This window comes from Phaseolus vulgaris, chromosome 3 (assembly GCF_000499845.2).
Source record: "Phaseolus vulgaris cultivar G19833 chromosome 3, P. vulgaris v2.0, whole genome shotgun sequence".
NCBI lineage: Eukaryota > Viridiplantae > Streptophyta > Magnoliopsida > Fabales > Fabaceae > Phaseolus > Phaseolus vulgaris.
The window spans coordinates 48,117,078-48,189,166 of NC_023757.2; the positions used below are offsets into that span (position 1 = coordinate 48,117,078).

The following is a 72,089-nucleotide window of genomic DNA, read 5'->3' on the forward strand; positions in this document are numbered from 1 at the left end:
TAAAAAATAAATTTTAAGTTTTTTTTTCTAGCTTTCAATTTCTAGAGGAGCACTATACAACATCAAAATTGAACAAAAGACAAATAAAACCGAAAGCAAATAGCAATTTTGTATATGGAGGCCTAGACTTCTTGAGCTATAACTGCAGATAGGCAGATTCTCCCTACACTATATCATTTTGAATTGCATCCAATATATGTAAAGGAAAAGATCAAAATACCATTAATGAAATGAAAATTAGGGTTTAAGTAAAATGTGTATCCAACCCACACCCAAATAGTGCACCCTTCATTTTTATGTGGTCAGTGTGAAGCAGTGCGCGGAAGCTTGGAAACTTAAACAAAGAGCAACCCAAGCACCTCCATTCTTATTCTTCTCGTGACTGTGGCAACATCGGAACTTGAAAGCAGCGTTGAGGCACCACGACAACAGCAAACGAAACCATTGTAGAAGGATTGAAGCCACTGGAGAACGAAACGGAGCCACTAGAGAAGGACTGCTGCGAAACCTTGATTTATTCTAAAAACATTACTGCTGGGTTGGGTGCACATTTTACCTAAATCCTAATTTTCATTTCATTAAGGGTATTTCGATCTTTTCCTTTGCATATATTGGGTGCAGTCCAAAATGATCTGGTGCAGGGAGAATCTGCCCTGCAGATATGGAATAATCACCTCTGTCCTTTAAACCTTAACCAACACTATTTATCAAAATGAACTTTAAATTTAATTCAATCTCATAAAACTAACTTATAAGTAAAAAATTTATCCATTTAAATACTATAAAATATCATTATCTTTAATCAATATAGGATCTCCAACATCAAATTTTATAATTTTTAACTTTGATTTCAGAAATTAAACAAATTCAATTATTTGAATTGTAATTTTTGAAGAGAAGATAAAGAGATTTTATTATTCCATTTCTTTCAACTTCAATTCATACATTAATTAATTTATTAATAATTCATATTAATAAAATCTATTTTAGTTAAATTGTATATAGTAAACTAATGTTAATATAAAATGAAACAAATTATAAGTAAAAGATAAAACTTTGAAGTCTAACATAAAATATTTTATATAAAAAAAAAGAGGTAAAACTTTCACCAGAGGAATTATTTTAGTTTTTTTTTTTGTTTACCTACCTACCTAGGGGTTGTGCATTGTGTGTATTCAACTTATTTCAAAACAAGAATAGCTGCTCATTTGCCTAAAGTTAATGATTGTGATTTCCATATTGATAACATTCATATCACATTTTAGCTTGAGTTGCTGGGTGCCTATATGATGGAGACAAGAGTCCCCAACACAACGGCAAAAATCAGCCATCCAAAGTTAAAATCTACTGCTCTCACAATAATGGAATAGCATGCATAAACGTGTTGAAAAACAACAAAGCTCAAATTAATATGTTGATAGTTTCAAATAAATAATAATTAATTGTGGTTTAAATAACTTTTTTTTTTATGTAATATAGAGGTATCTATTACTGACGAATCTTCAAAAATAAGGGGTAAAAAAAAATATTTTATAGGTAACAAATTTATTTTATAGGTGTACAAAATATTGGAGGTATCAAATATATAAAATATACTAAAAAAACTTATATACAATTTTTTATATATGAAAAATTAGAGGACCAACTTCCCCTCAAACTCTGCTATTAATATCTAGTATTCAAATAATATCTTTATCAGTCAATCCAATATGAGAGAAAATTGTATTGTTGAGTCACAAATCCATATCTAAATAGATATCGAACCTCAATCTTTAGTTAAGAAATTCAAGTTTCAAATTGTTTGTGTCAATATTAGCATAGCATGTATATTTACTCAGTCTCATATATAGATAGATCTTCAAAGGACTTTTTAAATGAAAGGTGCAATTTTGCATATAAATTAAGAGAATAACCATATTTAAAAAAATTATGAAAATAAATAAGTCATGTATATGAAGCATAAAACTTAAAAATCATAAGACTTTCATTCGTGTTAATCACTAATTTGGGTCTATTTTAAAAAGATATGAAGACAAGCACGAGTCTTACGATTTTTCATGCAAAATTACATGAGTATGACAACTTTTGTGTATTATTTTTGCATTGAAATTATATGTTTCCTATGAGGACTTCAACTCCTTATCTTTTAAATTTCTTTTAATTTGTATAAATTGAAAATTGTTAGGGTAAAATAAAGACTGGATAAAAAAATAGGAAAACATTAATACAATTTATTGAATAAATTATATAATTTGATTGAATGATTTAACAATTAATTTGATAAATTTTTTTATTTATTTTTTAAAAACTTAATTATTTATTATAATTTATTAAAAGTGAGGAAATAGTGTGTAACAATTTGTAAAAAATATATTAATTTAATAAAAATATGGAAAAATAAATTTTCATAAATTTTGTAAAAAACTTTATTGATGTAAATAATTATTTAAAAGTGATTTAGTATTATGTATTAATAATGAGAAATATGTTGTTAATATAAAAGAATGCAGAAAGTTGTTTAAAAATATGAAATAAAATTATGTAAAAAAATGTTTGATAATTTTGTTGATTTATGTAAGAATTTAATTGTTAATATTTTTTATTTTTTTAATTTTTTTAATAAATTAGTAAATAAATTGAGTTAATAATAAGAAAATAAATGTAATAGTAATTCACAGGTTGGTTTAGAAATATGAAGTAAAATAATGTGATTAAATCTTTAATAATATATCTGGTTATTTTATGAAATATGATAATAATGTCTTGGATTATTTTATTATTTTGTGCAAACTGGTTAAAATAATTAGTAAATAAAACAAGTTGGACTTATAGATTAATTGGAAAATTGGAATATATATTTAGACAGGAAAATATCATGCTTTGTAATGTTTTTTTTTTATAAAGTTTTCGTGTTAGGCATCACTATGCAACTTGACATCTCAGCTAAGTTGACACCTCAAGTAACAACAATCATCTGCCATCACATGAAAAAAAAAATATTATTAAAAAAAGAAAAAAGAAAGAAAATACAAAAATATGGGGGGACTAGACCAAAACTCATATGTTAACACAAACGATACATAGGTAGATTATACCTATTCATAAAGAATTCTAAAAACAGACTAGCTGGGAGTCTATTATACCAATGAAAAGATTCTCTATGAATAAATCCTAAATTAGTCAACTTATCAGCACACGCATTCCCTTCACGAAAAATATGAGTTACCCTAAACCTGATTGTCCCACACAAATTAAGACAAGTATTCCATCGATTCTGAAGCATCCACGGAACATTAGTCCTAGCAGTAAACGCAGCACAAACCAAGGCAGAATCACATTCAAGCCAGACATTAGTAAGTCCCATTTTTTGAGCTTCCTCCATAGCATGTATAACTCCATAAAACTCAGCAACCAAAGCAGTTTGAACTTCAAGAAACGCTGAAAAAGCACCAATAAATTCTCCCATACTCCCACGAAAAATACCTCCACAAGTAGCAAGACCAGGATACCCCCTAGCAGCCCCATCAGTATTAATTTTGACCCAGCCTGGTGAAGGAAATTCCCATCTAATAGGAAGAGGACGAAGAACTTTACCACTACGAGTCGTAATACCGAAAAACTTAATCATGTTGAACTTTACCAACATATCATTCTTCATTGAAGCTTTAGACGAATTTCCCACTAGACAAGTTAAATCTTTAATTATCGAAATAGCCTTAGAAACCCCAATCTTATCCTGAAATCTAGCATAATTCCTCATACGCCATATCATCCATATAGAAAAGGTTATCACCGCAAGCTTAATCAATTTAACCAAAGGACTACCATCACTCTTAATAAAAGAAAGTAGATCATCCTTATTAGAGAAATGAGAAGTAAGAAAAATTTGTCGTACCCAACTCCAAATATGCAATGCGTTAGAACATTCAAAAAATAGATGTTGAATAGATTCCTCTTGCTTTTCACAAAGCGAACACATAGAACATATATGCAAACCCTTATTCTGAATATGTTGATCTGTAGGAAGTCGCCCATGAAAATTTTTCCAGAGTACTAGAGTTTTGGAAGGCGGAATAGATGAAGACCAAATGAATTTACCCCAACCACCTGGAACTCCTGGTTCCAAGAAAAAAGTCCTAGCCGATTTAAGAGTGAAACGACCAGACTCATTTAGAATCCAGTTAGGAATATCCTGGTCCTCTCTAATCATGATATGATTAAAAAAAAGAGGCATCTGCTGTAAAGAGAAGGGAATATTCCAATCACAACCTGTCCAAAATTGAGAGACTGTATCCGGAATGCTAACACCATCAGATAACCCTGCAATATTTGTTAAAGAAGTAGTAGAGCACCATTTATCATTCCAAAAATTAATAAAAGAACCTGTACCAACAGTCCAACCATACACTATCCAATTTTTTTACTTCATTCGTGATTCTTTACAACTATAAATATTATCAACATAAACAACCATATAATATATTCCAAAATTTAAATCACATACTTAAATAACAAAGTTACAAAATAATTACTATTTTATTAAATATTTAAAAAAAAATCAAACACATTAATTTTTTTTATAGAACAATCAAACTTATTATTCAATAATTGATTAAATAATTAATTCATACTTATAACCATTAACCATATATAGTATTATTAGTTATTAACTCGTATTATTTACTATTTTTAAAAAAATAACTCAAACACATTTTTTAAATAATTTGTTAAATAAATCAAACAAATTACTAAACAATTTTTGAAATTATTTTATTTTATATTTTTAAATAACTCACTTTTTTTATTCCCATTTCTTACTATTAATACATTATAATAATCAATTTCTTAAACAATTCTTTAAATAAATAAATAAAAATATTAAAATAATTAATTTATTCAATAAATAGTAATATTTTTTCATTTTTTTTATCCAATATTTCTTTCTTACACTAATATTTTCCAATTTAGGCAAATAAAAAATTAAAAAATAAATAAAAGTAAAGTTGTGTAGCACTATTTTACTTTAAAAAAAATCAAATAAATGATTAATGCAAATTAAAGTTGTGCTCAATGATCATTATTTCACTTTTGGACTTCCATTTTTCATAACTAAGTTGTATCGTTATAATAATTTATTTGTTTATTTATTTTTATATTGAACGTGAAGTCGTCTTTTATGATAATAACCTCTAATGCATAAAGTTGTGTCCCATAAGAATAATTTACCCATTTTTATTGTCTTATGGTAATTTATGTTTAACCATTCATATAAAAAGACATCCTTTAACATTCCTCTACACTTTTAATTGTATAAATTATTTTATGAATAAGTGACAACTATAAAAATAAGTTGGAATAATGACTCTTCTTATTGAGGTATGGTAAGAATTTTTGAATTATTTCAATGAGTGGTGTATCTGTAAAAGATTTTTCGATGTTCAAGTATATAAAAATACATATGATTTATGTATAAGTTAATAAATAATAAGATAAAATTTAATTTCCGAGAAAATTGATATATTTATATATTCATGGACTTAAATAGGATCCATATAAAGTTTATACTTTGTCCATTTATATTTATGTATGTGATGTTATTAAGGTGATTTGACAGTTATTTTGTAATTAAGACCATTGTGTAAAATAGATAATTACAAGTGAGTTATAAGATAAACGGACATAACTGGTTTAGCAATTATTATCCATTAACTGGTTTAGCGATTATCATCCATTAATATATGATATTTTTTGTAAATCTTTATTATTTAGGTATGGGGTATTACAATAACATTTAGAAAAATGTAAAAGAAAAGGGATATGATTAATCAGTGTTCCCGAGATATATTAGAAGAGTTGGCTGTTAGGTGAGCAGTTGCTATATGAAGCATAATTGGATATGATTAGAGATTTATCCCTTTTTGAAGTAAACCAATGGCTCCTCGCTTTAGGTCAAACCTACAAGCACATGCAGAGTGGATCCAGCGCTACAAAATAAACTTCACGGATCAAAAGAAGAAGAAAAAAATAAGCAGATATAATTGAACAACTTTGATCACAATCCAAAACTCCTAAAGGACAAAGAACTTTATGTTTCTGCCATCACTTTGTGAATCATGATAGACCACAGAATGAATTGCAATGCTAAGAGAAAGAAAGTTTGAGTGAGAAAAGATCAAAAGATGAAGACGGAAAGTTGCTCGGTGTGGGGGCGCAAAACCAAAATCAAGAATCTCAAGGAGTAATAAACCAACTAAAGTAACCCTCTTTTCTTTTCACATCTATCTTTCATACAAAACAAAACAACATTTTGTTGACTTCAATACTGATAAAAAATTTATCTCAAGTTACTCTAACAGATATTTTTTAAGGTTTCATTCTTAAAACAAGTTTATATAAGTTAAATTTAAACACATTTCAAGATTCAAAGAGCCCTTTGCAATGCTCTTCAAATTTTTTGTACAGTATTATATTAATATTATCAATTAATTTTTTTTAAATATTAAATATTAAATTTTAAAAATTATAATTATTTATAAATAAAATTTAAAATTATATATGGTAGACGTGGGATAAAAAAAATACTAAATAGGCCATTTTAAAATATAATGAATTGTTTCATATACAGCACATTTGTGTTGTATGGTAGCTAGTGCTGTAATGGTCCTATCATTTTCTTAAAGCATGTATGTGTGACTTTGGAAGGGTAGAGAAGAGAATACCAAGGAGTGAGGAGTGTAGTTTTTGTGAAGGACCCTCTGTGTGGTCACTTTTTAAAGTGTGACTTTTGTGGCCAAGGGCTTTTTCTCTTTTCCAAAGTCATGCAAAAATTCCAATATTGCATGGACAAACACTATTCAACTGTGGGTCGCTACTTGGAGAAAGGTTTATGTACTATTCAATTAAAATAGACTAGGATTCCTTTAAGCTTTTAAATAATTTACCTTGATACGATCTCGTCTTGTGCAAAACTTTAGACTTTTTTTAGTCACATTTATAATTTGTGAAAAACATTTCAATATCAGTTTCACCAGAACCAAGTTCTTAAAATATTCTCTCTTTTTCTACATCTGTTAGAAAATACCGACTTCGTATAAGTTAATTTGTGTACCGTGTTTATAAGCTGGCAAGGCAAGTTGATAGTTGTGATTGATATTTCATAGAAAAGATTAGTTTATAGTATATAATTAGGTATAAATCATATTTTATAAGTAAATTTTTTAAATTTGAGTTAAGTTTGAAGTTCAGTTGTTAAAATGGCATTAAAGTCGTTTAAAATTTATTTTAATGAGAATTATATTTATAGTATCATCCATTATCGGATCATTCATAAATATATAGTCTCACTTATGGACTATTTTTTTTTCTTCACCTTCTGGCTTCCTCCAACACTTCGATAGAAGAAGTGAAATTACAATTTTATCTTTACCATTCAGCATCCTAACTCCAACTTCCACTATGTAGCTTCCTACCTCCAACTTCCACCATCGTAGCTCCACTCCTCCAGTGCATCGTCGCAGTAGCTCCCATCTCGCCACCTCCACAACAACTCCTTACCTTAACTGTTTAAGTCGAAAAAATTGTATTTCAGATTTTAAAATTTAGAACACAATTTTTCTTTCCAATTCTAGAATCTCAAATATAAATTTTGTATCTTAAATTGTAGAATTCAAAATATAATCTATTTTGAATTGTAAAATTCATAACAAATGTATTATGTTCGTAATACATGTATTATTGATTGTATAATTCATAATACAAATTTTGTATTCTGAATTTCACAATTCGAAATGAGTAATTTTAATATGTTTGAAAATATGGAATATTAAAAGAAACTATCGAGGTCCAGGAAGAATTTCTCCGTGTTGATTGGCCTGAACGTGAGGAGTACGTTAAAAATTTTACATTGATTAAAAATAAAATCAATTTATAATATAAAAATGGGTATACCTCACCTTAAAAGTCGTTTTTATAAAGTAAGTTAAATTTAAAATTTGATTTTTAACAAAGGAATTAAAATATATGTAATATATTCATGTGAACAAGCCGAAAATTGTACAAATATTTTTTTTCCTTCTTTTCATATTTTATTTTAAGTTGGTTCTATTTATTTTACATTTTTATCTTTACGTCTTATAATTTCCTTATGCGTATTTTAAGTTGTTGGTAAAATTAGAGTAATAAAGCCGAATCTACATGATAAAGCCTTCTAGAGAATTTTTTTTAGCTAGGGTCAATTTTAAATAAGACAAAGAAACAAACTGGAGGTTGAGTACTCTGTAATAAAGAGAGTGAAGAAAAGAAAAAAAAATTCTATTAATTCAAAGAGAGACAAAAAAATTTGGTATATATAATTATTACGCCAAGCAAACTGAAGCTACTATACATAACTAGTTAAACCTATTAGTTAAAAACTGTTAAGCACAATTTGTTGTTAACTTGATTAATAAAAACAATATGCTTATGTATTTTATTAAAAAAGTTCTTTTGTTAAAAATTAGTTTTAGATAATAATTAAACTTTTTAAATTATTTTTTCCTTTTTTATTTTTATATAAATGATTTTTTTTTTATCAAAAATTAACGTGGGAATAGTACACTATAAGAAAATAATTAAATATTAAGTAAAATTAGAAAAAATAATAATTAATCACCATATTAACTAAATTAGAGAGACATTTTATCAACTAAAATATTATTGGTATTTAAAGTGATTTATGTTATTAATAAAATATTACAAAATAATTTTTAAATTGATATTTAAATTATTATTAAGATTTTAGAGCTACTAATATTTTAGATTCTAAATTAGTCTCTAAAAAGACTAATAGAAACTAAGGTAGAACATAAGTTAAAACTTGGTAGACTAATGTAGAACATAAGTAGTTAATAGCTAAAACCTTGGTAATGCTTAGATACCAATTTAAAAATTATTTTATAAATTTTTATTAATAATAAAAAGTACTTTAAATATAAATATCAATAATTTTGTAGTTTATAAAATTTATCTAATTTAGTTAATATAATGACTAGTTATTTTAGTGTATAAAATTAGTTTTTATTTAATAATTTTTTTTAGTAGTATATATATAATGTGATGATTTTAAACAGTGTAATATTAGAAGAAGATGGGAAACTTTTAATTTGGTTGTTCATGCTAGGGCTTAATCCTTTGACATATTCCATAACTAGTCTCTTAAAATGAAATTAGGCAATGATATATGGACAACCCCAATATTTTATACAACCACATTATAACTTTCAATACTATTATTTTAATACTTTTTATATTATTTAATTACAAATTTACCCTTTACTACATATATTTATTTCTAAACCTATCACAAGGGTTGTATACAACTCCAAAAGTTGTCAACCTATCATTTTCCAATGAAATTACCAAGTTAGTCTTTCTAAGATTTTTATTATTATCAAATCTATCCACTGCTAAATTTTTTTTTGACAATTAATTTTTCACAAATTATGATAGATTTTGTAATAAAATTGTAAAGTTTATAATAAATGTTAATCAACAAACAATTTTAAAATAATATTATATAGCTGTTGACTACTTTCTCACAAAATTTATCATAAATAAATTTTGAAGTGTGATGGTGATACAAACTTGCCTTGCATTGAAATATAAACAGTGTTATCTTTATATTGACTTCAAGCAAGGACACTTCAAATAATTTTATAATTTTGTGCTTAAGTTACATTTACGTAAGTATCTCTAATTTTGTTCTTAATTAAGTCATCCTTGTAACACTTTTTTAACACATTCAGGTTATTATTATTTATGTTTTTTGAGATATAATTTCTATCAAATAATGCAACAGTAAGATATGAGATTAAAGTTTATATATATACATATTTATATTATATTTTTACACATATTTATTGACTAGAGAGAAAAGAAAATTTGTATTTACCTACAAATTTTTTTTCTTAATACTACTATGGTCTTTATATACATAGAGGAAACATATTGATTAAGATTATTTAATATAAATGGTAGGAGACATATAAAAAAAATGTCATTGATCATTCCATAATAATATGGACTTTCATGTCAGAAAAAACAAATGTCAAGTCAACAAACATGTTGCTTTAAAAGTGATGAAATTGTTAATGTTATTGGCTTCTTAAAGGAATTAATTTAATTTAATTTTTAAGCAATTTTTCTTCAACAATTAGCTCACTTCTTTTAACAAACTTTGAGTGTTCCATCACTTTCATGCAATAACATATTTACTTAAAGCAATTCTAGAAAATTAAACATTCTCTAAACCAATTAGTTCTCAATTTCATATCCAATCAAGTTTAGTTGCTGATAAAGATTTTGCAAATTATCACGAAATAATAAAGAAAGATTACTACATATACAAATTCTAATGTAACTTTGTATTTTTAAAAATATAAAATAAAATTGTAATTTTATAAATAATATATAAGGATATCTGAATATAAAATTTAATAATAAAAGAATATTTTATTAAAAAAACATATATATTTTTAAAAATAGAAAACTAACATTTTTTTCACTTTCATTCATCAACCATTACAAAGACACATTTTGAATACATTAAAAAAATTATATATATATATATATATATATATTCTCATGCTATTTTTTATTAGCATAAATGGTAGTCAATTATTAAGTTACTTATTCTCTTTGGATGCTAAAAAACATGTTAATAGTGATAAGAATTGCATCGTAAAAATAATATGTTTTAAGGGAAGCACACCCAAATAAAATTACACAATTAAATTTAATGTGATTTCACACCTCAAGAACTATTTCTACCAACATTCAACAAAAAATATATTAAGACATGACTTTAATTTTTCAAAGCGTATTATAATTCTCATTTCATCTTTCCCTCACTTGGAACATGAGGATAATTATTAAGTACATGGACTTTTCTTATAGTTGGTGCACTCGAAGCGAAAAAACTATGATTCCAAGCTTGTGACTCCATTTCCGACTTATTTTTCTTTATATCTCCATTTAATATATTTGTATTACTATTATACAATATGATACTATTATTTGTTCCAAAACAGTTTTTGTTTTTACTTATCTTTTCTACACAAAACACATTTTTCTTCCATTTAAATAACAATATAGTAATAGGAGTTGATTCCAACACAAAGACTTACTCTTTTAACAGCATAATAAATTGAGAAAGATTTTATTGTGCTTCAAATGAAATCATATGTAAAAGAGAATAAATACCTTAAGGGTAGAAACTAATATGGACACTAATGCACCTACTGGCTAATAGATTAAAGATTGGTGATTGATGCATGATGTTTGTGGTTGGATATGAAAAAAAAGAAGAAAGAAGAAAGAAGAAAGATGAAAGAGAGAGATGAGGTGAGTGTAGAGAGTTCAAAGACATTGTAAAGTGGCTCCAGGGGTGTGTCGCCGTCAAAACAGATGTAAACCGTAGGGAGTGAGTCAGTGGGTGGCTGCTATGGTAATGGTGGTGTGGACCTTCTCCCAAAAGAAAAAACGAAGAAGAAAATGACCCTTATTTCTTACAAACATAAAGTCAAACGCTACAAAATCATTGGAAATTGAAAAATGCGGAGAGAGTGAGCCAGCCCAATAAACTTGAGAGTGGGCCCGTGGATCCCACGAAATGGGTTATGGCGAAAGAAAAAAAGTGGTAAAGGGCCTCACTCCAACCATCAAAAGTGGCATTGGATTTCGCACTTTGTCGTTACCCAAGGAAGGGTGTTGGATTATCTCCAATCATACCCCAACATACCAAACTTATATTATATCATATTAGCTTCTGTTCAAAAATTTAAGATCATAAGTTTTTTTTTTTGTTTAGGTCAGCTGACGAAAAGATACACATTCACACAAAAAATATTCAAAATGAAAAATAAATATATATATATATATATATAATATAACGTTTTTCTAAAAGTGCAAGAAAAATGGAAAGAATTTTTTTATATAATCGATTATGTTTTATTGTGTAGTTGATAATGTATATAAATATAATATAATATTTACATAGATAACCGATATACAATTCTGTTTAATAGATTCAGTTTTTTTTAATATAATTAAATTTTATTAATGATTATATATTATAAATAAATAACTAAAATTAATATTACAATAATTCATTAATATAATTAATTTAAACTTTAATATAAAGAAAAAATAATTCATTTTATTATGTTATTATTTTAAATATAACTTTTTTTTTATATGATTAAAGTTTATAATTTTTTTATTTTAATTTAAAAAATATTTTAACTTTTATTTATTTTTTATTTTTTTCCATATTAAATTATTTTATAAATTATTTCTATTCGATTAATAAATAAATAAATTTATTTTATTAAATTAACCGACTTTCTATTTATTTTTCACTTACCTCCTCTCATCTCACTTTTCATGTAAGGACCTAGAAAAAAAAATTAGAGTAAATTGATATGAAGTATGAATATTTTTTATTTAAGAACAAAATTTATAAATGAAAACAAAATTAATTAATCAAATTTTATTTTAGAAAAATTATCATCTCTCTACAACATTTTTTCCTTTACCATCTCTTATTTATCTCTAAATTTTTGACAAATTCATCTATCTTTTTTAAGATAAAAATCTCTCGGTGAAAAATAGAACAAGTATATTTAATTAGAATCTCTTTTAGGTAAGTTCTTCTCCATCCATTTTCTGGAAACCAATTATGAAAAGTTTTGCATATACAAAAAATTGAGAGTTTGCCTATGAAGTTTATATGATAAATTTTTGTTAATCTAGTATATAGAAGTATTTTCACATTGTATACTTCATTATTGATTTAGACTTTTTGTGTACATATTTAGTCTTTTTTATGAGTTTTATAGAGTTTGAAATTTGGTTTTGTATTCAACATGTTAAACCGTTAATAATTATATTAATATCATTCCATTAATAATATTTATATTTTTATAAGTATATTATTGTTATTGTTACTGTACAATAAGTTTATCTTTTTATGCTAACCAGTTTTTTTGGTAGCATGTTAACATTAGAATATTGATACTTATTGTTTTAATGCCCTTTTCTTCTTAATTTTATCAAAATCCCAATCAAACAAACTATAAGCATTTAGGGAATGATACTTGAAGTTTGTTTAGATTACTATTTTTTTTACTTCAATAAGGAAATAGCTTATTAGTATATTTACTTAAATGTCAATGAGATTAGTGTGAAAAGTTATCACAATTTTTTGTTTGTCAATGATAATATTTTGATTGAGACAAAATTGTCTCAAAAAGGATCTATTGAAAATATTTTGAAGAGGTTTGACATGAATGTTTAATTTCTTATATAATGAACTTATACAAAAAGTGAAAATTCATTCAAAATAACGCAAAGGTGATTGATATGCAAAAAGTCTGAAATGTTTCTGCCATGAAATTAATGTATGCTCAAATTTGCATTGTTTCAACATTTGATTTTTTTTGGAATACTTGACAACCCATATTTGGATATTCGAGAAGTTGTTAAGAATGTCATAAAACATTTTCAGGGAAAGTGAATCATATGTTGACCGATAAGAAGTTTGGTCAACTTTAGATGTCTGATATTTTTATTCTAATTTTGTAGGTTGCTTTAAGAATCAAAAGTCTATTCCTGACTTTCTTATAATGACAAACTGAGATATTCCTTAGGGGGTGCATAGCAAGTTCTATTATTTTTCTTTTCTAGTGATGCTTTTGATGGATTTTGGAACATTACTATTATTACTATTTTCCTCCATCCCATTATATACTCTTATTGGCATGCTATATTCTGTATTTATACCTATTTAATAATAGGTTATAAATTATTATTTTCTTCATATTATTAAACTTATTTATGCTTAAGACATGTTCAGCAACATTCAATTCAACTTTAAGCTGTGATTATATATATTCAAATAAGGAAGGGAATATAAATAACTATTTTATTTTTTTATTATATTTAAAATATTTTGCATTTATCTTATACATTTATGTTAAATTATCATGATACTCTTACTTTTGTCTAAAAAACCATCAGCGTGTAATTATATTTATCAAATCATTGGAGTTATAAGCTATTTAGAAAAAAAAAATCTATAACATGCTTCGATTAACTTAATTTAGAAAACTAGTTTACAAGTTATTATAAAGCCATCATGTTCCGAGAACATATTTTTAAATATACTTTAATAATTTGGTCTAGATTTCACGATTCTGGAATGTAAGAAATCTTATAGCATACTGGGATTTAGCTTTCAAAATATTGTAAAACTAAAATTCAGACACTAAGTTTTAGAAGTCAGAAAGTAATTTATTGAAGGAGTATTTTTATTAAAAAAAATTAAAAAAAGGAAGAAGAGGGTGTCAAGTGAAAAAGGAATAGAATCACCCATTTGTACTTTGTCTAACAGGCCTCGTTAGAATTTATTGTTTGATATCTTAGCACATTTTTCCTTTTTGGGCCATACGATCGTTGCTCTTGTATGGGCTTATCCTTGTTTGTTTCTCTTGGGCTTTGTAATTCTCACACTGACTTTTCTAAGATCACCCAACCTTTGAAAAATAAGTTTGTAAAATTAGAAGCATGTTTTTGTTTAATAGATCTTTTAAGTATAAACACAAACCTTTTCTAAGTGCACAAAAAAAGCATACTTTATATTTTTGTAAAAGGGAAAACAAGTTGAAGGTGAACTAAATAAAAACTGGTTTGAGTAATAAATTCCCCTTCACTCTTTTCTGGTCTGGGCCTCTTTTTGTCATCTTGTATGGTAAGTTGTGTGGGCTTTTGCTTCTTGGACCCATGATCCGTTTTTTTTCTTCTATTTTTCAATAACCACGACAATTCAATTAATTAGGGATGACATGCATATTATTTGAATTTGTTTTGATTTTTATGGAAAATTTATGTATTAACTGGGTATGAATATGGATATCAATAATAATAATTAATAAAATATGAAAATTAATAAATAATATTATTTAATGAATTTTGAGGTAAAATTTTATATATTTATTGATTTTAATTGTTGATTAAATTAAATTCCTGAAAATAACACAAATTTAAAAATAAATAATTCTTATTATTAATCTCATAACTTCAAAATATATATTATTATATTTAAATGTTTCAAATTAAAATTAGTCATAACTTAATAAATAATTAAAATTAATATATATTTAACTCTTTTTTTGCATGAAATTGAAATTTCATTAAATAATTACACTTATCAAGAACATATATGAGTATGTGTTTTCTCCTCAACCAACCTCAACCTCATACCCGTCTTAATATTTCCCTCATATCTATCTCCGTCTTAAAGTACTAAAATACTTAAAAAATATATTAAATTTTATTTGATACTTACTTTCGTAATTTATGATAATTTATTTGATAATTTTTATTTTTTATGATTATTTGAGTTTTATTCAATTATTATTTGATATTTATATAATTATAATTTTTTTAATATTTTAAAAAAGTATATTTTTAACATTAAATATTTTTATTTTTTATAAAAGTATATTATTTAATTAATATTTAGAAATCAGGTGGATATTGGTACAAGTGTTCTCTAGTGGACATGAATATAAGTACAAAAAAATCATAATTATTAAATATGGAAATGAATTTTAACTAGGAGAACAACTCTGAGCGACCCACACCTTGCCATCAGCATCTCCAACATTGAGGCCTTGAGAATTACTCTGAGAATCTTCTTCAGGGAAAAAGGTGCAGCGAAAAGAAACTCTCAGCAAATGACTAATATATAAAAAAGAAAAATGGTTAAGAATGAGGAAAAAAGAACCCATTCATTGATTCATTGTTCATTCATTCATGCATAACCTCACACACTGTTTCAACTCTCTGCTCGGAGCCTGCAAAACTCTGAACCAAGCAAAGCAACTCCACAACTGCATTCTCCAAACCGCTTCACACCGCAACCCTTTCTTTGTAACCAAGTTAATCCAAATCTACGCCGATTGCAACGACCTTCGCTCCGCACTCACCCTTCTCCACCAACTCTCCCAACCCAACGTCTTCGCCTTCACTTCCATCCTCTCCTTCCATTCCAAGCATGGACATCCACACCACTGCATCCAAACCTACGCGAAACTGAGGCAAAACGGCGTCGTACCCGATGGCTACGTCTTCCCCAAGGTGTTGAAAGCGTGTGCCCAGTTATCGCGCTTGGGAACCGGCACTGTTGTGTACAAAGATGTCATTGTGTTTGGGGCAGAGTCCAACTTGCAAGTTCGCAACTCCGTGTTGGATATGTACTCCAAATGTGGTGATGTTTGGAGTGCAACACAGGTTTTCGATGAAATGCCTGAAAGAGATGTTTTTTCGTGGAATTCCATGATGTCGGGTTACGTGTGTAATGGGTTTCCTCAGAGGGCTGTGGAGGTGTTCCGGGTTATGAAAGGGAATGGGTGTGAGTGTGCACCGGATGTTGTCACGTGGAACACGCTGATGGATGCTTATTGTAGGATGGGAAAGTGCTGCGAGGCTTGGAGGGTTTTTGGAGAGATTGAGATTCCTAATGTGATTTCGTGGACGATTTTGATCTCGGGTTATGCTAGTGTTGGGAGGCATCATGTTTCTTTGGGGATTTTTAGGGAGATGGTTAATGTGGGCATGGTTTCACCTGATGTGGATGCTCTTTCTGGGGTGCTTGTGTCGTGCAGGGCTTTGGGGGCTTTGGCTAGTGGGATGGAGATTCATGGCTATGGCCTTAAAATCATGTATGGGGACGTGTTTTATAGGTCTGCTGGTGCTGCATTGTTGGCATTGTATGCCGGTTGCGGGAGACTTGATCGTGCTGATGTTGTGTTTCGGAGGATGGATAAGAGTGATGTTGTTACGTGGAATGCGATGATCTTTGGTTTGGTTGATGTGGGGTTGGGAGATCTGGCACTTGAATGTTTCAGAGAAATGCAGGAAAGGGGACTGAGGATTGATGGCACAACTGTGGCTACTATATTGCCTGTTTGTGATTTGAGATGTGGAAAAGAGATGCATGCTTATGTTCGGAAATGCTGTCTCAGTTCTGTGATTCCGGTTAATAATGCGCTTGTTCATATGTACTCGATCCGTGGATGCATTGCGTATGCATGTGCTGTGTTTTCCACCATGGTGGCCAAGGACTTGGTTTCATGGAACACGATTATTGGAGGGTTTGGAACACACGGGCTTGGCCAAATTGCTCTGAAGCTTTTGCAGGAGATGAGTGATTCAGGTGTTAGACCTGATTTGGTGACCTTTTCGTGTGTACTTTCGGCTTGTAGTCATTCAGGACTTGTGGATGAAGGGATCAAACTTTTCTACAGAATGACAAAAGACTTGGGTTTGACACCAGTGAGGGAACACTTTTCTTGTGTCGTTGACATGCTTGCCCGTGCTGGTAGGCTTGAAGAGGCTTTTGATTTCATAAACCAAATGCCCCAGGAACCAGATAAACATGTTTGGGGAGCTTTACTTGCTGCCTGCCAAGAACACCAAAATGTTAGTGTTGGAAAAGTAGCTGCAGAAAAATTGATCAGTTTAGAACCCCAAGAAGCTGGTCATTATGTGACGCTATCAAATATATACTCAAGAGCTGGAAGATGGGATGATGCTGCAAGAGTAAGGAGGATGATGAAAGGCCATGCATTGCTAAAGCCGTCAGGACATAGTTTGGTTGGTATTGGAAGTTAGCCTCTAAGGGGAACACAATCTGATCAAATCAATACGCATTGTCAAATTGGCACCAAGAGTAAGAGGTGTGTGACTATGGATTGAGTTGCCTTGAGATGAGACGGGGCAGTCTTCATTGTTAACAGATTTAGCCTTCACGGTATTGAAAACAAACTGTAGTACTTCCAAAAGACTGACACTTAGACAAATGCAGGGTCCAGAACATTGTGGAAGCTAATAAAACTTACAAATGCAGAAAGGGGTTTAGTCAAATTACAAGGTAACCAAATCTGGCTAAAATTGGCTATTGATCCTCTCTGATGTGACCTGTATAACCTTGACTGCTTTGCAGTTAATGTTTACTAAAATTAGTTTATGAACACTTCTACTGTTAGGTCAGGGTACTTTTAGTCTTATAAGGTCTTGGACTTGGTTTTACACATGTACAGATTTTGTCTGGGATCATTCACGTTGTTCTTTATATTCAATATACTATTCAATGATACAACGAAAGTTATGAAGGTAAACTAGAAGGTGTTCAAGTCATTCCCTCTCGGTTTAAAAAATTTAGTCTATAGAAATACTGAAATTAACAGGTGAAAGAAATCACTGGAAAAGGCCTCACAAAAAAGACATAATATTCCACAATGCAAAGAATCTAAGAGAAACCAACGTAGAAAAGAAAAGAAAAAACAACTTGTGGTTCTTATTCTATACCCTTCCCCTGTCTTATTGGTCATCATCGTGAATATAATTTGCCTTTGGTTTGTATCATTTCTTCCATTTCAAATTTAATTATATGGCTTTTTGTTTGTGTTTAATTCCTTAAAGCACACCATGTCATTTAGGTAGACATCGAAGTAGAAGTAAAACATAAAGAACAACATAGAATTAGAAAGAGGACTATAATTTTAAGTTCGTGGATATCAATAATATTTTAATCCCACTTAATACTTAATGCGAATAAAAAATATGAAACTAAGATAAAATTGCTCTTACCTTTCTCCCTCTATTTTGATTTTACATTTGTAATTTTTATAGTTTTCAAATAGGCATATAGTCTCCATATTTTTAATAAATAACAATCAATTTCTTTATACCTTATAATTTTAATAATGTGATATCCACCTCTCATATTTTATCTATTTTTTATCATTTTTATTTAAGATTTAATTAATATGATATTTTAAAATAAAATAAGAGAAACTAGTATTATTTTATTAAGAAAATATAAAAAGTGAATTTCATTTATTAAAAAATATAAGGAAATTGAATATAATTTATTAAAAGCATAAGATATGATTTTTTTAATTCAAAACAAAAATATATAAATATCATTTTATTAAAATAGATGAATAATTATTTTAAAATTAGAGAGGAAATATTGAGAGCTCTAACCTATTAGTAAAAAAAATCTAAACTAATACAAAGTGGATTTTGGATCAAGTATTAATTATTTTTATTAATATTTAATTTAATGTTTTAATATTCAGTTTGCGTGTGGGAAACTCTCAATTAATTTGAACTTCAAACAAAATTTTATGATTATTGACTTCAAATCAGTTTTTAAATTATATATATAGTCACATTAATTCTTTCAATCACAACTATCAATCTCTAAATTGTCTTCTTTAACGGTGTTCTGCATGCTGATAAAAAACAATTTGCATGTAGAAAGATGATATTGATATTAAGTTATATGATAAAAAGACTAAGTTGCTCTCAACATCATTATATATTTAAAGACTAAATTCATGTGATATTAGTACTTAGGAAAATATTTAAAGAATTTTTTTACTAGTAATAATAATTTTTTTAAGGAGCTACTAATAATAATTTTATTCTATCAAACTTGAGCATTGTAACACCTCATAAATACATCTAACTATTACAATACAAATCTTACATGTTGATATATAAGCTTAGAATTTTTTCAAAACATTCCTAATACATGATTATGACTTATAGAAATACAAATATTTACAATACAAGGTTCAAAACAACATCTTAAAGCCCTCCAAAACCTTTTTCACCTGGATGATCATCTGCTTGTGTATATAGTACAGTCATCGTAGTTCCCAACACAACAAGAAAAGCAAGGGTAAGCTAGTGAAAATAAAATTTTATAATATACAGTTCAACCAAAAGAGAAAATCAAATTACATGGATCAATTTCTCAATTATTCAACCTTCTTCAAATCCCAACATAAAACAATCACATATATCCCACATGGATCTATACATCCAGAATATTCAACAAACAAAATAACAAATGACGCCTTCCGGATGACCCGTATTAAGTAAGTCCTACCAGAGATTAACACTTGATCCAATACCCAAGACTTAAATTATCAGCGAATCCGAGAGAAATGAATGATCAGGATACGTTCAATAAAACCTAAGTCGTGCATCTCATATGTTACGGTGTCCATGAACTTCCCCATCAACTTCTCACCACCTAATATTTTAGTTTATGTGACTTAGATCGTCAATGAAGTTTGGAGATATTTGTTATCACATAGACATCAATACTTAATACACAAACAAATATTAGTCCATACATTATCCCAAATGTATGATTTCAATCCCATACAATTTTCATTATACATTGTTATTCAAAACGCGGCCCACAACATTCAAAAATCTATTTAACATAAAAAAAACAACACTTAAATACTAGAGCATAAAAATCTAATATTTCTACCCGTTTAAATAATATATAAACAAACAACACAATATATAAACAAACAACATTCTTGTGAGAGAAATTGAATATTGGGACCATGTCCCCTCCACATCCAGATCAACTAGCCTAGGATACTATTGAAAGTTAAAGTTAACTTCCTTTACCTGAAATTTCTTATTCTAATGAAAATTCTACCTCAAACAAGGAACCACTCCAAAATTTAGGAACCTAGAGCAAGTTATCTAAACATTACCAAAATTTATTATGAGCTCAATCAAGTTGAGATAAACATTTTTCTCAACTTGTCCCACTAAGATTGATGACTAAATCATAGAATAAAAATGAACTTACTATGTTTGAAAATCTGATCGGATAGAAATGTAATCAACTACTACAAGGTGTGATTGAATTTGGAAATAGATGAATTATGAAAGAAAAAAATGAAGAGAACGGATTTTGGGTCTGACAAGCATATTAGTAGGGGTATATGTAAAATTAATTCTAACATTTAGAAAGTCAAAATTACTGTTTACTCTAAATTATTTGAACACTAAAGAACATACAATTGGTATCATTAATTACTTGCTCACTTGGTTTTGAAAAGGAAGATAATTGATAAGATCATCAAATGTTCATAGTTCCCCTTATTTAATGGTCGTTCGAAAAATAAAAGGTGTTATGTATTACATAAATGTGTTTATATAAATTATAGAATTACATAGATAATGAAAGGTACTCTTTCCGCTACATGATATTTGTGGGGCCATATTTTGTTTGTGATAAGTGTGAAAGAATTTGCTAAACTGTTTTTGGAAAGATTTTTTTTATTACAATTAATGCTTAGTGTGTCTAAATTCATCCCTCCGAAAAGATGTGTTTAATTTCCTCCCAACCTCTACTTTATTTGATTGTGAGTCATGCAAACTCATTTAGGAAAAGGAAATTAAACATACTTTTCTTAATTGTGAAAATAAGGGTAGACTGAGAACTAATTAATTGAATACAGTTATATTGTATTTGTATTATTAGGGGTCTTTAAGTCGTATGCTTATTCAGCATTTGATACACCACATTTTTATTATCTTAATAGGTGAAGTTCAACGTTTTTACTTAAGAATACAGCACATAACTTTGTGATTAAGAGATAATTAATGAATCTAGCCTAAATGTTCGTACAATTGAAGATTCAAAATTCATTGCTATAAATAAGTGAATATTCTAATATACAATAAAAGTTTAATTGTAAACTAACGTCACTAATGGAACTTTAAACAACGTGTTGAATTATGTGTAATCAATCCATTACCTGATTGAAGAAAAAGATAAGAAAAGTATTGTAGGGATTTTTTTTTTCTTAACGAATTCTTATCGACAAACATTGATTATCCATTATCTTTATGAATAAACTTTTATCTCATTATCTATATAAATAGAATTTGTGAGGAAGAGAAATGCAAACAAAGAAGAAGAACAACATAGAGATAAATGAGAGAATAAATATTCACTATAGTGTGAGATTATAAATCTTAAGGAAACTTTATATTCCATCTTTCTTGAATAAGATTAGGTGTTATATTCACAAAATGAGACAAACAAATATTGTAATCATACTTTAATAGTGAAAATATATTTTGAACTAAGTTGTGGAATTTACCTCTCAAGTTGAGAAAATTCTTTCACATTAAAAATTATCCGTATCATTATTCTATTTTGTTTTATTTTTTTTTGTTTGCTTATTATTGTTTTGTATCTACGAAAAAAATAATAAATAGTTTTGATTTTCTCAATAAAATTATACAATAGATTGATTAAAAGTTATGTATGGTACCTATTTAGATATTTTTTCGCATTGTTTAATAGTTTGATTTACGTTGCTCTCGTACATTGGCAATAACAATTTTTTAATGTCCATAATCCACGTATCAAAATAAACAAAAGAAAAGCTAAATCCCTTCATGTTAAAAATTTAGATAATAATTTTACGTATTTTTTTTATCTTTATTTAATAAGAAAGGATTTACCCAAAAAGTGTGTCCGTTCATAAGATAAAATATACATAAACTTTAGTAATATAGCCATGCGAAATCTTAGCAAATAAGTATAAACATACTTTTATCTATTATTTCCTTTTTTTTGTTAAAATATTTAATTTATTATCCTTCTTTTTATGTTGTTATCTACCCTTTTTTTCACGTAACATAAGTTTAAGTATGTAAGTCCTCATACTTGAAAGTTTAATATATGTCTCAAAATTCAATTAACTTTTTATTTATTTCTATTATGTGTTTTCCTCTAGTCCATTAAGCTATGTTTTTATAGATCAATAACATGACAGATTTTCACACACATTGAATTAGAGATTCAGTGAATATCTATAAAAACACTTCTAAATCAATGATAAAATAAAATATTTATAAATCACTTATAAAATATGTCACATTAATCCAATTCTTTGTAAAGATATTCAAAATAAAATTAAAATATTTAAAATTAATTAAAAACTGAAGAAATTGGAATTGGATTTTTGTATTGATTTGGAATGGATTTTGAGAACACACCTAATACAATATAAATCCAAATCTTATTTTCAATTTTATAATACCGTTTCTAAAATTACTATAAAACTTTTTTTTATTTACAACTTTTGTTAATATAATAAAAGTGAACATAAATTGTTCTTGAAAGCCTTCTACAAAAAAATATGAATATAAAGTGTGTGATTAAAAATTCTAGAAGTAAATGAATTTTTAACTTCCTCTAATATAGTCGGGTAATCCTATTCTTGTTGAATTGTTGTTCTTTAAAGAAAATAATTGATCAGTCACAAGAGTATTCAATAGAGATTAAACTAAATGAAAGTTAGTAATCTTTGTAAATAGGTCACATAAGTATAATTTAAGATGTATTTTTCTTAAAAAATATTACATATAAAAATATGCATTTAATATATTCATTAAAGTAAGAATGTAATTAGCAATGAGTTAATTGGAAAATGACACTACAAGAAAATATGGAATTACATACCAATTTTTACATACGGATAAAAATTCGTATATAAAGTAACGTTATATAACAAATATTTACATACAAATTTTATTATATAAACCAAAGATAATTACATACAATTAATCCGTATGTAAATTTCATGCCATGAAGCAAGAAAAATTACATACAAATATAATCCGTATGTAAGATATTTAAAATTTAATTAAAAAAACAAAAATTATTATATACAGATGTATTTAATTAAAAAAAAAGTTACATACATATATAATTCATATGTAACTTATTTCAAAATTAATTAAAAAATAGCAAAAAGTGTTATATACGAATTATATCCGTATATAATGTATTAAAAATTTTATTAAAAAAATTATTACATACGGATAAAATCTATATACAACTTATTTTAAATTTAATTAAAAAATAATAAAAAAGTGTTACATATGAATTATATCCGTATGTAATGTATTAAAATTTTAATTTAAAAAAATGTTACATACGAATTTAACTTATTTCAAATTTAATTAAAAAATAACAAAAGGTGTTACGGATATAATTCGTATGTAGTGTATTTAAAATTTAATTAAAAAACATAATTTGTGAGTGATGTGATAGTTGGTAAGAAATTTAGAAATTATTTTAAAAATATAAAATATAGATTTACAAATTTATTCTTATTATTAAAAAATATTTAAATAATAAATTCTGATATTTTTTTTAAAGTTTGAATTAATTAGATTTTTATAATATATAATATTCATAATTTTTTTTAAAAAAATAAAATAAAAACTATAATAGAATAATATAAATATTTTTTTTAACTATATTAAAATTTATGAAAATAATATTTATTATTATATACATTTATTATTTTATACTACTAGGGTTTATATTATAATTTTATTTTATTATTTTTATTATTTATAAGTAGATGTTGTTTTTAATAGTATAATTAAATGTTTTAAAAATTGTTAAATAAATTTATGTAATATTTAATTTTGTATATTATAATAAAATGTGGATAAAAACCTTTTAACTTTTGGCTAAGATCAAGTCAGTTTAATGTTATTTATTTGTAATATGATAAATATTATTTGTTTACGTATCATATTTTTAAAAATAATATTTTACTTATTTTTTCTATAAATTTTATATCATATGTCATAAAACAAGAAAAATAAATATTTAAAGTCATGTATATTTAATGCATAATTTTTTTTATTACTAATTATAATACATTTTTATTATTAAGTGATAATCATATTAATAATATTAATAATAAAAATAAAAATATTAATAATACTTAATAATATTTAATAATATTTATAATATTAATAATGTTTATAATATTAATAATATATAGTATAATAGAAAAAAGAAATGTCTTTAATCTTTAATAATATATATATATATAATAAATAAAAAATTAATATGAATATATAATTAATTTTGAAAAAGTTAATAAATTTTTTAAATTAAAAAAAATATGAAACAAAAAATAAATACTTCCTTCAAAATTAATTATATGCATACCAAGCATTTACTAAATTAGCTTAAACATTAACCGTTTTCAAACACAACAAAATTAAAGTGTTTATAATAAGATGTATGTTTTTTTTTATTATTAAAAGTGAAATATACCTATACTTGTTCGACACATAAATCCCCCCAAAAAAACAGAATAGAGCTTTGTAATTTCCCACTATGAAACGAAATGCTTTGGATGGAAACATAAGTGCATTATGTGTTAAATAAAAAGAGAAATGGTGAATGATGGTAAGAAAGAGAGAAGAGACAGGTGGCGGGCAGCTATAAAGCCGAGAAGCGCAATCCTTATTTACCTCACGTCGCCGCCTTTCTTGCCCTGAGAGAACCCAAAATCAAATCAATCATCCATTATTCCAATTTCACATAACACCACAACACACTCAGATTTTAGATTCTCCCTATAATGGAATCTACGCCGGTTAATTGGGAAGCCCTCGACGCTCTCCTCATCGATTTCGCCAAATCGGAAAACCTAATCGAAGAAGATTCCTCCGCCCCTTCCCCCTCCTCCTCCTCCTACCACTCCCGCCTCCTCATCCGCCACGTCCGACGCTCCCTCCTTACCGGCGCCATTGACGCCGCCGTCAATCTCCTCCGCCTCCACGCCCCCTCCATCCTCACCGACCACAAGATTCTCTTCCGCCTCCACAAACAGGTATCTCCCTTTCTCCCCTCATTACTAACCATACATCCGACTTATTGTTCTCATTTTTTTTATAATTGTTGTGTAGAAATTTATTGAGCTTCTTCGGAAGGGGACTGCGGAGGATCGAGACTCTGCTATCCAGTGTCTGAGGACGTCTCTCGCTCCTTGCGCGCTCGATGCTTATCCGGTATCTGAATCGTTCATTTTTGAATTCGCTATTTATGCTTTTTTTCTTTTGTCTGGGTTTGACGGTTGGCTTTTGTATTTAAGGAAGCATATGAGGAATTCAAGCATGTTCTGCTCGCGTTTATATATGACAAGGATGATAATGCTTCTCCCGTGGCAAATGAGGTATAGGTTTTCAGTCTACTTATACTTAGAAGATGGCAATTGAATGGGATATCCATTGATGTGTGCTAAGCACATTGATTTTCCCTTATTACACTTCGTGTTGTAGTGTTTTTGCACACACGTTGTTCGGTATAGTTGTGATACTCGTCAGTGTATTGACTCTACTTATAGAAGTTCAATTAAACACAATTAGTTTGGCAAACATATCCTTCCATTATTTAACTCAGTAACTATGTGTTAAGTTTAAGGGTCTTGCTAACTAGTTCACTAAGGGCACTGGTTAAGGAGTCAAAGGCAGAAATTTTTATTATATAATATGGTAATGATTTAAAAAACGCATGATAATATTTTCCTCTATAATTTTAATGCACTTCCATGTGATTTTCAATAAAACCTTTTACCTTTTAATTCTTTAACCAGGTTCCTTCGGGCATCAGTTTGCATTTTCCCAAGTTTAATTAAACAATTATACTAACCTGGAGCATCTTTATTACGGAGTTATTTTTTCTCATATTTTTAGGCATGCTATATTAAAATGCACAACTATTTAAAAAAGATTATCGGAAAAACGTTATTTGCTTGTCATCCGTTGCACTCCTAGCCCTTGAATTTGGTCATAGAGAGGGGAAACGGAATATCTTATAGAAAGGGGTGGACCTGCTTCCTAGTTATCCATGTAGTAGTTTCAAAGCTACAGAACTCTTTTGTGTTCGATTACTGCAATGCAACTCAAGAAGAAGAGGCTGTGAGAGAATAACTGTATGCAGACCGACCCTTTTTTATTCCTTGCATAGTCATTTATTGTGCACTATACCACTGTGCTGGCTAAGGTAGTCAAACATGAGATTCTATTCAGACTCAGGAAGGCGATATAGAATCATAAGTGTTGAATTGTTGCACAAAGCGTAAGATTCTACAAGATATACAAAATTTATGTATATGATATAAGATATCATAAACCAATAAGGGGAAAAAACCCATATATCCCAGCAAATACTTTATTAAGCTTATGTTTATAATCGTAGTTATAGTTCATAAACATAAGAAAGTCATTAACTAAACTCCATACAGAACTCATAGCTCACAAGTCATAACCAATGTTGTCAAACTTAAGGATGGTAAGAGGGAAATAAAAATCAATCATATCAAGCTTTAATCTGACTCTATTAAACAAATTTGGCAAGCTTAAGTAGCATGTTCTGTTTTCACAAGCCAAACTTTAGCTTTAATGAAAACTTGATTCAATTCAACTTGTTCTACACCCTTATTGAAGACCCTTTGTTAAAAAATTAAGTAAGGGTATCATCCACAAATAAGGGTGTTATACGGAATAGGAATTTAACTGAGTTAGGAGATGTCAACCTTTGTACTTTTTAAAACCTGTCCTATTGAAATAGTGATGTGCTCTGCCCGGGACATGGTGTCCTGGGTTGGTATCTCTTGCTCCTGCTTTTGCAAATAAACAAATGTTTGAAATGGAATGGTTTTCTATGGAAAATTTGTTGTACTATTAAGTATGCAACATGTCCATTTGGTAGTGGTGTAGCACATGGACCATAGGCTGGTAAGTGTCATGCCTGGGGTAAATCATTCACTCTTCTATTATATAATATATAAACATGAAAGCATTTTGTGATTTTATGTTGTGTATTATCTGTGATATAGTAGATGTCATGTCTGACTTTTGTGGTTATGTGTTATGTGCTTAGCTTACTGTCAGTGGTAGAAAGGAGAAACACTTGTAGGATGGTTTTTATTTTACTTTTGGGGCACCATTATAAGTGAGTGAGAGACGTCATCATTTTGCAGCATCTTGCCAACTGTTTTCTAAACGATATGCCCATGCTCTTTCAAAAACTTATTTCTTTTTGTGAGAAAAATAATATAGAAGACAGAACATGTTATTTGCAGTCATTTTTCATTTTTGAATGTTTATTTAGATTGACTGATTAAAATATGCAATTCATTTGATAGTAATAGTAATGGAAATTGTATTGATCCCTTTTTATTTCTGAAATCTGTTTGTGAGATTTGTGTTTGATGTTATATGCTTTGTGTGAATAGTGGATTTGTTAAGCTCATGATCATGCTTGCTTATTTTATGCAGTGGTCAGAACGGAGGAGGCTTGACTTAGCCGGATATATGTCCTCTATGTTAAGGGCTCATTTAAATGCCTATGACCCAATTTTTTCAATGGCTCTGAGATATTTAATAAGGTTATCTATCAGGTTTTCCTCATTCAATTTGCAGTGATTGGTCATATTGTGCTATTTTAGTTGCCATGGATTATGCAATTTTTTGGGATTCTCTTGCTAAACTTTTCATTTTATTTTTCTTTTGTATTTCCTGTCTTTTTACAGCATACATAGGGTGTATTGTTTACGGCAAGGTATTACATCACCCATCTCTGATCTGACTGAAAGATTGCTCCTTGAAGAGCGGGACCCTCCTGCAACACCGCAAGACATTTTATACGAAGTTCCACCATTTGATGAGGTGAGATATCTATGTTGATAATTCTGAAATTCCTTCTGTAAATTGTTAGAATCTGGATCACATTAATGAAAGAAAATGGTATCTATGGTGTATATTATCACTCAAATTATCATGATGCGCGATATCACTTGCATATGAACATAGTATATGGGTTTACAGAGGAAATGTTGAGCACTGAATCTCCTCCTCGGTTTTTTCTTGCCCATTTTCTCTTGACTCCTCATTTGATTTCCATTACTGAATTTGCACTCAATCTACATTTCTGCTTGCCACAAGCAGGTTGTTGCAACACAAACTGACTGTATAATGATGCTGATTATTACACACCTTTCAGACATGCTCTAATGAGTCTTAATCCTCTGCTATTATTTCTTCTGCACTGTTATACTTGTTCATGTCTTATAAAACTCATGTGTATGTTAATGGTGAATGTTATCATTCTGTGATGATAAATTGATGAATCTGCTTTTACACGTTTGTATAAATGAGCACATGTTGGCCACAATTTTTTTATTGTATTTGTACATCATTCATACATGCATCACTTTTCAGCTTAAGCTATATGTTTTACTTTGGAATCTAGGTTGACATACAGGCTCTTGCACACGCTGTAGAGCTTACTAGACAAGGGGCAATTGATAGCTTGAGATTCAGTAAGGGTGATCTGTTCCTGGCCTTTCAGGTTACGTATAATCCTACTAATTCTTCTGCTTTTGCTTCAATTTAATTATTAGCAATGAATTTCCCATTACATATAAATTACTTTAAAATTGATTTTAAAAAAGATAATTTGGTTAAGTGTAGACTATCTTTTTCTTTTCATAAAAAAGACAATTTAAAATCTCAATTTCTTTTGATAAAAAATAAGATTTAAAATAAATTTATAGCTTATCATTTTTAAATTCTTCTTTGAGTCTTCTTCTCTTCAGGTTAATATATGTCCTTGCACTATTACTCAAAAAACCACTGTTCACTTAATATCACATTGATTCTGGTAATTCAATTGAAAAAACTTATTTTCTTTCACATATTAACTGGTTCCAAGTAATTTCTTTTTTTCTTTCCAAATCCACACCAAAAAGGAACGATCTCATCACCTTGATGGCCATAGGAATTTGAATATAAAAGTAGTCAAAAGGAAAATCAGTTTTTGGTTAATGCAAAATGACAAATGATTTCAACCTGTTTCAATGGTAACTTATGGCTGCATTGGTATATTTAATTTTTTCACCAATCTTACCTTTATAGCTTTCTTATTGTATACTTTTTTGTTGCAGAATGAATTATGTCGGATGAGGTTGGATGTTCCACTTCTTGATCAGCTTGTTAGAGAGTATTGTGTTTACAGAGGCATTGTTGACTCTGGTAAAACATCTCTGTTGAATCCTAGCTCTTTCTGTGTGTGATAAGTGTCAATTACTTTTATGCTACTTGCTCCTGTTAGTTTACTTTTCATGGCATTTTCTCATATTAATTTTCATAGGATTTCTAGTATCACTAAAAATTAATTTATAGTTGGTTATTTCATCTATGCTTTGTAATCTAGTAAATGGTGTTGTGAATATCAAGTCCTATTCTAAGTTACAATATATCTTATATAAGTTTGATTTTTTTTCCTTCCAATTTGTGATGAACATAGCATCTGGGAAGCAACCTATTTCAGAACCCGTGAAATTCAACCGACAAGACCCTGGGTATTGCTCATCAAGGGATGGTTCTCTCGAGATTGATTGTAATGCCAACAAGCATTCTGATGGTGAAACTTCTGTTACCAATGCTCAGAATGATGGTTCCCCTGAAAATAATGCTGATGTGACAAGCATGAGAGGAATTGATTTTGAAGTACGATATGCTTCAGAACTCACAAGCATCCATGAAGATTGCAGCACCAGTGGCTCACAGCAACATGACAATGGAGCCGCTTTGCAGCGAAGCAGGTTGCCTGGAAATGGAGAAAGGAGCAAGCGCAAGAGGTGGAGAGGACGATATGATGACAATAGTTACGAGCCCAATGCTTCTTTGGAAGAGCACAGCAAGCAAGAGCATAGCATAAGTACTGTTGTTTCAACTATATCAAAGGAGAAACAGGTACATGTTTGATAATTTTGATGGTAATCTATCTAGGAGATAATTACTGACAGAATATTGTTTTGCAGGGCTCTGAAAAGCCTTCTGTACATGATGTCAGTACTGTGGAAGATAGATACGATATTCTGTTGGGAATGAAGGATTTAGCTAGCAGAGGAATGGCTGCTGAAGCAGTCCAGGAGGTTAATGCTATTGATCCCAACTTCTTTGCCCAGAACTCCGTTTTGCTCTTCCAACTCAAGCAGGTAAGTGGCTTCTATTTCTTAATTTCTGTTTCTTCATTAAATGTATAGGAGAGGCCCAGAGAATGTCATAGGCTTTCTGGTTGTGTTGTGAATGCTATCTTTAACGAGGATTCCTGGGTATAGGTTGAATTCCTCAAGTTTGTCAGCGCTGGTGATTATAGTGCTGCGTTAAAGGTTGCTTGCACCCATTTGGGTCCTTTAGCTTCTAGTGATCCAGCCTTATTAAAGCCGTTGAAGGAAACTCTTTTGGCTTTACTACGGCCAAATGAAGATGCTCTTGGAAATGCATTACCCTTACATGCTCTAGCTGCTTCTCTGCAGGTGTTGTGCTTTTTTTCCACTCTAATGTATCATTAATTATTTCAATTGCTATACTCTTTTTTAAAATCTGCTGATAGTAGGATTTTATTTATCATGGTGTTTGTCTAGAATTGTCGTGATAAAATTGTTGGTAAGTATGATTCTTTATTCTAAGATGGAGTAGGATTACAAATAAAAGATGGGAAGGAGTTGCAGTAGGTGAGTTAATAAGTGAGAGATACATGTTGAAAGCTTATAACATTTGACGAAGTGTACTGTCGTGTCTTGTTAAATTCGATTAGGGTCCAATTCCTAAATATAAATTTGCATGTTATTACAAGTTAGCTATGTACCCAATGTGTATCGATAGACATTATGCCGACCTGGTTGATGGTTTTTTCACCTACACTTAGGACTAGGGGGTTAGGTACTGTCAGGTCTCCATACAGCTCGAATACCCCAATGCGCTAATTGGGGGGGTCAGAATGTAACCGATGTGATGGCCCTATCGAAATATGATTCAGCTAGCTAATTAATTACCTAGTAAATTCCTCTTTTGTAGGTTCGATATTCCTGGATGCACAAACTAACTAGTCCGAAAAACACACCTTTTTTAGCTGGGTAATCCCCACAATGTAACTTGGGAGCCAAGCCGTGCCTTGATGCACAAGGCTCCCTATCCCTTAGAGAGAGTGGGTATGACCGTTTCTGAGTCTATAAATAGATCCATACATCATCAGTTTGGAGGTAACATAATTTGAATGCTTTTAGCTTTAAAGTTTCTTAATACTTTTTGCTAGAACACAAACCAACTTGGGGCTTTTTTACTCTGGTTAATTTTGTTAAAAAATTATAACAATGGGTAATTTTAAAATTTAGATGCTTCTGTGGATGTACTCTTCACAAGTAAAGATATGAGAGGATATCTGTTATTTGAATTTAGGGTTTTGAAGGGGAGTGAAGGAGAAGATATAAGTGTGAACAACAAATATCCTCTTCCTTTAAAATGAAGAGAAACAAAGGGAAACTCACATCAATTTATCCTTATTAAATAAATTTAACTAACACAAATATTTTAATAAAATAAAATAATAATAGTGAATAATAAAATTAAATTTAATACAAAAATATATATTTATTTATAATAAACAAATTATATAATAATTAATATTATAAATATAATAATATTATTTACATTTAATACAAAAAGATTTTCTAATTACAAATTTTAAATTTATGAATATTTAAATTATTTATTTCTATATAACAATTGACAATTTTTACATATATTCTCATCAAGTAACTCTTATTTTTTTCATAAATTAATTATTGAACTATATCGAATTATACTACTAATAATTTTAATTTATCCAAATTTACATAAAAATACCTAATATTTAATTATTCAATCTTTTTAAAGATAAAGGTAAATTTGTAATTTTACACCAAAAATAAATAAAATTCACAACCATCATATCACTCACAATATCACATCACTCACAAGTATCACATCACTCATAAACTTTAATAAACATTCCTCACAAATCCATTTTAACATATCCCAATCCAAACCGACAAACTTTCTTCACATTTTTCTCTCAAATTCTCGCACGTTCATTCCCTCAAATCCTCACACACAGTCCAAACACAACCTAAATGAACAAACTATATACCATGAACTCTGAACACATGTATTCTTCATCTTCAAGTGTTCGATCTTGAACACGTTTTCTCTCTCCTTCTCACAGCTATCCTCTTTTCTGGCCACCACCTCTCTCCAGCAATCCAACTTTAGATTTTTTTTTTCTCAATCTCTTCATTTATTTTATTTTTTCGTTTTTTTACTTATGATTTTTGTCTGGTTTTTCAAGACCACTGTTATTTTTTTATTTACTTATGATTTTAGTTTCTGGTTTTTTATTCAGTATTTAACTATGACTTGTATAAGTTTTTATTTCTCATGAATTTAGAGTTTTCTTTTCTGATTTTCAGCTTATACTTTACTTATATTTTAATTATTCAATATATATTTATAATAAATTTAAAATTACCCACTCGTGTAATTTTTTTCACAATAACCCATTTGTGTAAAAAGGGCCACCTACTTAGCATTGATGGCTTAACATGCTAAATAATATCCACTTCTAGGATTTACAATTACTATGTGCAGGGGCTTATTATCATACGAGTTCTTTATAGTATGATATTTCCTTTTTCTGTTTGGTTTCATGTAAGTACCTTAAAACTTTCACATCGGTATCTATGGTGAAGGTTTGTTCTATTATTTATAATTTCTGTAATACAATATGAATGTTTTTCTTTCATTATGTAACGCTATTTTATACTAAATAGGTTGCAGTTGGTCGAAGGCTTGGTGTTGAAGAACCTCAACTTATGAAAATAATGCGGGCCACTCTTTATACTCATAATGAGTGGTTTAAACTTCAAATGTGCAAAGATCGTTTTGAAGGTCTTCTGAGGATTGATACCTTGAAGGAAGCCAACACGCCCTTCCTTGCACCAGTCTCTGCATCCAAGTCCTATGCTGATAGCTGCACAAATGGATCTTCTCAGGCTACAGTATCTTCAGGAACCAGGACGTCAGAAGATGGTAGCAGTCCAGCACAAGTATCTTCAAGGGATGTCATCTGTGACGAAGGTGCAATACTTAAAGTAATGGTAAGTTATGGATTCTTCCCGCTAACTCTTTTCAATAATAAAAATTAAAATCTCAAGGACCGTGACATGACTCTGGCCTATGAAGCTTTCCAGGATGATATTTTGATATCTCCCAATTATATCTTGCTTTGCAACTTATAATGAAATTTTTTAAATAAATATAAACCCTAAACCCTAAACCCTGGAAAGGTTTAGTTTTCACTGTAATGTAAATGTGCATTTCTTAAAACAATAAAAATGTAGTTAAACAGATTATTTTGCTTCTTCCTTTTTTCCTGTTATCCTATCCCATTCCCATTTTATTTTAGTATGTTTGAGACCCCATTCTCATTGCTGTGTTATCAAATATTATTTATTCTTTTACAAGCCAGATTAAATAAAATGCATAAGTATACATTTTACCATTTTGAACATGCATGAAACTTCCGTTTTTGTTGTGAACTTGAGTGTCTATTTTGCGCCAGTATCTTAAAGTTTTTCTCCTTGATTTGTACTTCTATGCAATTCTATGATAATTAATTGTTCTTTTATGGTTACTTAATAATGGCATGTCATAAATGTTATTTTAGTTTTGCTCATCAACATGATTCTTATTGTAGGAGTATTTTAGCTTTGAAAATCATTTTCCATACAACTTATTTGGTACAGGGTCTGTTCTAATGCTGGAAGTTTTGGTGAGTGCAGGAGTTTTTAGCTTTGCCTAGGGCTGATGCCATACATCTGCTTGCACAATACAACGGAAATGCAGAGACAGTCATTCAGCAGATATTTGCCTAGGTAAAATTATTATTTTTAAATATTATTTTATTCAAATTTGTGATTTTTTTATACCTTTGTATATATAGCTGCAAAGAAGTCACTGTAATGTTTAAAATCTGAATTCATGGAAACTACTCTCGTCTGTACAGAATCTATTGATTATTACCTCTCAGTTTTAATATGAGAAAGATGTAATTAATAAAAAAATCATTGGCGTGACTCAAGGGGATTCACAAGATAATGATTACTTGCATATACTTTTTTCATGGGCAGCGGTATTCACTGGTAATAACCATTGGTGAAGGTGATTGTTTCGTGCTTTTGTTTGCACAGTTCATACATGGCTGCAATTGAAGGGCACTTTTCATGATGTCTATATTTGTTAGGGCCTAAATTTTGGTTGGACTGAATTTGTAGAATAACAATTGTCCTTGAACTCAGAAACCTGTGAGTTAATAGACAGGATGTATAAATAAGATATGAACAAACTCGAAGAATTAGATATTTATATTAATTTAGAATGTAGGTAAATAATTCTTAATTTTAGCAGGTGTACGACAACTACGACAATTTACTAATTATTTAATGTTATAACGAATACCTTGTCAATGAAAAAAGAAAAACAAGTGGGGAGAAGGTGAATGATAAAGAAACAAATGAATCCATAATGATTTTTTTACTGAATTGATAATGATTATTAAAAATTATATACTTCTAAGATAAATTGGTTGATTCATAGATTTGACATATCATTGAACTTAAGGGTCTAATGCAACTTTTTATTAATTTGGTTTTAATGTATTTTCTTTAATCTTTTCCCCCTTTTTAATCTTAAGGTGGTACAAGTTATATATATATATATATATATATATATATATATATATATATATTATGTTTCTTTGAACTTATCTGCGTTAACTAAATGACAATTGAAATTTATTAAGTTAAATATTCCAGGAACATTTATGGTATAAGTAATAACTATTTAAATATATCGGATGAATAATATTATTAATTATCGTCGTTGGATAGTTATATTTTTCATCTGTTCTTGGCTCGGATTTACTTAAGTGAAAGATCCAAGGTTGAAAGTCGTTTAGGTGCGATATTTTCGTTTTTCGGTAAGAATTTTACATTCTAAAAGCTTCCAGAATCGAGAATGATATTTATCATGACATGGATTTATTTAGTGTGAAAGTTTTCTTTATCGAGATATTTTGTTGTTGTATTTTTTTTTTCAAAATGTAATTTAGAAAATGTAGATTTTATTTTCGCAAGTGTCTCGTTAAGTTAGGAAAATAAGCAGTTGTAAGGAAAAGTATTCCTATTTATATTGCCACCAAAACAAAGTTTCATGTGATTTTTCTTTTATGTTCTTGGCACATCTTGGTTGTTCAATTGTTCAATCCTACAAGTTTTGTTTTCTCAATTAAGGCGTTATTTGATATCACTTATCACTTTTTATATCAAGTCTTCTTTTAGAAAAGTTTTTGGCTTCGTCTTAGTGTTTATTGTCTAGTTTTGCAAGTCTCTTTTTATAACTTGGCCTTGTTTTATATTTCTTGTAACAGACCTAGCTTGGTTTAGAGGTATTCATTATTCAACTGAAGGTCAATGGTCGATCCCTAAACTCTACAAGTACCATGACATCAGTTTCATATGTGAGGTTATAGGGTGACTTTTGGTAGCGGAGTGTGGTGAGCACTTGTACGTCTATAACACTTTCAGTTGTTCTTTTGTCCATTAGGTTCCGATTGTTATTTGAGTTTAGTAGGGGTGACTTTGTTAGCTTCGATTTGTCCATTCGTCTAATGATCCCTTAAACTCATGGTGTGTTCGATGATGAGGCTCTTCAAGAATTCACCAAGTTTTCGGTTGATGAATTGTCTTGTTAGTAATATTGTTAGGACCCCAAATTGACAAGTGATATTCTTTCATATGAAATTTTGGACTTATTTAGCCATAATCTTGGCTAGGGGTTGACCTAAGTAATTTACCCTAACTAATAGGAACTTATGTTGTCTTGGTATGGAGGAAATGTTTTGATTATGTCCATTCATCACACCACAAAAGGTCACTGGAGTTGATGATTCCTTGTAGCTTGTGGGGGGAAGATGTGTTAGGTGTTGTTCTCTTAGTTCGTTCATGATGTATTCAATCTTGTTCACAAGTATAGTATTCTATTTTATAAAAAATTTGGTCGATCTTAACAATTGCGTGCTTTCTTAGTTATTACTTTGTTATGATATGTTCAATTAGAAATATCTTGATTTTAGCCTTGACCTTTTCGACATTCATTCATTCTTTCAAGGAAATCATTGGAGCGATTATTATTTGTTGGATGACAGTTTTATGCCAATTTTTTCTTAAAGCTTTCCAATTTTGACAAGAGACTTGTCCTTTTGGAGTATGTTTTGCAAACTTGCGTCGTAACTGAGTCATTTGATGGTAAAATCTAAAGAGTAGGGGTCTTTAACGTGAAACTATTTAATTATATGATATTTTTGGACGAAGAATGTTGGAAATGACAATTTAAGTGGAGAAGAACATATTTGTATGAGAGAAGGAATGTATAAAGAAGTTGGAAAATATATTGAGAAGGGTGGTTATTAAGTTAGAAAATTAAGATATATGGAAGTGGAAAAGAGCATGAATAAGGAATATTCTATGAAATTTGCATGAGTGATTTCAAAAGAAAAAACATATCAATCAACAAAATAAAATATAGTGTTATGAAAAAAAAATTACTTAAGGATGATTAGAAATAAAGTATCAACCAGGAATCAATTATCTGAGTGATAATATAAACTGTCTAATGTGTAAAGTTACACCAAAATCATTGGTTCACTATTTTTTCACTTGTGTTATGTCATATCAGATATGTCAGATTAGGTGTGAAGAACCTATTATGGATGGGTGGAAGTTTGTATAGTTTAGAAGAACGCTTTTGACCGCATAAACATGAGCATATATTGTTTGGTATATTTGGAAAGAGAGAATCATATGTGCATTGAAAGAAAAAGATATTTTATAAGTAGTAGAGATTTATTTTTTGATGTGGTAGTTTTGGAAATAGCATAAGAGACATTGTGATTGATTAGTAAAGGTAGTAGAGTAATAGACAAGCATGAATATTTGTTGTTAGGAAAAGAAAGGCTTATGGATATCTTGCCGGAAGTAAAAGTTTCAAAGAAAATAATTTCAAAAAAAATTGTTGTAGTTGTATTTTAATTTTTGTACTCTATACAATGTATCTGTAAGTAAATAATCTAAAATTTGGGTGCGAGGAAAATATTTGATTTTGTCTATAAAATATGTAATTGATTAATTTTGATTAGTTGTGAGGTTTCATATTGTATTATATTTTTTGTATGGTCTTGGTTATTTTCTTTTTAGGTTTTTTTAGGTTTATGTCCTGAACATAAATTAAATCGTAATTATTAGTAATAACTTTTGACCTAATAAATGTCTTGTTTAATAATTAATATCACAACAAGTAATATAAATAATTATCAAAATAATTAAGTAGAAATTGATGTGTATATATAGGAGAGCCATTTGTGGATTATATGTAATTTTTCTTTAAATTTTTTTTTAATAAAATATAGTAAATTTGATTATTTTAAGTATTTTAATTATCGTTTCCTTCTTATACAAGTAGACATTCTTAATAAACCTCTTTGAGAGTAAGAACTTCTAGTTTTGCTTATTGTCTTATTTGTCTACAATGAAAAGAGTGATAAAGAGAAACTATAGAAATAATTTTGTGGACTTTCTACGAAGGAGGTTGCGTCACTCAAGACTTACCTCGATGATCTCAATATTATTGTGATGGAGCTTTGCGACATAAATATTAAAGTAGAATATGATGGTGTATTGATGATTCTGCTAGCCTCTTTCTTATCATCTTATAAAAAATTGATAATTTTGTTGACTATAGAAAATGATGTATACATGAAAAAGTTAAGTTTTAGACTATATACAAGAGAATTGTGTCTCAAATGATGGAGATGCATAATTTTTTAGGTTGATAAAGAAAACAAGAAGGTCAAGAAGCATAGGAGTATAATGGCTAACTTTAATTTTTTTTGCAAATATCACAAAACAATTAGGTCATTGTAAGAAAAATTGTCCTGAATTGAGAGAAACATATCAAGTAATGGCTATTGTGTAGAATGATACATTACATAAAGACTTTGTATTAGTTGTTACATATAGGAAATAATTATCTTACCAATAAATACTAGACCTAATTGCTTTCTTTCATATATGTATTCATTGGGACTAATTTACTAAGTTTAAAGTTGTTGTTTGGATAGTGACACATTTTTCAAACATTGACCAACATTAGGTACATCCTAAAGTTGAAGAAAAATCATATATTTATTGGAACATTAGATATGAAGTGGTAGAAGAGTCATATTAGGGGTGACGTGATGTAGATCAGGAAGAAGAGTGATATTGTTGTGATGCAAGGAGTATTGGAAGGAAATTTCTATTTCTTCTATGAATCGTTTGTAATTGTGTCTAAGATTGTAAATATCATGTTATGTGACATTTTATATGATACTTTATAGCATATACATTAGTTCGATAAGAAGTTACAATTTGAATATTTTGTAAGAATTATAAGATAATAAAAAAAAATTTATTGTGTTTGAGAAACAACATGCAAAACTTCAAGACATACCTAATTAGTGAATTTAATATAAATTATGTCTAAGAAAAAATAATATATTTTTTATAAATCAATGATGATTATTCAAAATTTACTTAAGTTTTTTTTATGATAAATTATAAATAAAAACTTTAAAAAATTTAAGCGTGTACAAAATGATTAAATTTAAAGATTGAGCCCAAACTATAATTACGTTATAATGAATTTAAATATTTGGATAAAAAGTAAAGAAATTCTAGACACTTGAGTGTTATTCATATCTCATCGTAACAAAGTTACAAAGAGATAACCATAACCTTCTTGCAATTATTTAAATAAAAAAATAATTATGAAACTTTTAATTTGATCAAACTTATTGATTTATATATTAAAATATCATAGTTGGATTTGGTACACGCCATTGATTGTTGTTAGGTTTATCAAATAAAAGTTGTACAAATTTGTAGCCTCGTAAATTTGCTAGAAACCACTATCACCGACTAATTTATTCATTTATTTTTCGATAAAAATATTTATTTGACCCTGAAAAACATATTTATAAAAAAAATAAAAAGTAATAGCAACTAGTTAAAAAAAACAAAATTATAATAAGATACTTAAACTACTAAAAGTTATGTTTATTGCCATAACTACAGAAGTAATTAGGTAACTTTTTAATGACAAGTAATTATATCAGCAGTGCCATTATTATTTTATAGTAATGAGGATTCGGAAACTAAAAGACAGAGAGACACTTATAGAAAATATTACTAGAAAAATAATTAAGGGCCAAAAATGGAAACATCGTTTTGAAGTACCCTACCTTTTACAAATTTAGGTAAACGTCAAGTTATAAATAATATTCCTAACTAAATAAAAGTCGTCTTTGCATCATCGAGTTACTTTTTAAAAAATTGCCAAAATAAATAAGCTGCAAACACGTCTATAAACAAAATTTGTGTTAAAATTTAAAAAATATAAATACTGTTTTTATAAATAAAAGTTAAATTTGTTGTAGTCCATAAGTAAACTAAAATTAAAACTAAAATCATATTTTAAAATATGATTTTCATAGCAAAAAGATAAAACTTTAATTACATGTTTAACATTTTTAATTAAAAACTTAAAGAAAATTAACTCCATTTAATGAATGAGTCATGTCTGCTTATTTCACAATTTTTTTTTGTATTTAGCGACTTACCTCATTTTCTATGAGAATTTTCAAATTATTTTATTGATTTAAGGTGATGCTTTGAAATTTTACTTTATCCAGAGCCATTGAAATCAAACTGTTGACCAAGTCATTTTGAATATGACAACCTTCGAGATTCATTGACATTTGAGTATATGCTTTGCACTAATACAAATATCGTCAAAATAATTAATAATGTAATAAACAGATACTAATCTCACGAATATGAAGATACGTATAATATCTAAAATGTAGGATATGAGATACATATCTATATATTATATAATTATGAATTATATAAATTGATAATAAATATTTATATATATATAAGTATGTTTCAATTTGTTTTGAAACAGAAAAATATTTTTTATGGTTAATTAAGAAGGATTTGTTTTTTATATTTATAATCATATTAAAAATTTATAAATAAGATTGAGTTTTTAGAAAATTAATGTATTTTCTTTCTAAATTTGGATTAGAATCGTGTTAAAATTCTTAGTATTTTTATTTCGAGTATTGATGTCCGATACGTGTGTCCAACACAAACACGTCATTTAAAAAGAGTATTCGGGTCTCATAGCTCGCATATAATAGATAAACATGTAAATTATATTATGATATAAGTGTATTGTGTTGCTCCTTTGAAAATATTATGTTACTTTTTTAATTTTGTAGAAAATTATTTTTTTTTTTAAGAAAAAGGAAAATCCTCTTTAATAAGGTTTGTAATCCAAAGAATTAATCTTCATGACCTATTTTTTTTTTCAGAGAAACAACCTAAAATGTCAATTCAAAATTTATGAATTAATAAATTGAATTTAATAGAAATTTGAAATATAAACATGCCTTTAATAATTACAAATTTACAGTATAATTCAATACTGATATTTTTTTGAGGAAAATCTTATAACTAAATTAATAATTCAACTTATTCTCAATATTTGAAATTAGAAAAGACCAGCATATACTTTTAAGAAAATAGCGGGGTTTGTTTTAAATATAGAAAAACATATTAAAACAAAAATCACTGTCATGAATATTTTCTTTTACACTATGTTTGGATTAGAGAATGAAAATAAGATATTGAATTTAAGTTGATTTGAAGAGAAAGTATAAAGCAATGTAGGATATTTGGATTAAGGTAAATTGAATGGATGTATGAAAAAATTATGAAAATTTGTAAATGATGTGATGTGTGTGATTTTAATTATTTTTTTTAATTGATAAAAAATGTAAATTTACAATTTCTTTTTTATATTTAAAAATTATTAAAAAATTATTTTAATTGATTTATTTATAAATTATAATGATTTAATTGATTTATTTATAAATTATAATTATAAATATTTAATAAAAACTTATTTTTATATTAAATAATAATATTATTTTTATCTTTATTTTTTGTAATTACTATAATTCTTATACAAATTTATTTCTTTATTACTAAAAATTATATTTATTATTACTATTTATATTTATAATTTATTATATATATAATATGATTAATTATATTATTTTATAATAATATTTTTTTTATATAATTTTAATTATATTTTATATTTAAATTGTAAAATTTTATTTTAAATAAAAATAAAAATAATTTGAATTTAAAATAAAAGGATAAGAAAGAAAATTAAAATTAATTAATTAAATACATATATAAATAACTTTTTTCACAACTCAAATTAAAAATAAAAGAAACCTTGGTGAGAACTAAAATTTTTGTTAACTTATATTTTGATAAAAATATTGAAATTTCAGAAAGTGTGAAATTTAAATTACTCTATTGTATTACTTTTTATCATTAAATTAAAAAAAATTAATTTTAAATTCTTACTTTTACGAGACAATTTAATTTTTAAGTAATTTTTTAAATATACATTTAAAATTTTGAAATTTCAATATTACATATTATTGGAGATACTCATCAATTCATTTTTGAACATTTAGTAATTCCAAAGTAATTTTAACATTTAGCACCAAGAGTATAAAATTGATAGTTCTTAATTTACGTCAATATTGATAGAGAGGACAAAGAAAAAAAAGACGATAAAAATGGTAAAAATAAAAAAGAAAGAAAAAATAATCATGAATAATTTAAAAATATTTATTTTTTGGTAAAATTGAAATTTTATAAATTTAAATAATTTCAATACATTTATAAATTATTATAATTTCAATTTTTCTTAAAAATTTCACCACCAGACAATACATTTCCTTATAAAATATATAAATTTTCTAAAAAAAAGACATCCTTATTTTAAAATTTATCATAATACTAAATATTTTCTAAAAAAACCCTCTAAAAATATAACGAGTTTCTATAAACATATTATTTATCATTAACTAAACGTGTTTAAAAATCATAATTATTAATTATCTGAATCTCACAGAATTAAAAATACTCTTGTATAAAACTTTTGATTGAACCAGAAGTGCATAGGTTGTCATGTTCCTTTGCTAATTCAAACATTCAGCTCCATTGATTTCTCTCTCTCTCTCTCTATCTCTCTCTCTCTCTATCTCTCTTGTTTCTTCTGGAACAGCAATGGTACTAAAAGACATGTGTTTCTTCAACAAGGTGCTACTGTGCGGTCCTCACTTATAATAAAACCATTTGTCGTTTCTGCTGTGAGCAACAATGTGCTTCTTCTTTTGGCAATCCTTCCAAGTTTCCATCATGCCTCTTTTATGTTTTTTTTTTTTTTCGTTTCCAAAACTTTTCAAACACGCTGAAACTGGCTCTCACCTTATTTTTTTCCCTCTTCACACTTATTTTTGAAATTTATTGTTTTCACTTTGTGACCAAACCGGGGAAGGAGAAAAAATGAATGCTTTGAGCTCCTTCTGCATGTTTCGATCTGACCCATTAGTCTTAAATGTAACTTTCTTTTGATTAGGCTTGTGTGACTGGAACAAGTTCTAATAAAATTACTGCATTTCATCTTTTGAAGCATCGATTTTTATTTTACGCTGTATCCTTTTTCTTTCCTTTGACATGGTTGTAATGTTTTTCTCTTACTTCGGTTGTAGGACATTCTGGTTACAAAGCCTCCAAAGAAATCACCTTTGCTCTTAAGGATGTCAGTGTTGATCTTTTCAATGGTGTGTGGTGTTTTTATCTGTTCAGTTTGTCTAAAGCAGGTAAGCACTCATGCTAGGACTATTCTTATGGAGTTGCAAAGTGAGAAGCCTTCACGGAATAGATTGGGCCTAACAGATGTTCCTTTGTTGCATTACCCCAATCCTGTGTCTTTCAACAGGTAATGTGAAAAAGCTTCCGTGTTTTATGGTCATTTTGGCTTTGGTTGTTAATTGGCTTTTGGCTTTGGTAGGAGTGAGTGTGCTGGGAATCCTGTGCGGTTCTTTGCTATTTTGTCAAATCAGAGATCAGGCAGTGGGTGGTTTGAGACCCTTTTGAATAGCCATATTAATGTGAGCTCCAATGGGGAGATTTTTTCTGTTAGAGAAAGAAGAGTAAATGTTTCTACCATTGTGCAGACTTTGGATAAAGTTTACAACCTGGATTGGTTCAGTAGTGCTTCCAAGAATGAGTGCTCAGCTGCAATTGGATTGAAGTGGATGCTTAATCAGGTAAAAGTGCTCACTGTTGAGTCTTTTTCCAGAGTGTAGTGATCTAGTTTATGTGTCACAAACTTACTTAAACATAAGTGTTTCAAGAGAGGGGAAACGTTATTTGTTTTGTAAACATACGATACGCATATTAATGGCTTAGGTGGTTTCAATGTGATTTTGATGCCCCCCACCGCTTCGTGTATTTGATGCGAAGGGTCTAAACTTGACCCATGTGCTTGACTTTGAGGACAAGTACTTTTTCTGAGACTCTGGAACACTGTTATCAATTTCTGTCTATCAGTTCAGATCATTGAATAGAGTAGGGTCACCTTGTTGCGTATAATATAATTAAATATTAGGAAAATTATGCTTATACCCCCTGTGGTTTTAGTGATATTACCCCTGATGTCCTTCTCATTTTGTACCCTCTGTAGTAACATAATACTCTCATTTTGTACCCTCTGTAGTAACATAATACTGTGTAGTGTACCCTTCTGTTTGGTACAGATCACCTGTGATTTCTTATGATTTATACGAATTGAGGTCGGTCGGTGCAATGTCCAAAAAAAATGTGTTGATTGTAAAATCATTAAATGACAGGGTGTTTGAATGGATTTTGCCCTGTAATCTAATATGTGAGATTTATTGAGCAAGTATTTTAGTTTATATCATAGAAATAGTGACGACTTTTTACCAGAAGGAGATTAAATGGATTAACATGAACCTGATAGGAGGCTAAATTGCGTTGCTTTGGAAATTACAGGAATAACATTATGGATAGTAAGTCTGGTAGAGCCGAAATCTAAATGTCAATAGAAGAAGGGGTATTGAGTGTGATATCATTAAATCTCATGGTGTGTATTACATAATAACCTAACATTTAAGATTTACAATGCATGTATTTTTATACATGTCTGACCATATGGATGAATATGAATCTGATAGGAGACTAAATTGTGTCAATATGGAAACTACTGGAATAACATTGTAGCTAATAAAACAGGCAGAAGCAAAATCTAACTTCAGTGACACTATAGAATCAAAAGTATAGTTATGCTTATTTCACCTACATAGCTACTTCAGTGACACTATGGAATCAAAAGTTTATTTTGCTGTTTGGTATGCGTTTGTGGCTCAGGCTTTGCATTTCTGTTTTATAGATTAGTATTTAGTAAAAGCATCAAGACTTCTGATTTTGTGCAGGGATTAATGGAGCACCCTAAGGAAGTAGCAGATTACTTCAACCGTAGAGGTGTTTCTGTCATATTTCTTTTTCGAAGAAACTTATTACGCAGAATGGTATCAATGCTTGCCAACTCCTATGACCAAAATGCTAAACTTTTGAATGGAGCTCATAAGTCTCATGTACATTCCATAGAAGAGGTCTCTCTCTATATATATGTGTGTGTATTGCCTTTCCCTTTATATCTTGAACATAAAATGAAACTGATTTGTCTTCTTTTAGGCGGATACACTTTCAAAGTACAAGCCTATCATTAATTCTACATCATTGCTGGCTAATTTGAAGGATATGGAGATGAGAACTGCAAAGGCTTTACAATACTTCAACACCAATAGGCATATGATCCTGTACTATGAAGATCTAATTAGAAATCGTACTGTAAGTGCCTCAATATAACTCTCTCATTTTGTACTAAAAGTTTTTTGGATGCATTATTCGAGCACAATTTATTATTAAAAACTTTTATTTGATAATCTAGGAAGTAATTTCAATTTCCTCACAAATTTTACTGAAGTTTCTTCCTTCTCTCCCCCAAGTCATTTTCCTGCACATACTTTAAGGCTGAAGAATGTAGAGTTGTTTTGTGTGAAACAAAGCTATATTTAACAAAGTATATGTGAAATAATGAAGCTGCAAGTGAGTGATGTAGCAAAACTTTCTTGAAAATGAATTTCACTAAACCTCTAACATGGTTCCGTGACATGGTTGATATAGCAAACTTTTGTTTCTTGAAAATGAATATATATATATATATATATTTGAAGTTAACAAAATACATTTGTTTCACATTTATTCAGAAGCTGAAAGACGTGCAAGATTTTTTAGGATTGCCACAGATGGAATTAGCAAGCCGTCAGGTTAAGATACACAAAGGACAATTGTCAGATCACATTAAAAATTGGGAAGATGTGAACAAAACACTACATGGAACTGCTTATGAGTGTTTCCTCCAAACTGATTATTCATCTTAACCTCCTCTAACTCCTGGAAAGGTGTAAATATCTCTCAGGAAGCAGTTTAAAGTTTTGTTGCTGGTTGTAAGAAAACTGTCTCCACATTCTGATTTTTTTCACTCCATTTTTGAGATGTACGTTCCTTTGTAATCTTATTTTTGAGCATTTTTGAATTACTTTGTACACGCCCAGCTAATTTATGAGCAAAGATGAGCATTACTTTTTTGTTATTACGAGGCCTGTGGTAACCACCACCATTATAAGTTTCTGTAATTGTAAAAGTGGTAATGCAAACTGGCCTCGAAATGAGGTAGCTTCACATAAACCTTTTCAGTCGACAGAAGAAAAAAAACCTTAAAAACTCATTAGGACAATAAATTTTGGGTCTTGCATTCGTTGTTGTTAAGAATTGGTGGTTACTCTTTAAAATCATGGTTATGGTCTTCATGACAAATGGATGGAAGATTATAAATGTGTGGTGGCAGGGAAACCATAAATTTCAGCTTATTAATGAATAGGAAATTAAACTACAACTTTTACTAACCAATGGCCCCACAAGTGCCATCAACCTTACAACAACCTGTAATCACAGGAGACATATGGTGAAGGATTCCACAGATTACCTCCATCAACGGCAACTGCTTCCTGTTTCTTGGCACCATGTAAAAGAATAGTTATTTTATAATTTGGCTTTTTGAAACAACTTTTAACTAAGTCAACTATCTTCAAAACTAACCATTTGCCTAACATGTAAGATGTTTTCACCCATCATTTACAGCTTATGATCTTGGCCCATTGATTTTATTTTGTGAAATTTGATACAGAATTTTTAATATCGAGTTCTTTTTAGTATTTTTTGAGATTTTTTCTTCCTTGACTTAGAAACGCAAACTTGAAAAATTGTCAGTGTTTTGTAGTCACGTGCAAAGGAGTTCCATTATCTGACACAAATTTAATTGCTCAAAATGTAAATATCTTTGTTGAATCAGACCGTTACCTCATGAATAAAGGCGTAGTTATCAATCAAGCAACTTATTTACTTTAATGAATCTGCTTAAGCATCATATCAATTTGACTTTCTCCAATGTTTCTCAACTTTCCAATGCAAAACTCGTTCCATCTCACCTACAATATGTCAACAATTGGTTAATATTTTTTTTAAAAGCATATTTTCTATGTTTTGTTAGCACATGTCAACTAAAAATATATAAAAAGAAAAGCTATAAATTAGATCAAGTTTTCCGATTAAACAGAATGTAAAATGTGTTTTTTGCATATTATGGAAACTATTACATCAAACAGAGTTTCCAAAAATGTAGGCAAACAATCCGAGTGGTAGCAGAAATTATTATATCCGAATCTCATTCAATTTTTATATGTAGAAGGACAAAGAGAAGATTTAGAGGCAATTTGGTATTTTATTGTGGAAGTGCAGATGGAAATTAAGAGGGTGCAAAAAGGAGGCCCAATAAAAGGCCACCTTGGACGATTCAAAGCCCAAAACTACACCTTTTTTTTCTCGTGGTTATCCACCTCCCTTTTAGATAATAAATAAATAATAGCTGATATAAAACCGTCGCCTTGTTACTAAATAATACCTTCCTTTTCCTTCATAAGCAAAAATAATGTACTTTTATTTTATTTAATGATTCTTTTCATAAATACCCTTAATTTTAATTAATATTTGACATTTAATTACACTACCATAATATTATATGTACTTTTTGTTATAGAAAAGATGTTTTTTTTCCTTGTTATGAATAAAAATGGAGGTAGAACAATTCTTGCCTGAAACAAATTCGTAATCTCTAATATTACCTAAATACTTATACATCTCCTTATTTTTCTTCCTTCACCTATTCTATTTCTTTTTCTTTCTGAAATACATATGATAAAAATATTTCATAATATATAAAATTATTCTAAACTTAAGTTAGACTTTCACTTCCTAATAATATCTACAAATTCTAATGATCACATTTAAGCTCTACATGAATTCAAAAATCCATAAATCACCTATAATACCTTGCCCTAAAAAAATATTATCAGTGATCCCCAATTCTGTATCACCACCAGATTATTATGTAATCTTCTGCATTCAATATAATAATTACCAAACTTTAACCTGCACTTTGTTCAATTTATTTTTTGTTAAATTTAAAAATATGCTCCATATTATAATGAAGTTAATACTTTATGCAGGGCCATAGTTTATGTAAAAGTAAAAAGTGGCCAAAAACAAAAAAAAAAAAGCAACTTGCTTTGATGACAAAGTTGTGTCTCCCTTAAAATTCCCGTTTCATGATTCCTTCCATAAAGCCAAACATTTGAATCCAATTTGGGAGTTTTATAACTGAAAAACTGTTAAAGCTGACACCATTACTACACTCTCCATCTTATATTGCTTAAAGTACATTTTTCCTGCGTGCCCTAATGATCGCCACCTTCAACAACTTCGATGGTCGTAAAATCACTTCAACACCAAGAATCGCTGTGGTAGTGATTTTCTGTTCACGTAGAAAAGAGAACGCTTCAAATTGCCAAACCACTTCTTATAATTTGCTTGACATGCAAATTGAACAAGACAAGACTTTTGATATTCATAACTCTTTCATTTTAAAACATTTTTGGGTAATTTCAAATCTTACATTAAATTTTTTAAGTATATTTAAAAAAAAAAATACATCTCAGATCACATAGTGAAGTAAGATATAAGTTATGGAATTTTTGTTAATGTATACTTAACCAAAGTCTGAATTGAAAGATTTATGAATTTGCATTCTAAATTTTTTATAAAGTTCTCCCCCCGTATTTTGGGTCATTTTTCAAAATAAGATGGAGTAAAAATAGGCTTCAAACTCATCAATGAACAATCCATAAACACAAAAGTGTCAATAATCAGTATAAAAAATAAGCATAGGTTAATAAGAATTGAGAAAGAAAAAAAAAGTCAATGAGAAAGTGAAAGAGATGAATTAAAAGTTTAATGATAATTGGACATTTTTAGTTTTTATTTAATATTATAACTTTCCTTTTCTTCACACGTCCTTATTTTATTAAAAGTGAGCTCTCAAATACTTACTCTTAGTATATATTTCTAAAATATTTTTAAATTTAAATATATATATTTTTAAACTTCAAATATATTGTATAAATTTTTAATATATCACTATTTTATATTTTTATCTATATTAAAGTGAAAATAAACGAATAAATCTTATAATTCTTTCGATTAAAGTTAAACAAAATTAAAACATTTTATAATTAATTGAATGTCAACATTATGAGATTTTGAGCCTGATTTTATGATAAAAAAAAATTATACCTATAGATATAATAATAAAAGAAAAATATTTACTATAAAATTAAAATCAAGAGTGTTACATTAAAAGCTCTAAAAGTCTTTCACTTTTTAAATTACTATTCATTTGGTTCCTTATGTTAGATTACTTGATGAATCTAACGTGTTTGTGTCACAATTGATGAAAAGTCCAAATTAACGTTAATTTAAAAAATAAGAAAATTAATTAAAAATTATAATAATGTAGAAATTAAATTGGATCAATTATATAAAAGTAGGAACCAAATAAATAATTTAGTTTTCTATATATTACGCCGTGCAATTAAAATGTAAAATTATACTTTTGTTTAATTAAAAGAAAATAGTAAGCAAGGATAAGGGTATATTGATACCCATTGAATAATGGATACTAAGTTGATAGTTTTATTGATAATTTTTTTTTAAAAAAAGGTTATCGTGCATGAGGATACTCCACACAAAGAGAATGAGCATGAATAGTTGAGTGTTCCCTTGTAACAAAAGCATGTTTTCATTGTAATACAGGATGCAACAAAATAATTAAACTTTATTTTCATTGTGTATAAAATCTCAATTACACATAAAAGGATGAAAAGATAAATATTAGATAGCAAAAAAGGAGGTGCCAGTAGCAATCCATAATTACCATTTCCAAACATTATGTTTCTTTTCAATACAGGAAGAGGCCGAATTACTTTCTGCACCGGATGAATTGTGATTGCGTCAATGCTTACGTAAAATGACAAAATTTTCCTTAAAAAAATTGTCCTTAGATGAAAGGGAGTCCGAGTCAAAATGTATTACAAAATTCATTTTTTAGAATATGTTTTAAGATTTGGATTTTTAGAATACTTTTTTGGATTTCGTAATATTTTTTTAAGAATACATTTTCAGATTTTTTTTTCATAATATTTTTTTAAAATATATTTTTTTTATTCATGAACTAATTTTACAAAATGAGATTTTGATTTTACAATTTTATTCTAAAATTTTATTTCCAGAATAAAAAAAATATATTCTGAATTTTATTTTTGGAAATTTATTTTTTTATTCCAAATTTTATTTCCAAAATGAAAGATAATGTTAAAAGTTTAAAAATAATCCAGTATAGAACACAATTCATTGGGTGCAGGAAGAATTGGCCATGAAGAGTTTTGTTAGAGTTATTATAAGGCAGTTTCTTCCTGCACGCCTACATTTTTTTTTCTGCACCCCACAAGGTTGTGCAAAGATAAAATTGTCCCTATATAAAACTGTATATTTATGTTTTTTTTATTCTGGATTATAAAATCTGGTAAATTTTTGGATTGGCGCTTTCGGTAAAATTTCAGATTGGCGTGTCCGGTAATCTCTCGTATTGGTGCTTCCGGTAGTACATGAATGACAGTGTTAATCCAAAATAAAAAAATATAAAACATCCATAATTGAAAAAATCAATCCAGATCCGCCAATCCATAATTCAAAATATGCATTCCGGATTCAGAAATCCATAATTGAAAAAAAATCATTCTGGATTCACCAATCCGTAATAGAAATTAAGCTTCTGGATTCAACAATCCGAAAATCAACAATTTATGCAAACTTTGCTTCCGAAACACCCCCTCATCCAGAATGCAACATGATTCACTTCTGGATTGATAAATCCGTATCACACTCACAGATCCCAAATTCAAATAACAGATGAAGGTCAGTTTCAGAATTTACAAAATTATGGGGGTGCAGGAAGAAAAATGTAGGGGTGTAGGAAGAAACTGCCTTATTATAACCGTGCAAGTAATAGTGCCTTTTTGGGCTAGGAAACAGAGTAGCCCAAATGTTTAAGCACAAATTTGTTTTTTCAAAATTAACTCAGTTTTCTTTATGATAAACAAAGTATCATATCTAACAAAAGAAATGGATTTAATGACTTTTAGTTCTCAGCAAACTCACTCGTATTAAAATTTATACCTCTAAATTTTTTTCAGTGCTTTTGATATCTAAAATTTAATAAATATACGAATTTGAACAACTTTATTTTCTTATTGTTTAAAACACTTGATTTTCTCTTCTTTTTTATGTAACACAACCTTGCTGGAATGAAATAATCGTGTTATTTGACTTAATCTTCTTTTTAACTGATTTTTCTCATTTGGTAAAAAAAATTTAAATCTTTCTTATCAACTTATACAATGTGATCAATAAAAAAAAGTTACCTTTGCTGTCAAATAATATGAAGATGAATTACCGTTGTAATAAATAATTTTTTATATCAATTGAACTTATAAATAGAAGATCAAATCTCTATATTTCAAAATGACATGTTGAGTATTTGAACAAAATTGACATATATTAAACACAATAGAATGACAAAAGTTGTATTTAATTTTTTTTTATCAGTTATAGTGTTTTTTCCTTCAAAAGTTTATATGTTTACATGAAACTGAGAGTTGTTATGTTAACCCACTTTCCAATAGTTGGATACCAAATTTTTTTTTTCTGCATGTGCTTGCAATATGTTTTTGTGTGTGTCCTTCACAAATCATTCTTTTAAATATATGTAGAAATGTGATAAAACAAGAATGTCAATGAGTAGAATTTAAACATGCAGACAAATTAATACATTGTATATGAAGAAATGTGATAAAACAAGAATGTCAATGAGTAGAATTTAAACATGCAGACAAATTAATACATTGTATATGAAAAATTTATCTTAGAAAATTTAAAATTTACCCATACACCATTGCCTCATTAAAAATAACCCTATATAATTACAAATTCTTAGAATAATAACAACCTACATATATTTGAGCAAACTACTTTTTTAGGTTATTAGTAGTTATAATATATATATATATATATATATATATATATATATATATAAAGAGTGTTATTCAATCTTATTATTACGAAAGTGGACTTTAAGCCTAATTCAACCCCATAAAACCGGCTCAATAAGGTGAGGTTTACACCCACTTATATACTATAAAAGGCTCTCATCTCTAGTCGATGTGGGATCTCCAACACTTATCACAACTTTTTCGTTTTAATCTTAATTTTCTTAGAAATAAAAGTCTCTAAAGATTAGTTTAGTTTTTGATAGTTTTTCTCTCTTCATTTTATATTGATTTTTGTTGAAATTTCTGAGAGTGAAAGATCGCCCAACAGAAAAAATGAAAATCGCTTGAAAACGAGGCATATTCAATGATAAATAAATTTCATATTCAGTACTTCCCCAATCTCCTTGCAATATATACATTTCAATTCCACCGATAATGACAACAAACATGACACCATAGACAACAACAAGGATTAGGTTATAAATAAGTCACATCACACTATTATAAAAAATAAAGCTAGAGACCTGAAAAAGAATTATTAATGTAGTTCTCATTTGTGAATAAAGTAGTTCAATTAATAAACATATATAATACCAATGCGACCTAGCCACTGGCTATGGCATCACAGACCAACTAACCTAATGCACTTTCCTTCTTATTTATCAAATAAAAAGTTAATCTCTACCCTTTAAACAAATTAGCTGAATGCAAGTTGAAAGTCTTTTCAAGATTTGTTTTACTAATATATATATATATATATATATATATATATATATAAACTTTTAAAAACTATATTTTACTCAACCATGGTTCAAGTTACAAGACAGATATAAGAATTGTTAGAAATCAATTGAGATTAACGGGAATATAATTAATTTTATAAAGAAAATTATGCTCTTGAACAAAGATAAATGGTTTTTAATATAATTTTTTAAAAATTATTATAAAATTAGTAAATTTATCCTACGTAATTATTTATAATTTTTATTTTAATCAATATATAAACTGTTTATATTTGTTGACAGAACAAGTGATTGATTCTTAGTTTATTTATGAATAATTAAGTTAGTAAGTTAGTCGGCATAGAAGTGGGGGTTGTTCCACAGTCCCGGGAGTTAACTATGCGTATATGGATTTAATGAAGAGAAAGTGTAGAAATCGATGCATTAAAAAAAATGTAAAACACAGAATGTATTAAAAAGTGTAATTACAGAAATCTATATAAATAACACTAAACTTTATTTGCTAATACCTGAAGATTTGTCATGAAAGTTTAGATAATCAATTATAAGTAATCTATAATTTATTTTAATTTTAATTTATATTTTTTGAAATTATATTTTCATATTAATTTTTTTAATTTTATTTAATCGATCAAATCATCTTCAAATATTCATACTAATTTATACCTAAATTCATTCAATTCTCTTACATCCAAAGAGTCCTACTCTGCTTCTCCTTCTTTCTTTTTCTTTTCATAAACTTTATTGAGATCTTTTTAATGGATACTTTACTTCTTCTCAAGTGGATTTTTTAATATATGTTAAGGTTTTTAATAAACTTTAATTAATGATAAGATATTTATTAAAAAACATAATAAAGATTGTGCCATTAACACATCTTTAATAAATATTGATAAAATATAATGTGATTGACAAAGTGAGTGGCTGGGTTACATATTGAAGTGGTAGGGACTCTGAGACCATGCTCTACTTTTGACTTGACTTTGCTTCCCCTCCTTAACATCATTTCTTAATTTGATTAATTAGCGCATATTCAGAATTGTCATGAGTGCCCTGAATATTTATTTGTAAAATTAGTATTTATTTACACATACACTCATCAATGCTTCCACCTCTTAAATCTTATAAAAGCAAAAAAATTATAAAATGAAGACATTAGGAATGTTACTATTTATAGTAAATTGCTTTATTGCTCATTGTAGCTGAGTACGTGGTCTTAAAAGGTTCAGTCCAAAAGTTAGCAGCAATTTTTGAAAACACTACAATGCTTTAACAATATTACTAATGATTACTCTCAATCTTACAATAACATGTTACCAAGAATGGAATCTTTCTTATAAATAATTTTAAATATTATTATAACGCTTAATTACAAAATAAAGAATGGTGATTTTTTTAGGGTGACAGGTTTATTTATTTTGTTGGATGATGGTGTCTGTGGATTGTTGGGCTGGTAGTTGGATTGGTGGCCAAAACTTGTTGTTCTTTTGCTCCTTGATATGTTCGTAGTGAGTTTGTACTTGGTTGGTATTGTGCTAGTACGGGGTTTTTAGTGGTAGATTAATATGAGCTCTTCCATTGTGCTGGTTTGGGTGGCTTGAGAAGCTGAATTATATTGTATAGGTATGTATAAGGGTTGAATCACCCTCCGGTTATTCATTTCTTATTGCTGATAAAAAAAAAGAATGGTGATTTTTATTTTACATTTAAGATTTATATGTATGTATTTTGCTTTATTTATAATTAAAAAAAAAACTTGAATTCAGTTTTGTCCCTATTCTAGATTTAGTCCTTTAACTTTTTTAAAACTAAGCAATTTTTATCTACTATTAATATATCATTTTTACTTACATGTACAGTACTATTTTCAGTTAATATCAATAATGCATTAAAATTGTTAAGTTTTAAAAATTTAAAGAACTAAATTTGCTACTAAAATTTTATAAGAATTAAAATTATATATTCACGAAACTATAAAAACTAAAAGTGAATTTTAAAAAATTGAAATATTCTATAATTAATGTAAAACTCAAAATATTTTAATGATAAATTTTAAAGGAATAAGAAAATGAAGTTAATCAATAGAAGTTAGATGTTGCTTTTTTAATTTATTTTAAAATCTTCAATTTAGAAATTTTACTTTTTTACATTCTCTGTTATATAATAGTATATTCTGCATTAAGATGGTTGTTTTGATGAATAAAACGTAAACTTAAAATATGTGGATCAATGCTTAATTGAGATTATTGATATGTGGTGGTGTTATTCGTGTTGTATGAGTAATAACATTCCTATGTTTAAGTTTACAAAATTTTAATAGATGACATTCACTTAAAATGTTGAGTTTGATTTGATTAATGTTGTTCTTGGGTTAAATATCACATTATTCAGTGTGACCGCGTGAAAATTAAGTGATATGCATTAATTGCACTAATTGATAAGTGTTAATGTGTAGTTTTTACGATTGAGAAAATGGAATAGAATGATTGAATCCAATTATATATTTTGAACCAGAAAACAAATGAAAAAATTTAATCTCAATTTTTATGTAAATTTTAGATGAATATGAAACATTAAAAGAAAGAAAACAAAAACTTAATTGGATCACAAGAAGGAGCAAAGAAGAAAACTATAAAGGAAACATCTAGTTCAAACTAGAAGATTTAGCTCAAGCTAAAAGTATCTAGATTAAATTAATAGTGCAATACTAATATAGTTCAGGCTAGAATTGCTCGCTCAAGCTAAAACAACACCGAATGATCTAGCTTAAGCTAGATTGACTCGCTTGAGATAAAGTTCATTAAATAAATTCTAGAACAAATATAAAACAGGGGCGGTGAAAAAAGAAGTGATTTTGATAGAGAGAGGTTAGTGAGAGAAGAGGAAGAGAACTCTATTCTAGGAGAAGAATTTGCTCATATCAACCCTTCTTATGCAAATTAGATCAAAAATAAAGATTGGAGGAACTGTTATGAATGACTAAGTGCTTTTTAACTTGATATTGAATGTAATTTACTCGGTTCAAATGTATTCTTGGTGATATATATGTATATATAATATTTTATTTTCTACTTTTTTTTGGTATTTTTGTTTCATGTTTATTGTTTGATTCTATCTGATCAATTGAGTCTTGATTTTGATCCTTAAATTTAACTAAAAAGTATTTTTAAGGATTTGAAATAGACGAAAATACTTGTAAACTAGGAAATTTGGAATATGAAAATTTGCATAACATATTACTATGAAAATCACTTGAGACTTGGAACTTCCCATAATTCACATTCTAGAAATATTGACAAATTTTAAAACATGAAGTGTTAGCCTGAAATTGATGAATTACAGAAGAAGTAATGGTAGAGTCCAACACCCAATGAAAGACATGATAAATGTTAATACATAATCTTGATGCAATGATGTGATTTCACTGCAACTTGTGGACCAAGGTAAAAGATCTGAGATTAATACTATACCACTCTAAGTGGAGGGAATGTACTATGGAGAATCTCCCTATCTTTCTGCAGCCTCCATTCTGATGGTGCGCAAGTCTACTAATTCTTTTTTATTCCTATCATAATATATATATATATACACAAATATCTTTAGTCCTAGAAAATACTAAATCATAGATAAACTCTTAACTAAAAAACAGTACATCATTTAGAACTTTATTGGCATCTTTCCCTTTTGTTGCAACAAAATATAAAAAATTAGTACATTATGTAGAAATTTGTTTGCTTCTTCCCCTCTTGTAACAATATATACTTTCATATTAAGTACGACCATCACACTAATCACGCAAACTAGCAAGGGTGGTTGAAAATAAAACATAATCTCATAATATTATATAACTATCATATATATGGTTAGCGTACATCATATCATAACTAAATATAAAACCTACTTCAGAAGTCTATAAAATCATATATATATATATATATATATAAAAGGTCTAAAAATGATTAAAATAATATTTGTAAAGAATAAAATGAATACTTTTTAAATTTTAAAAAAAATTACAATTTCAAATACTAAAATACTAATTAAAATTTTATTTTATTAGCCATTTTGGTTAAAAAATGTCAGATTGATTAGTGACCTTCATGTGAGTGTCAATCCGTTGCAGTGAACTACTCTGTTTTTTTTATAATCTAGTGAACTTGTCTGTGTTCCTTTCTCACACTGCCACTCTAATTTGAAATTTTACGAAACAAGATATTGAAACTCTAGAAATCCCTATCCCCAGTTGATTCACATAAATTAGCATATTATGAACTTTTTAACTTCACTTCATTTCTCACATCTCTATTAGACCATGCATTATCATCTCATTCTAACTAAGACAATTAATCAAATTCATGTAAGCAATTTTTTTACATGCAGCAAAAGAAGAAATTATGAAATCAAATGTATACATTTGGAAACAAAATGATGAGCAAAATTTATTTTGTTGAAAAGAGAATGGCTGCGCTGGTGGGCCACTAAATTGAAAGCAAATTGACATAAACGGTCGACAGTGGCAGATCATGATGCACTGCACTCCTCATACTTAGTCAAGTTGCATAATTACATTAAGTATCAGTAAGAATCTTAAGAGATATCACTCACACTCAACGTGCTATAAATACCGTGAAGATCCCATAACTTGTGGTATCACCTTCCTTATCTGAGGTAACTACTTCATTCTCTCTCACTTATTATACCTACATCTTATTTGCTTCTTTAGTGACCATGGCTAAATTTCAGACCTTGCAAAAATATTTTTTCATCTTTCTAGCTCTAGTTCTCTGCCATGGTTCCCTTCTAGCACATGGCAGGAAAATGAATATAAAGGCACTGAACCAGCATTACTTACAAAACACAAACACAAACACAAACACTGTAGCAAATGATCCCCAAGTGCACCTTCCACCACTTAAAACAAACGTTGAATCACCACACTATGAGAAATCTAGTAAGTTGGAAGACTCAGGTGAAGGCTCCATCAATGCTTTCCGACCCACTACACCAGGAGGAAGTCCTGGTGTTGGCCATGGAATCATTACATCAGAAGATCATAACAACATGAAATCTTCAGTGGCAGAGGATTCCAAATCTGAAGGACCAGGTCACAGCCCTGGCGTTGGACATCCTAATTACCAAAACAAAATTGGACAGGGAAATTAGTGGTGTAATAAGCTATAATTGGGAGCACCAAAACTAGTGCAGACGCATGCATATGTACGTAATAACATCAGTCTTTGTTTTCCTTCTCTGCATTACATTCTGTATATCTTGCATCACCATGGATAGGTAGTATGAAACTGGCTTTAAGTTGTTATTGCCTGGGAGGAGTTGGTCTCCCAGATATGTATAATTCAATTTGTTAGCATTTTTATTTATAATCGCAGACAAAATGAATAAAAGATGTGTTTAAAATATTACAAGGCACTTTTCTCCAGGAAGTTATTACTCCCCTTTAGAAATACATTTTTCAAGAGCATGCTCTGTTAAGCCTACCTTTTTTTCTCACTTGCATGATATAAAATCAATGAAAGATAGTAAGTACTATTATAGTGATTGAGGTTAAAAAACACCAAAATCATTTTCTTAAAATAGTTATGAAATTTCACGAGTTTCCAACAGTTCACTAAAGTCAACATCTTAAAACTTAAAATATTTACGAATTATTCATTAAAGATGTGGCATTAAAAAGACCATTGTTTGTCACGAAAACAATTCATCACAAACATTGAAAACATCATTGTAAAAGATTTTGTAAGAAAATATGAATACATTATGAAAAAAATGGTAATAAAATCTTTATAATCACAAATAGTGACATTAAAAAGTCTACTTTTATTACAAGAATATATAAAAATTGTATATAGTTATCTATTTCAAATTATAACAAAAGAATTGTCACGAAATTATTTGGTCATTTAAATAATATATTATCACCTTAAGTAATTCTTGTTTAGATGAAAACATGTGATCTAAAGTGAGATATAAGATGTTGTAAACAAAAGAAATAAAGTGTCGCTTAAAGCGTTAAGATCGCTGAAGCAAGAGATTGTGAAGCAAGAGAGTTGTATTTGGCTTAATACAAATTTACATGCGCTTAAGCAATACTTTGGAATAAAGACCTATCACTTAAAGACCTAAACCCTAAGTGTTGTAGGTAGGTTGCTTAAGCAAATGAGTATTGTAACTTGTGTGAACTTCTAAAATAATACACATTCTATTGATCAATATTAAAATGAAGAAAATTACTAATAAATATTAAAATGAAACCTGTTTCAACCATAAAATTGTCTTTCATGCACATGAATTATTTTTCATATATTAAAACTAATAGTAATATAATCATTACTAATAATCATTATAATATTACAATTGAATAAATACAAAAGAAACTATTCATCTTTAGAATCATCATGATAATGTTGTTCTGATGCAAAAAAAGAAAGTCTAATTTGCACTAGAGATGATAGTGATAAAGATATGTAAATGAGTGAAAAATTCAATATAAATTATGTCATTTATGCAACTTCATTTTTCCAGCAATGAGCATAACCTTCAACCTTTTTCTTCAAATAAGTTGGACAAAGATGTTTTATTTTTTTTCAAATTCCCAAATGTGATGAGATACGAAGAAGTCGAATGAAAAGAAAGTCTTAATTTTTCAATTGCAAATCATAAGTCATATAAACTTATCTTTTTTTGTCCTCATATGATAACATCATAGGAGGTGTCATCATTAAAAATAAAACCAAAAACTAATAATGTCTTGTACTTTCTATTTGATCATTTTCCAAAACCAATTTATGATTGTACACCACGTAAATGTACTCACACTTTTATCATGCCTTCTCTAAAGATCTTTCCAAGGGCTATATTTTTTCTTCCAATATAGAACCACAAAATCCTTTTGATTGGACATATTCCAAACTCATTTAGCTAGCTACACTTCTATAGAGTTTGACTTAGCAAGAAATGTAAAATAGTGCTTAGTTTCTACTATTATAAAACATGTGATGAAGATCTTCTTATATATTTGCCTATAAAAAGTATCTTGCGCAAATTGTCTTCTAAGAACAAGAAGGGTCTATTGTTTAATAGATCGTCTATATATTTACTATTTTTTTAAGTGTGGAACATATGTTTTAGGTGTCATATTTTGTTGGAGTGTCATGTGGTGTGACTTATGGAGTTTGTTTGTTATAACCACTTTCTCATATATAGGCACCTTATAATCACTACAAGAAAATATGAAATTACATACTGATTATTACATATGGATAAAAATCTGTATGTAAAGTGAACGTTACATACAAATATTTACATGTGGATTCAAAATATTTAAAATATTTACATCAGTATGTAAAATATTTAAAATTTAATTCAAAATATAGAAATTATTACATACGGATTATATCTGTATGTAATATGTTCAAAATTTAATTAAAAGAAAAACTGTTACATACAAATTAAATTCGTATGTAACTTATTTCAAATTTAATTAAAAAATAAAAAAAAAATTAAATACAGATTAAGATTTTAACATCTTTTACCTAAAAAATTCCTTGGTTCCTTTGGACAACATTAATCATTCTATCTAACTTAGTAATTTTCGTCTCTATATCTCCACTTCCTTATAAAAACCTAGACTAAATTCAACCTAACTCTCATAAAAACTTAACCTTTTTAGCACATATATAATATATCAAGTTAAATGCAAATGTTTATAAATTTACCAACTAGCTTAAAATCTTCTTAGTTAATTAGATATCAATTTAAAATTTAGTTTATAAATTACTTTAGATACCAATAATTTTTTTAATCTGTAAAATAATAAATAATTTAGTCAATATAATAACTAATTATTTTTTATTTTTTAAATTAATTTTTATTTAATATTTTTTTTTAGTATTCATTAAAAAATTAAAAAATAATTGATTTTGTTTGAGATCTATTGGTTGTTCAGAAGATACTATTTTCCACTTTAAAGTTTTATAATAAATTTTTATTTTAATTTAAAATTTATTTATATTTTCAAAATTTACTTTTTATATTAATTTTTTTTATAAATTACTATCTAAACATATTAATATATCATTAAATTTATTTTATATGATCAATCAAATTTATCATACTTTTTTTATTTTTCTAGTAAAATAATGTATATGGTGAATGACTTTAATTGAAGAGAAAATAGGATTAAACAATTTTATATTATTATTCAATTACAATGGTGGGTTTGTTACAATTTCACCGTGAATAGAAGTCACTGACAGTTGATTGACCATGCAAAAAAATAGTTATACTTTATTTTAATTTAATTTTAACGTAAATTTTAATTTTATATTTTTATCTATTTAAATTTTTTTTTATAAATTATATCATCCACAAACTTTCATATTTTTTTTCTTCATTTTTTATCATTTTTTCATAATTTAAATAATTTCAATCTCTATCATTTCTTCTCTCAAATTCACATCCTCTATCTACGATCAAATCTAAACAAAACATTAATCTAAGAAAAATCTTAGTTTAATAACCACAAATTTAAAAAATAACAGTTTACCATGGATCAATACAATTTTAAATAATTTTTTTATAATCCATATACCAAATAAGTGTAATAGTTTTAAGAGGTTATGTAGAAGGAAACAGAAGTTGAAATAAAAGAATCAACAAGATGAAGTTATTATAGTTGAAAATATTATAATTTACACCATTATATTTTTCTTAGGTTTAAATGGATGGTAGCAATCGTCTGTTTGATAGTATAGGTGTAGCTTATATGTATAAACTGTTCTGTAACATGGCTGCATCAATATGAGTGTTATGTGCGGTTTAGCTGTATGTGTTACAGTTTTTTTTTTTAAAAAATGATTTTTTTACACTCCATTTTTCTTTTTCTCCAAATTACACCTTTAGATTACTTATGTGATAGGGGTAATTTTGTAAAATAATAAACATAAAGTGGATGTAATTTGTAACCTTGGGTGTGAAATTATCACTACTTTTTTTTTCTGTATATTTTTTTATATGGTTGACACACCTCAATGTTCTGATTTATAACATTTTTTATTGATAAAAATTATACAATTATATGGAAACATATGAATATATCTATTACTATATTTTTCTTCCCATAGCTTTTACATGTTTTTTTTTTTTCACGTAGTAATTTTTCACTATCTCTTTAGATCGTCCTGGAATTTAATCATAATTTCCCCAAATTTTTATGCTTTCTTGAAAGTTTTCACTATCTTATATCACTATACCAGGAACTTGTCAGACAGAATTAAGAAGCTTTTAATTAGCCATCTCTATTTTCCCCTAATTCACCCCTTCAATTAGAATATACAAATAACTTTGTTTTAAATTAATTACTTCCTCTTTATTTTTTTTATTTGTGTAAAATACTGTATTAACTACTTCATACTAGTTAACACACCCAGGGAGAAAAAGTGAAAAAAAGAGAGTGATAGATGATATGATTTTTGAATAAATATCCTTTTCAACTATTATTTCTTTTATAGTTGACTCTGAAACATGTTTTTATTCATCTGTAATATTTAAATTTTGAACTTTATTTTAAGTCATCTAAACACATTCCACCTATATATTAGGTTTCCCCCTCTCATAATATGATTATAAGTATACTAACTAAGGTCAGATACTCTGTATATGAAACATAGAAGATTAACAAAAGAAGAAACGTAGATAAAAAGAAGCAAAATTAAAATCAAATGCATATACTTATAAAAATAGTGACCGAGTCTAATTAGAAAGCTGTTTGAAAAATGAACGGTCCACATACACTCCATATGCTCAAGTTCTATAATTAGCATTTGGAATCATAGGTGAGAGCACTAACACACAACAACATTATAAATACCGTAAGGATCTATAACTGCTCATACAATCTCCTTTAGCATCTCTTCTCATACTCACTTTATCTCAGATAACAATATCTCATTTCTTGTCTCTGCATAACCTATTTCCTGCTTCTTCACTGATCATGGCTAAATTGCAGACCCTGCACAAATATTTTTTCATTTTTCTTGCATTAGTTGCCTACCACGGTTCCCTTCTAGCATATGGCAGGAAAATGAATATAAAGCCATTGAACCAACATTCCCTACCAAACACAAAAACTGGAGCGAATTATGTTCCATCACATAAAACCAACTCTGAATCACCACACTATGAGGAAGCTAGCAAATTGGTAGATTCTGGTGCAGGCAACACAAATGCCTTCCGACCCACTACACCAGGAGGGAGTCCAGGTGTAGGGCATGAAATGATTACATCAAAGGACAACAACACGAAATCATTGTTAGCAGTTCATAGTCCAGATGCTGAAGTTTCCGTGACTGAGGGGTCAAAAGATGATTTTAAACCTACCGATCCTGGTCACAGCCCTGGCGTTGGTCATGCTTACAAAAACGAAATTGGACAGCAAAATTAGTGCATGTAGACTATAAATTAAGATGCGCCAAAACTAGTCAAGCTCATGTTGGGTTTTCCTTCTGTACAAGACTCTATATTCTTGCATGCATGCCTAACCATAAGCGTAGTGGGGGCATGGCTTTAATTTGTTATTGCTTGGGATGCGTAGGAACGTAAATGTATTATTCAATTAGTTAGAATTTGCACTTTATTTACAATTGCAGGGTTAACTTCGTATGTAATGCAAATTGTAAAATAAATAAAACGTATCTATTATTCAATTATATTTCCCTTTCTTCTTTTTCTTCATGCTTACTAGAAAATTTTCCTGGTACTTAGAAGTATTTTTACCAGTCTATAGGAAATATTTGATTTAGAATTATTTATAATATTTGCAATCCGTTTTAATAAGTTTCTCAAGAAAATCTGAAAACAAAACTTCTAATCTTATTTAGTATATTTTAGCCTTGCCGATAGAATTTCATATGACAAACACTTATTCAAAATTCCGACTATCTTCAACCTCTATGAGAAAACTCAGAGAATACTAATGGTTATAGTTATATGTGCTTGGTCACATAAAATATATACTCACCTGGTAGGTACAACACTTAATTAGGGACAAAACACACCTCACGTGAAATAGTCGTAAAGAACACAATTCTCTTATTAACTTAGTCTATTTTTATAATAAAATAATTATTTCTTTGAAAGTATGATGAAACAATTCGCTCTTAACCTATAAGTGGTTAGTTTTGTGATAAGCGACTATCCCTTTAGCAAGTGATCGAGATTTGAATTCTAGTTTTTGTTTATTGACAAAACCTACTTGAGAAATGGCAATTCATCTTTTGCATCTAATAAATAATTAGAAAGAGATTGATTTTAACAAATCATAAAAAAAAAAACTTTATTCAATTGGTATTAAAATAGCATCTCGTTAAATAAAGATTCAAACATCTTTATGAAGGCGTGAAAGACTAATCCTTCTATTGAACTTAGCCATTTTTTTTTTTACTTTTTCCTTTTTTTAACAAAAGTATCATTAAAGTGATTCCAAGTTAAAAATAATGATGTATGAATAATTTATGATGTAGTGTAATTTTTATACATTTTTAGAGTAAATTTTAAACACTATAAAAATATTAAATCACTTTTAGTGTAATATAAACTAAATTATGTGATTGATAATAGGATAATTTTATTGTTGCGTCAATCACAAATTGATACGTAAGATAAATTTATAATTGTTATCTTCCACTAACATTAACTTTATTCAATGAAACTATAAAAACTTGATACAGAGAAATATATATCCAAAAAAAAATTATTAGTTGGTTTGAGGTTTTTTTTTGTCGATTTAACCTTTGATGAAAGGGCATGCCGTTGAGATTCGATGAAAGGGACCCAAAAGATTCCTCTGTCTTTCAGTCAACACTAATGCCTAACTTCATTTTTTTTTCTGTTTTAAATGTGAGTGAGTGTGACCATCTTACAGTGGTGATTAATGATAACCAATTAAATAAGCACCCCTCGTGCACTACAGCGCAAAATCTAGGCACTAGCCATCACAGCTACCCTAATTCACTTTGGATCTTATGATTTCATTTTTGAAATAAAAAACATAAAGTTGAGAATTAAAAATTAGTAGTACTAATTAATCTCTTATTTTTATTCCCTCACGTTGATTCTCCGTACTTTAGTTATTCCATTTAGTGAAGTCCAAGCAAAAGTGAGGGTTCCATAGTCTCTGGAAGCCAACTTTTTTGGAAGATTCTCCATCTCCACCATTACTTTATTTATTTATTTGCTTCATTCATTCTTTCGTAATTTGGTGCATCATTGATTACAAAAACGACTCGTACAGTGACAATCTCAAGTGGTAGGGACTATGCCACCATGCCCTTCTTGACTTTACTTTTGTTGCCCTCTGCAACATGATTCCTTAATTGATTAATTAACACACACACATAGTTGATGCGTGCAATCATTTGGTGATCTCTATCATTTGTTATTTCTTTAATTTCTTCTTTCCAAATTTTCCTATCAATGCTCTTTTTCATTTCTAGATAAAAATATTTAGGATTAAAAACATTGAATATGCATTTAAATATCTTTGAAATCCATTTAATATCAATGATATTACGATAATTATACTAAGATATCGAATCAATTTAATGTTATGTGTGAGTTTATTTAGTTGTTGTTTTCGAATGGGATTGTGGCCTAAAAAACAATTGAAACTACTTTTTTGATTTTTTGGTCGTTTAGTCGATTTGCACTCCAATTTCTTTTCTTGCAAGCTCTTTCCTCTTCTCTACTCGTTCCACTCCTCGACCCTTATGAAATTCAGGCTCGGATGATACCTGCAGAAGACAGTCTGACGCTCAAGTCAAATTTAGTATTCAACACTCAGTATTCTGAATAATGTGTAATGACGTACCTGATCCTTGAAATATGTACTATTTATATTATTTTAATGGACATTCCTTACCTGGCTGAATTAGAGAGCTGAGTCACAATTAATATGTGTATTTTTTATACGAAAATCTATCTTTCTTATACAATGTCATGATTTTGTAGTCAACAGAATCTTCAAAAACACTATCAAGATCAACAATCCCTCAAGAACACTCCACAACAATAATTTTTTTTATGGGCAAACTCCACAACAACAATAGTCAAGAACAACAACAATGCAAACTTGCCTTCACAGCTTCACACTAGTTGATAGATGTACAAAATTATTAAAAATGGTTTGTAAAATGTTAAATTTGTGTTTTATACAGTAAACCAACCATATAAACCTTAATTAACGTGCAAACGGAAAACACTAACATCAAAATGCAGGAAAATAAATAATCTATAATCGATTAAGCAACTAGTTAATCGATTATCTTAAAAAAAATACATTGATAATCGGTTATGTTTCAAGAATAATAAATTATTCTTCCAAAATAAATTAATAATTGAATATGTAAGTAAAGTTAATCGATTATTCTTATAAAAAAATAGTTTTAGTTTATATATTAAAGAATAATTAATTGTTAAAAAAGCATTGATAATTGATTACGTAATCGTCATAATCAATTCCTCTTGTAATCAGTCGAAGGAATCCCCGCGTTGATCAAGAATCTATGTTGCTGCAGTTACATTGTAGTTGCAACATGCATGAACCCAATGTGTATTCTTAACAAATCTTTACATGGAAAAAGTGAGCAAAGGTGAAGGGTAAGTAAGTAAAATTCATTCAGGTGAACAATACTCACCCATACACAAATACAAGAATAAAGTGATCATTTTAAACATTTTTTTTAAAAAAAGAGTAAGCATTACGAAAACAAAATTTTATAATAGGAGATAAATAGCATTGACTTAGAATCTTGTATATTCGCAGTTGATACATTGGAAGAGAAGACTATGAATATGGTGTCGCCAATAAGAAAAAATAGCAAGAATTATATTAATTATAAAAAGATAAGCGTGTACCAATTAAAAAGATGTTTAGCAAGTATCGCGACCTCACATATTACAATGTAAATTTCATACATTTGTATATCAATTTTATTTTTAAAAAATAATATTTGTAAAATGTTTTTTTAACATGATATAAAGAATAAAAGAGTCGTTAAAAATAAAATTCCAAATAAATGAATAGTATTTTAGGGAATGGAAGGTAAAACTAAATATATTTATATTTGAATCCACATTTAACGGTATTTTTTTCTTTATATTTGAGTGAAGAGAGTACCATATAAATCTTGTGATTAAATTAATTAAACACAATTCTCCTTATTTATTAATTTATATTTGTAATTGTATCCGCTATATAAAAAAACACAAAATGCAAGTAATAATTTTTGACAGAGTATGGCAACTGGTGATAAAACATCAAATTTTAATAAGAAAGTATACATCTAATAAAGAGATATAAAGTGAGAAGAAAGACAAAAGTATGATGTAAAGAGTGATCCAAAAAATGTTTACATATAGAGATTATTGTGAAAGTTTATATAATAAGATTATTGTGTCGGAAAAGTGAATGCGTATCTCACCCCACCATAATGACTAACGAAACCCCGTCAAATCATGGTTCTCATATGAACCATCCTTTTGGAAGCCGTAGTCGCTTTTTGTCAGATATGCATCACATCGTGCTAGAAACATTGATATATTTTTATTCTAGAGCATGATGCAGAAGAATATTTTAGTCGATTTTGTTGAAAATGAAACAAAATTTGGTGAGTTGAGACGAGAGAGAAGCAACACTAACGTAGGACGTGGTTTTGTATGATGTTGAGAAAGTTGCGGCTGAAGAAGGTAAACATACATTAATGAAAGTTGAGTCTTAATTAAATGTAGCATAAAATGCTAAATGTAGGTCAAACAGAAATACAAGAATCTTTGCGGCAGCATAATCATGCAAGGCATTTGAAAATGGTCCCATGAACAGAAATAGTATATAGTATTTGACAGAGAGGACCCCATACATGTGTGCACAGTTGAAGTGGTCGACCATAGTAAAAAGGATTTCTGATGAGAAACAGAGGCCATTCACTTATAGTGGACGGGGAAGGTTGGGGCAATGCCCATTTCTTGCTGCAGGCTCCATTTTTTATGGTGCGCATGTCGACCAAATATTTTTTTAATCATTTCTTTTACATAATCCTTCAACTTGAACCTGTTTGCACTAGAGAGAGAAAAAAGAAACAAAAGTTTAAATACACTTTTTTTTAATTCTTAGAATTTTTTTATTTTGAACCTTGTGAAAGTTTTAATTCATTGCTGAAGCAACAGTTGTGAATTATGGAAAGAAAAGAAATTGTCTTTAAATGCATTGGCTGCATGTGTTCCACTTTTAAGTTTAACTAAATATGATTTTTATTTCCTTATATACTATGAAATTTTTTTATTTTTAATTAATTTGGAAATTTTGACACATCTCCTCACATCTAGATTCTTAATTTAATTTGTGTGTAAAATTATATATTTATATATGATCTGATAGCAGTTCATTACTCTTGTTAGAATAAACTATAAGTGACTCTGGTAATCAAGAAATGAACATTTTAACCTAACTCAATCTTATAAAATCGACTTATAGAGTGAGAGATTTGTATTTATATTTATTATAAATATTTTTATTTTTAGTTGATTTGAGATCTTTGAGATGATTCATGGTTAATTATACAAAATTTACCAACAGAAAAAGGTTTAAGAATAAAGTAACTATAAAATAAGTGATTTTCTTGAATATTCAAATAGTGTTTGGTATCCAATCACATTTTACAAATATTTTATGAAAGTCAAGAAAAAATATTTTTTTTAAAAATAATCTTAAATAACACTATGTGGAAAAATTATTTTAACAGAGGTTATTTAGCAGATGTTGATATAATTTTAGGAATTGATTTAATTAATGGAGGTTCTTTTAACCTTTGTTAAGTTTCAAAAGTTATTCAAAAAGTTCAGCAAAATAACAAAGGTTTTTTTTTAACATTTGTTAAATTTCAAAGGTTTATTTTATAACCTCAGCAAAAAATCGTAGGTTTTTTTAACCTTGGTTAAATTCTAAAGATTCATATTCTAAAATATCAGCAAAATAATGGAGGTTTTTTAACCTTCATTAAATTCCAAAAGATTTATTATAAAATCTCATCAAAATAATGGAGGTTTTTTAAACTTTCGTTAAATTCCAAAGATTTATTGTAAAACCTCAATAAAACACTCAAGATTTTTCAAACTATAACAAATAAATATAATTAAATCTATTTATAAATAAATAATTAAAAACTACATAGTTTTAATATATTTTGTAACTAAATTCTCTAAAATTTTAAAAGTCTAACTTTACATTACAAATAAATTTTTTAAAGTTTCAAAAGTTTATTTCAAAAACTCAGCAAAATAACCTTAGATAATAAGTATTTCAACAACTAATCTTGGATAATAAGTATTTCAACAATATTTGCATATTTTTAAAGATTGATTGTAATTGGTTTATATAATTCCTAGTTTTTTTTTACGAACTCATACTTCAAAAAACCTGACTTATTTTGTTTTAGTTTTCTTATGTACGTATATTTTATATGCAATTTTAGTTTTAGTTTTAAATTAAGCCTTTATTTTAAAAATGCATCTAATAATTAATTCATTATGAAAGTGAGAAGTAATAAAGTTAATTTCTCCTTGCAATATGTTCTTGCAATCTTTTGTCAAGAACAAACATGACTTTGAATCCCACATATGATAGATAATGCAATTATTTAGGATTTATAAAATAATGATAAACACTAGTTGTTGTCGAGTTAAGTAACATTGATTTGTGACCCAAGTTAGGCAGTAAGGTAATGGAAGAAACAATATTGGAACAAGAAGAAGATAGTGTCTTATTTTGTGTTTCTTCTCCTTAGATATAATAGACATAGTGTGATTGAATTATGATTCATTGTTAGGACTGCCGTCGACGACCATTGAGATTTTACCAGAGAGCAATGTGTCTATGGTGGAAGAGAGAAGTCACGAGGATCGTTAGAGATGGTGAAAAATGGGGTTGAAGGTTATTTCAAACGACAAATCATTTTATAGAAATTTTGAAACTCATGGTATTATATTAAGGTTCTTAAACTCAAGATATTTTACGGAGGTTTTGAAACACATGGTATTTAACGGAGGTTCTTAAACACATGGTATTTTATGGAGGTTTTTAAACCTATGGTATTTAACATGGGTTCTGAAAGGCTTTTCCTGAGATTTAAAAAAACTCCAAAAAACACGTTCCTAAGGATGATTAAGCGGGAGAAACTGCAACCCTGCATATATGACTTATAATAGATGTTTTAACCCTGAATAATGTAAAAGTAAACTCCGTTAAAACAATTTTTTTTTACCGTATATTAGAAAAAAGGAATGGAGGAAGTATACATATAAAAAATATTATTTTAAAGTATTACGTTGAGTGCAATAACCGTTTTTTTACAAAGAATAATTAAATTAAAAGGAAGTGTCCTAACCCTCCTTTTATATAGATTGGGATAACCGAGTTTTTTATTTAATAAAAACTAAACTGTGGGCATAATTTTACGTCAAGAATAAAAACTAAACTGTGGGCGTAATTTTACGTCAAGAAAGCTGGTGCTTAATGTTTTTTTTATTAGTGTATTGATATTGTAACTTATGCTTTCTATTCTTGTAACATGACTTTATTATGAATTTTTCGTATTCAAGTTATAATATTCCTCATATAAGTATTTATTAATAAATTTTACTTATAAAAATATTAATTTTTCCTCCCAAGATCATAAAGATAGTTTTCATTAAATGTTTGAGATAATTTTAAGAATAAAAGCCATATATAAACTAAAAAACAGTTAAAGCGCTTGCCGTTAATATTCTCAAATCTTCCCATATTAAAACCAGATTATGTTATTTTTTTTCTCTTAGATCTTTGAATCCGTCATTTAATTAGTTTTTATTCCAATTGACTCTGGTTATGCATATATGACTAGGACTGATTTAGTGCTACAGAGGATTTCAATGGGTGGTTTACAATTCATTTTTGGTAATACACAAGTTAATTTTATTAAAATCCGAGTAAAACAATGATGGGTGACAAAATTTATTTTTCAAGTATATTTAACGAAATATATATATTTATTTATTTATATATCAAACTAAAAGTTATTAGTCAAATTTAAATAATATTTTTCCAAATAATACACGTCTATACCAAACTTCTTTTTAAAATGAAAGGTTGACTTGCATAAGCATTACTCCATAGGGTTGACATTAGACTCCATAAGATCTTTTTATCATTTATAGCATATTAAAATGAAGATTAAAGCAAAACAAAGGTGTACAAAAGCTATGATGGGATGAGGCCTAACGCAAGGGAAGAAATCATTGAAAACGAAAATATGGGAAGCGCATTCCTATGTGTAAGAAAATTATAGCTAATAAATTCGGGGATTTGATCCACCAGACATAGTTATACTTATCATCTAAACCATAATTGACAAATATATGATAAGAATTCCATTCTATAAGAAAATTAGTATAATAAACAAACATCAAGAGAGAAGACTTTTTTCTTGCATGTAGCCTTGTGTTTGGATTTGAATTGGGGAGAAGATTTGAGGGAGTAAATTTAGAGTTATTTGAGAGGAAAGTGTAAAGAAAGTAATGTTGTTTGAATTAGGATATATTAGAATGGATTTGCGAGGAAAGTTTATTGAAGTTTGTGTGTGTAGGATGGTCGTAAGGAAATTTTTATTTATTTTTTAAATTGTATAAAATGTAAGTTTACAAATTTACCCTTTTTTAAAAAAAATATTTTCACAAATCAAATTAAATCAAAATTAAAATTAACTTTTATTTTTATTTTTGTTAATATTATTATTTAATAAATTTATTTTAATTATTATTAAATATGTAATTTATATTTATATTTATTTTTATTGTTAATAATTTATTATTATTATTAATATATATATATATATATACATTTTAAAATATAATTGATCAAATATTTCATTTAAAAAAATATAAATGAATTTAAAATTATTTCTATATTATATTATTATTTTTTATATTTAATACTATTATTATATCAATTATCATTTGTTATAAATAATTATATTTATTATTATTATTTT

The 72,089-nt window shown here is 28.1% G+C and overlaps 4 protein-coding genes across 11 annotated transcripts; all 4 read left to right on the top strand.

The window, feature by feature from the left end:
- Positions 1-15,646: 15,646 nt before the first annotated feature.
- LOC137808309 (pentatricopeptide repeat-containing protein At3g29230-like) lies at positions 15,647-18,218 on the top strand. The gene has a single exon (XM_068609347.1). It carries the CDS (start codon positions 15,853-15,855, stop codon positions 17,710-17,712), a length of 1,860 nt encoding a protein of 619 aa, XP_068465448.1. The 5' UTR covers positions 15,647-15,852; the 3' UTR covers positions 17,713-18,218.
- A 6,895-nt stretch (positions 18,219-25,113) lies between these two features.
- On the top strand, positions 25,114-36,281 carry LOC137808310 (uncharacterized). 5 transcript variants are annotated; one of them, XR_011080693.1, is made up of 13 exons: positions 25,114-25,583; positions 25,660-25,761; positions 25,845-25,925; positions 28,033-28,142; positions 28,287-28,422; positions 29,006-29,104; positions 29,700-29,787; positions 30,062-30,510; positions 30,579-30,755; positions 30,879-31,076; positions 33,408-33,734; positions 34,383-34,511; positions 34,767-35,039. XR_011080693.1 is itself a non-coding variant. In XM_068609350.1 (13 exons), the coding sequence occupies exons 1-12, from the start codon at positions 25,332-25,334 to the stop codon at positions 34,509-34,511; spliced, it is 2,112 nt and encodes a 703-aa protein (XP_068465451.1). In that variant the 5' UTR covers positions 25,114-25,331; the 3' UTR covers positions 36,065-36,281. The 5 variants fall into 5 exon arrangements, 4 of the variants coding, with proteins under 4 accessions (XP_068465451.1, XP_068465449.1, XP_068465450.1 ...); XM_068609350.1 differs by lacking the exon at positions 34,767-35,039 and adding an exon at positions 36,065-36,281 and having other exon boundaries at positions 34,419-34,511; XM_068609348.1 differs by having other exon boundaries at positions 34,419-34,511.
- Positions 36,282-42,783: 6,502 nt separating this feature from the next.
- LOC137808311 (uncharacterized) lies at positions 42,784-46,344 on the top strand. Of its 4 annotated transcripts, XM_068609354.1 has the most exons (7): positions 42,930-43,223; positions 43,376-43,605; positions 43,678-43,777; positions 43,844-43,936; positions 45,122-45,301; positions 45,384-45,539; positions 45,959-46,344. In XM_068609354.1, exons 1-7 carry the CDS (start codon positions 43,170-43,172, stop codon positions 46,130-46,132), a joined length of 987 nt encoding a protein of 328 aa, XP_068465455.1. In that variant the 5' UTR covers positions 42,930-43,169; the 3' UTR covers positions 46,133-46,344. The 4 variants fall into 4 exon arrangements, with proteins under 4 accessions (XP_068465454.1, XP_068465456.1, XP_068465455.1 ...); XM_068609353.1 differs by lacking the exon at positions 42,930-43,223 and adding an exon at positions 42,784-42,923 and having other exon boundaries at positions 43,678-43,936; XM_068609355.1 differs by having other exon boundaries at positions 42,790-42,973; positions 43,678-43,936.
- A 16,517-nt stretch (positions 46,345-62,861) lies between these two features.
- LOC137808313 (uncharacterized) lies at positions 62,862-63,736 on the top strand. The gene has a single exon (XM_068609357.1). It carries the CDS (start codon positions 63,005-63,007, stop codon positions 63,452-63,454), a length of 450 nt encoding a protein of 149 aa, XP_068465458.1. The 5' UTR covers positions 62,862-63,004; the 3' UTR covers positions 63,455-63,736.
- The last annotated feature ends 8,353 nt before the right edge of the window (positions 63,737-72,089 follow it).

Excerpts from the sequence above, each read along its gene's own strand:
- LOC137808309 (XM_068609347.1), top strand. The coding sequence starts at position 15,853 with ATGCATAACCTCACACACTGTTTCAACTCTCTGCTCGGAGCCTGCAAA.
- LOC137808310 (XM_068609350.1), top strand. The coding sequence starts at position 25,332 with ATGGAATCTACGCCGGTTAATTGGGAAGCCCTCGACGCTCTCCTCATC. Across the intron at positions 25,584-25,659 it reads TCTTCCGCCTCCACAAACAG|AAATTTATTGAGCTTCTTCG; the intron begins GTATCTCCCTTT and ends ATTGTTGTGTAG. Across the intron at positions 28,143-28,286 it reads GCTCTGAGATATTTAATAAG|CATACATAGGGTGTATTGTT; the intron begins GTTATCTATCAG and ends GTCTTTTTACAG.
- LOC137808311 (XM_068609352.1), top strand. The coding sequence starts at position 43,170 with ATGAATGCTTTGAGCTCCTTCTGCATGTTTCGATCTGACCCATTAGTC. Across the intron at positions 43,224-43,375 it reads CTGACCCATTAGTCTTAAAT|GACATTCTGGTTACAAAGCC; the intron begins GTAACTTTCTTT and ends CTTCGGTTGTAG. Across the intron at positions 43,606-43,677 it reads AATCCTGTGTCTTTCAACAG|GAGTGAGTGTGCTGGGAATC; the intron begins GTAATGTGAAAA and ends TGGCTTTGGTAG.
- LOC137808313 (XM_068609357.1), top strand. The coding sequence starts at position 63,005 with ATGGCTAAATTGCAGACCCTGCACAAATATTTTTTCATTTTTCTTGCA.